Source organism: Herpailurus yagouaroundi, unplaced genomic scaffold (assembly GCF_014898765.1).
Source record: "Herpailurus yagouaroundi ecotype Mexico unplaced genomic scaffold, PumYag 100, whole genome shotgun sequence".
Taxonomy (NCBI): domain Eukaryota; kingdom Metazoa; phylum Chordata; class Mammalia; order Carnivora; family Felidae; genus Herpailurus; species Herpailurus yagouaroundi.
The window spans coordinates 70633567-70705655 of NW_024412391.1; positions in this window are offsets into that span (position 1 = coordinate 70633567).

The following is a 72089-nucleotide window of genomic DNA, read 5'->3' on the forward strand; positions in this document are numbered from 1 at the left end:
TGTATTTTTTTGCCTGGGATCTTGTTGCTTCAAGGGAACCAAATGGCTTTTGGGAATTTGAGAGAGCAAAAAGTTGTTTTTTTTTTTTTTTTTCCACCTACTGTGAGGAGAAAATCAGGCAGATACCTAATGCACGAGTTTTGTTTAGATGGTGTAAACTTTGGCCCATTAAGCAAATTGATTGGATGTTCTGAGAATGAGATTGAGAGCGGGAGGGAGGTTTGTCCTTTGGGGTTTGGAAAGAAAAGTAGTGTTTCACACACCATTGTTATTTCTGAGCATGGAATACTTGAGGGAGGGAAAAACCCTTCTGAAATTTTGCAAACGGGTTCTTGAATCATTGAAATAACACCGGTGTGACAGTCTTTTTTTTTTTTTTTTAATATTTTAAATGTTTTTTTTGTTTGTTTGTTTTGTTTTGTTTTTGAGAGAGAAACAGAGTATAAGCTGGGGAGGGGCAGAGACAGAGAGAGGGAGACAAAGAATCTGAAGCCGGCTCCAGGCTCTGAGCCATCAGCACAGAGCCTGACATGGGGCTCAGACTCATGAACCCTGAGATCATTACCTGAGCCAAAGTCAGAAGCTTAACTAACTGAGCCACCCAGGTGCCCCCCCCTGGTGTGCCAGTCCTGAGAGTGATACCTATCCGGGTCCTTGAGCAACCTGTTGAGAAGCATAATTCAGGGGCTTTGGGAAATTTCCATGATGTGATCTGGAACTTCTGAGAATGCAGACCAGCTGTCTTTTAATGGTACCTTAAATCTGCGCAAAAGCCATTGGCTCCAGTGACAAATATGAAGGAGCATGGATAGGGTTGGGGACAGGGCTTGATTTTACTGAACTTTGTAAACTCAACTGTTACTGTCTGACCAATAGTGGGGAGTGAGACTTGAAAATGAATTGATACTGCTTTTGTCAGCTATGATGATTGGTGGCTAGAATCTGGTTTTGATTTGGCTGAAAATAATAAATGGGAGTTATCTGATGTGCTGAATGTTGTAGAGCAATTCATACTTCGGCACAAAAATTCATAGTGATCAATAGCTCAGCGAAAATCTGTCCAGAAAGATAAATGACTCAGTTTAAATGTTGATAAGGTATTTAAAGACATGAGCTCTTAAGAGTGTGGTAGCACTAATTTGTTTTACCACCTGAAAAATACTGAATTGAAGTTTTTGATGCTGGAAAACACCCCTCAATATTGTCCAGGTACCATCCTGAATTCTTGCCTAGTTGACCTCATATGTGAACTTCCATAAATCAGCATCTTGAGTAGAGGTGAATGGGTTATCTTCCCTTATGCTCATGGCTGGGAACTCCAAGTGATATTTCTAAAGATGTTCCTTTTCAGAGGGAATACAATAAAAAAAATAAATGATGTCCTTTCCCTCCTCCTGGAGATGAGGTTGTCTTTGTCAGTTCTGTTACACAAATGGATATGGACTACCTATTATTATGTGCATTCAGTAGGCTTGGCTGTGGGATCTAATGTAAAGAATACTGAACTTGAGTTTATATTACCTGGTTTTGTAAGCTGGGCTGAGATGAATATTGGGAACGCCATCAAAAAGATAGTACTGCCAGTTGACCAGTTAGCAGGAACAGGATGTTGGGAGTCTCCTGACCCCCTACCCTCTCTCGGAAAGTGGATTAGAATTGTTTTCCCGACTCCGAGAGCCTGGTCCAAAAACAAAGCCTTGAGATGGTGATGGAATGTTGAGAACACTTGCATTGTATGCATGACTGAAACCAGTTAAGGCCTCTCTTCTATAAAACTTTAAAGAGTGGCAGGAAGGTGCAGGGACCCACTAGTCTTGCCCCAGCCCAAGACTCGCCTCATGCGTAAGTTCCCTTGCTTATTAAAACTGCCACCTTGGGGCGCCTGGGTGGCGCAGTCGGTTAAGTGTCCGACTTCAGCCAGGTCACGATCTCGCGGTCCGGGAGTTCGAGCCCCGCGTCAGGCTCTGGGCTGATGGCTCAGAGCCTGGAGCCTGTTTCCGATTCTGTGTCTCCCTCTCTCTCTGCCCCTCCCCCGTTCATGCTCTGACTCTCTCTGTCCCAAAAATAAATAAAGGTTGAAAAAACAAACAAACAAACAAACAAAAAAACTGCCACCTACCGACATGGAGGGGGCTGCCTCTTTCTTCCATCTGTCCCTGCCCTCCGCATACCAGGTGCCAATTTCAGATTATACCCAGGGATCACCCAAGAGGGTTGTGAACTAACACCAACAGAGAGCCATTTAACTTCCTCTTCTATATTTATGTCAGAACACGAGTACCTATGTCACAATGATAAGAGAAACAAGATAAAATTGGGGAAAGCTGGGTCCAAGGCTCTGTTACGTATAAGACATTGTGCTCAATTTTGAAAGTGGAATTTTGCTTACTACTTGACCAGTGTATAAAATGAGGCAAAATGATTGCCCCCACAAGCCCCTCCAAATTCTGTAAGTCCTACCAAAAGAAAAAAAAAAGAAACTATGAAAATTCATGGAAGTGGTATTGGTGAGAACAGTTGATTTAGGAGATGCAGTTTCTTGAACAAATACGTGTTAAAGCTTCACCAATTGCATATGGAATCTATAATGGTAACCTAGAGAAAATACATAGAGGTGATAAATGGAGATAATAACAAGTAAGCAACTTGATAAAAAGGATTACAAAGACCTATAGAAATGGTTACATTTTGCCCTTCGTAGGGGCCTTATCTTGCTTGTGTTTTCTCAAGAGTGAGCATTTGATACTTGTCGTTGAATCAAATGAACCTTCAATTTTCAACTTAATTTTCAGAACCAGTACCTCAAACATGACCTGTAGCATGATTCAGCATGACCTGGAAGGCTTGTTAAAGTGGTGATTTCTGGGATCACCCCCCAGAATTCCCAGTTTAAGTAGGTCTGGGTGAGGTCTGCTAATTTGCATTTCTTACAAGCTTCTGGTGATACAGGGATCGCTGTTCTGAGGACCACACCTTGAGAACCAATCGATTACCTGGTCTCATTGGACACGGGAAGGAATCACCTGGAGAGCTTTTCAAAGAGCTTATAGGCCTTACCCTCAGACTTCGTATTTCTGTAGGTCTAGACGGGTACCAAGGCGTCGGTGTATTTCAAAAGCTCCCAGGATTTACTAATGACACAGGTTTGGAAAGTACTTCCTCATCAAGAGCCGAAGGCTTGTGGGGTTTTTATGATGCCACTGGGGATGTTCTGAGGTTGAAAATTCAGAATGAAATAGCAACAACAACAACAACAAAACACATCTCTTTGATTAAAGGGAGAGAACAGTAAATAAAACTAGGTTTTACTTAAGGAAATGGTGGTTTGTTTGATTGCAAATCTAAGACAACTTTGCATTTGTATTTGATATAAATTCCCGTCTAAAGGAGGGATGGAATTGAGTATTAGGTCCTGAAAAGCACACGGAAGCCAGTATGCGAAGATTTCACCGATAGGTTGTGGTTTACATGGTATTTGATAACGATCTGCTCTTTAGTTCCTTTAAAACTTCCTAAACTTAGCACAGAAGGTATTTTATTTATTCTAAATTTATCAAAGTTATCTGCCAAACAGTCACCCAAGACATGAGAAATGAGGCAGGTGAACCCTGACATAAGAACATTTTCATGATGGATTATACTCTCTTACCTGCTAAAAAGTGCCACACGTAATAATTTTTCAGGGCCCCTTAAGCCTGCGTGTTCATATTTGTCCACATCACATGACCCACTTACATGCAAAAGTGATTTCAGCGCACAACCCATAGTTTTGCAAACTCCACATGGCAGCCTCAAGCCTCGAACTTTATCTTCTTGAATGCATCTTTGGACAATAAAACTACAAACCAGGATTTAGCTTTAAGCTCAGCAGATCATGAAAGAAAAAAAAAACAAGCTGACTCTTCCATAACTATTTCAGTTACGTAATCTGGAAATGACTAAATGGTGCTGATCAATACAGCAAGCAGGTGTCGCTTAAAGATAGGCCAGGACAAGCTATATTAAGTAAAAAGTTGTGTTTTTATATCATTACTTCTCTAGCCACCATGAAAATTTATATTTGAGATTAAAGGTTTTGCACAAAATGAAGACTAATCCAGGGAATTCTATTATCCACATAAAGTATATCTGTACCTTTGTTTTATTTTTCATTTCAGACTTTCAATGTGCAATGATTTTCACAGTTGCTTAAGATTTCTTCTCACGATCAATATTAAAGATTTCCAGCACTATTAAAGATGGCATTCCTTGTAAGGGCAAGAATCCAAATTTGCTATATATCTGACACGCTTGTCCTTTATCTTAAATTTTTTTTTAATGTTTATTTATTTTTGAGAGAGTGAGATTGACAGAGTGGATCAGGGAAGGGGCAGAGAGAGAGGGAGTCACAGAATCTGAAGCAGGCTCCAGGCTCCGAGCTGTCAGCACAGAACCTGGTGCGCCTGACATGGTACTTGAACTCACAAACGAGGCACACCGTGACCGGAGCTGAAGTCCGATTCTCAACCAACTGAGCCACCCATGCAACCTACCATGTTCTTTAAATCATGTGGAAATGCAGAGAAATCTGGTTTATGAAGCATTAGGAGACCAAGCCTGGCAATTAGTTTTTCAAAAAATGTTTGCTTTATTTTTGATTAACAACACTTGTTCTAAATGAGGAATTAAACACTCCTCCCAAAAGGACCACACACATCAGTACCTATATGCTATATTTATGGCCAGAGGCACAGTAATTATTTGGGCAATTCAAAGATGCAAAGGCAAACTTTTGTCTTTAAAGAACTTCCCTTTGCAGGCACGCAAAACACAGAATGGGATCAGTTAGATGACAAAACGACATGAAACAAACTGCCTAGGAGTAAGTTGAGGCTTCATGGGGACATAATTCCCAAGTTCAAAAATACACGAATGTTCAATGTAGCCCAGATGAGTAAGGGGGTTATGCATCCAGAGAAGAAGCTCCTGAGAGAATCCAACCCATTTGGGTAACAGCAAGTTGTTCTTTATGGAGGGGGTAAATTGGTCAGTGGGCAGAGAGACCAGATTATGGAGGGCTTCATCTGTCTTGTACATTAAACATAGAAGCATTATCTCTTAAACCTGGATAATTTTGTTACTCACATGATAGAAAGCGCTCTGCCAAGCTTTTGCTGGTCCTTCCCAGTATCACTGTTTTCTTTGCAGAGGTAGACTGAACACACAAAAGTGTAAATGCTGCCAAGTCACGTGTGTGAAAGCAACCACTAGGTGGCAGAACTGTACTATGTTCTGTGGCCAGAACCAAAAAAAACGCTCATCTCTTGAAAGGTTCATCCTACTTTCATCAAAGCCAAGTTGGCTCCAGACGGATGCTAGGAGACTGGGAGTGTCCAGAAGATTTGTTGGGTCTTGAAGAGCAAATTTTAAGGATCTCTTGGGAGTGCAGCCACCAGACCTGGGCTCCTTCACTCACTCCGTTAGCGATCAGTTACAGGATGCATGGAAATCTATCTTAAATAATTTCTTTGATTAAAAACATAATTAAGCCTCCTACATTAACTGGCACACACCATATTTCTCTTATAATTAGCTCATAAATAAACTTAGCAATGTGTAAAAATAAAACAAAATGTCAGTCTAATTTCTTTTCCATAAAATTTTCCTGCTGCCAACATGAAAGAAATCCATCACCATGTGGTCCATCAGTGCAGCACAAAACATGTGGTCTAATGTTATTAGCCAACTCTTGAAATTGATTTATTTCTCTAAGCTACCAACTGAATTGCCACTGTCTTTTTTTGCTTAAACTCTTCGTACATCTATTTAACGGCTTTTTGTTGTTGTTGTTGTTTGTATTTTAAAGAGCATAAACCAAAGTTTGAGATTTCTATAGTAATTTCAGATTTGCCAGTTGAGAATGGGACAGTATTGAGAACAGGTTGATGATATTAAATATTTCAGTGTTTCCTCTTCAGTAGAGTAAACACAGGTCTATATTTAGGCAGTTCCTTTTTTTAGGCACTAATTTGTCATGGATGATCTGCATATTTGGACCATCTTTTAGTTAATGGTATATTGATTAACTTCATTCATTAAATCCATTAATCAAATTGTCAGTTTGGTTAATTGTTCCATGAACATGGGATGGTGAGTCATGATCTTACCATGGGTTTAAATTAACTGATCGAAATGGAGGTCATTAATACAGTGAAGATGTGGCAAATATTTTGCTGCTCTAAGTCTTACTCAAAACAGTTGTATATCTAAACTATACAAGTTTTCATAGGCATTTCCATCACAGAGAAAGAATTTAGGAAATGCCAACTATTTTGTTATGTGCATACAGGCAGGCTGACCGGCCTGAGACTTTCTAATGTTATGGGCAAAATAAACATGGTGATATTTAACATTGAGCTTTTTCCTTTTCACCCATAAATCCTGTTATAAAATGCTAATTAGACTGACGTTTGTAGAGTCTTGCAGACTCCATCCAATGTTGGTTATCTTGTAGTAACTATTTGTGATACACATGCCCGTGTGGGCACGTGCACAGAGACACAAGTCCCACCCATTTCCAGTATAATAATCCCAAGATCTTTATGACCAACTAGCAGTAAACAGTGCAGACCTTCAAATTACACATGACTAAAAAGAACTAGAATGCATCATTGACATCTAAAACTGTTTGTATTACAACATTATTTATTCTCTTCTCTTGTCTACTATAGTAAGTCCCTATTTTTCAGGGTATCATTAGGTCTTTTTGGAAATGCATAATTATACGATGCTTAAGTTCCTCTCCCTTCGAGGAGGAAATAATCAAGTAAATTTATAGAGTAAAATTATAGAGCTTTAGGTCAGCATATTCTCCTATCAAATAATTTATTTGTTTTTCTCTTCGATTTCTTCTTTTTATTTTTATTTTTTATTTTTTAGCTTTCTATAATCAGAAAAAGATTTAAACTGGAATAGAAAAAACTGTATCCCAAGATTTTTTTCTACTTCCCAAGAATAGATAGAATATGCTGAAAGCTTGACAAATTATCCGAAAGCAAAATAAGTATATAAAACTTATCTTAATGCTATGTAAAAAACAAACAAACAAAAAAACTTTTATGGTCATGAAACAATGCAACTTCCTGAATTCGGACTTTTTTACACACCAGAATTGTAGTCACCTGAATAAACTTAAAGGTCAATGATTTTAATAATAAGGTGTTTCTAGTTGACCGTAGAATCTTCTTCTCCCTTCATTATCATCCATGAAGTAACTTAAATTAAACTTTGGATATTTTAGGCAAGATAGAAACCTACTAGTACACATAGCCATGTGACTTCAAACTCCAGCAAAGGCAACGCAAAATCCCTTGTTCTAATTTTTCCACATTGCTTTGAGAGAAACGAAATCTATGTGCTACCTGTTTCTGCATCATGAAACACAGCCTATTTGTAGGTAATACTGCCAGTATGGTAGAATTCTGAATGAAAATCTTTGCATTTCAGCTTGCTAGGTTGAGCAAATTATTCTCCATCCAAGCATTCAACATGAGTACAACCCAGTTGCATATCTTTCTACCCATAGACAGGGTCCTGTATAAAGTACTTGGTGCCATATTCGAATGCCACATTTCTCAGCCACCTTATATAGTAGCTGCAGTTGAAACAATAGATTTAGGCCTAAAGGAGAAAACCAGTGTGGGATAAATAGGCAAGAATTTTTATAAATGTAATTGCTCTAAATGCCCTTGCAGAAGCATCTCTGCTCACCTGTTGTGTGCCTTTGTGTTTATTTTTGGAAATATTTTTAAAACTTATCATCCTATGGAAAGTCCATCATCTACAAATACGTGGGGAATGATGCCATGGAATCAACTATCCAGTTTTAAAAAATGAGAGACTCTGGTCTCCCCTACAGTACCCAGATCCTTTCAAAGCAAATCTGAGACATCTTTACCCATTTTAACTATCAGTATTTTAGAATGTTTCCATAAACAGTGTTTTCTGAATAGCCACAAAATGATTAATACATCTAAAAAATTGCTAAGAATGACTTAATATTGTCAAATGGATAGTCACTGCTCCAAATTTTCTGATTGTTTTATAAATGGTTTTTACAATTGATTTACTCAAGTAAGGTATCGCATAAGGTCTGTGTATTCAATTGGTCAAGATTCTTCAGCATTTTTCAGTCTTGTAGTTGTTGAATAATTCTGTGGATGTGTTCTGTGTAGTTCTTCATAGCCTGTGATTTACTAATTACATTCGTCTTGTGTCATTTCAAATACTACATTGTCTCCAGTACTTTTTGCAAATGGGTAGGTAGGGGCAAATGCTTGATTTGGGTGTGAATGTTTTTGGTCAGTATACTTCATATGTAATCTTATTATAAGCCTATAATGCCTATTTCTACCATTTTATATATTTTTAACAGTAATTAATGATCATGACTTGGATCCATTATTTCCTTGGGGGTTATAAAATGGAGACAGTTTAATTATATCATTCCTTTTCTATTAGCAAGAATACCTTTACAAGGAGGAAAATTGCATCATGTTTCACCACTATGTGGTTACCCCAAAGAATGGATAAATGCTTGATAGCTTCCTATTATTGACTAGTTTTAAGAACAACATCTGCCACTGGTGGCCATTCTCTGATGGTTATTACCAGTTCATGAATTTATTTTATTTTATTTTATTTTTTAAATTTTTTTTCAACGTTTATTTATTTTTGGGACAGAGAGAGACAGAGCATGAACGGGGGAGGGGCAGAGAGAGAGGGAGACACAGAATCGGAAACAGGCTCCAGGCTCTGAGCCATCAGCCCAGAGCCTGACGCGGGGCTCAAACTCCCGGACCGCGAGATCGTGACCTGGCTGAAGTCGGACGCTTAACCGACTGCGCCACCCAGGCGCCCCTACCAGTTCATGAATTTAAACATACTTTCTAAGTTTCAATCCATTTTAGCTTTTAATTTGTAATGATCCTTTATTATTCCTACTCTTGGGTAATGGAAACCCTTATGTTGGCTCCTGGCTTGGGCTGTGTGACATGCCTCTAGTATCCTTTGCTAGCTTCTTACTTTCTGTTGCACAAGATTTCCCTGGAAACCTTTGTCCTATTTCCTTCCCTGGACTTTAAAGCACTCAAAGCATTCCAGCCTCAAGAAAACCAATTGCCTTTTTTTTAAAAGTGTATTTATTAATTTTGAGACAGAGAGAAAGCATGAGTGTGACAGTGAGGAAGAGGCAGAGAGAGAGAGAAAGAGAGAGAGAGAGAGAGAGAGAGAGAATCCCAAGCAGGTTGGTGCTATCAATATGGAGACTGATGTGGGGCTGGATCCCATGAACCCAACCATGAGCTCATGACCTGAGCCAAAATGAAGAGTCTGGTGCTTACCTGACTATGCCACCCAGGTGTCCCCAAAACCAATTGCTTTTAGCGGGGAAATCATATTTAGATATCATTAAAGATCACAATCTGGAGGTGAAGGGTTATCATTGCTATTGGTTTGTCATTGCTGCTAGGATTTTTTCAGTAAACAGAGCTTAGAAATGTTAGTTTATTTTTAGAAACTAGAGTTAGGAATTTATACTAAACTAATAATTCAATGTCAGTTTAATCCCACAGAATATATCTGACCTCCTCAATCTCATGTCTCCATATCCAATGGATAAAATCCTAGATTTCTGACACTAACATAATTACTTAATTTCTTCATCCCACAGTACATGCTATGCAATAGTATAAGAGTAAAAAATACTACCCATGTCATCAAAAAATGCAATTTGTGAAAATAGTCAAAGAGCTTTTAAAACCCTGTTTCTAAAACCCTCGTTTTCTGGCCTAGGGTATAACCCACTTGGGATATATGAAATGACTGTGTTTTAAAGTCACCTGGAATAGTTTTTCTCTGTGTGATAGCATTACCAAATTAGTGCAATTAGGTTATTCATTTCACTGAAAATCTAAGCTTTCTAGGATCCCTTTCCAATTTTTGTTGAATAATTACACTGAATAGTTACAGGTTCCTATGAAAGTCTGTAAAACAACGTATGTTTAAAGAAGGCTAGCTTTTGTCACGATTGTATCTTTTTCCTCCTAATGTTAAATACAGATTAACCCTCAATTACAGTTCAATACATACACATTTCTATCTTTATTAGATACCTAATTTTCTCCCTTTTTTTCTTTATCACAAAAACAAATCTTGGAGATCATTCATTTAATCATCTAGCAGATATTCCTTTCTTTTCTACAGCTGCATAGTATTTCACTCTGAGGACAAAGTATATAGTTCCTTCAAATAGTCCCCTATTCTTGGGCATTTGCTGTATGAGGATCCTTGTATACTGTATATGCCTCTTTAAAATTGTTGTTAGTGTAACTTTGGTCTTGATTACTGAAGTAGAATTGCTGAGTACAAAGGGTAAATGCTTACATAATTTGGCTAGATGTTGCCTCATCAAGTTACTTAAATAGCTTCTACTACTTTGCATCCCTAACAGCAGTACCTGAAAATAATGATTTCACCCAACATTGCCAACAAAGATAATGTGAAGTTGTCATATTTTCTAATCTGTAGGTGAGAAAGAAAAACTCCATTTTAATTTGCATGCAGTTAGAACGAACCAGGTTGAACATCAATGGTTAAGGGATGTTCATATTTCTTGACCTGTTAACTGTCCACTCTTAGTCCTTGCCAATTTTTCTTCTGTATTTTTAGAAGCTCCTTTGTTCTGGTGATGCTATTATTTTGTCTATAATAGAAATTGGACATGTATTCTGTCAGTATGGTGTTTAATTTCCTATATCACTGTTGTTATTTGTTTGCCAGGAAACACATTCTTTTTTTTTTTTTTTTTTTATGTAGTCTTTCTCAAACCTAATGGTCTTTTCCTTGCACACAAATTATGATTTGAATCATAATTAAGATGTTTATCCAACATTAGTCATAAAGAAATTTACCCAAGTTTTTGTCTGATGTTTATATGGTTTCACTTTTTACTACTTAAGTTACTGAATTCTTTGGAACTTATCTTAGTGAATGGTTTAAGGAATGGGTCTCCTTTATCTTTTCATGACTATAATGATAATAATTGTACTTACATAGTAAATTTACAGACAAATTTGTTTAAATTTCTGAGTTTTGTTCAGTTTTATTGAGGTATAATTGACAAAATTAGAAGACACTTATAACATACAATGTGATAATTTGGTATATGCATACATTGTGTGAGAAGTGATTCCCCCCACCAAGTTAGTTAATATGACCATCGACTGACATATTTACCTTGTGTGTATGTGTGCGATAATTTGTGCAAATATCATGAAGGTTTAAATCTGGTGTATTTACAATCCTTATTAATGCCAATTGGAATTGTTCCTCTATTTTATTGGAGAGTATCAGGTTTTCTTGGATATTCCTTCGGATTATCTTCCAGATGAACTTTGTAAGAGACCTGCCTAGCTCCCAAATACCTATTTTATTGGGATTCTAAATTAATTCAGGGAGAACAGATAACTTGACAATGCTGTGTCTCTTGTCTAAGACCATGGCACATTTTAAATTTATTTTCTCAATATAGTTTGATTTATTTATACTTGATTTTTTTTTCATATTTTAACCTCTGTTAAGTATATTCCACTCCAAATCATAGCTATTCTTAACACACAATGAAATACTTTAATGCAAATGTCTGTAGTTCAAGGTGTTAAACTCTAGGGGTTTGTTGTAGCTTTCCTAAACTTGTATTATTACAGAAATAAATTTGAGCAGTTTTCTCCTACAGGTTTTTTCACGTATTGGCTAATTTTGCATGGCATGGAGAATCAAGAGACCTGGGTTTCGGAACTGGGTCATTAATTAAAACGAGAGAGGAAAGGAAAACTTAGTGGAGGAAGCCACTCACCCTCTGTGTTTCCATTTTATTATACATAAAAAAGAGGTTTTGTCCTAGGAGATGCTGGGTTTGCATGTATTGTATAGGAGTAGGCTCAGTGGCATTTGAAATTCAAGTTAATCAAATCAGGTGTTTTTGTTTTGTCTTACAGATATCAAAAAAGTTTAGTTCTATAAGATGCAGGGTTGGCTTGGTAGCCCTAGGAAGCCATCAAGGCTCAGGGTCCACCTAACTTCCTGCTCCACCAACTTTATGGTTTTCCTTAGGCTTTTGTTGTCCTATTTGTCAACTCTGCTTTCAAGATGGCTTCTCTGACCCCAAGAGTGTCTGAATTCAAGGAAAGAAGAAAGATAAAAATCATATTCAAATAGCATCAGCTTCTCGCTAAAATTGCCCTATAAGCTCTCTGCCCAGGCATTTCTGCTTCTATCTCTTGACCACAGCTGTGCCTGGTGGCCACTGCTTGTCTCAAGGGGAGTTGGAGAATGAAGGAGGTTATTTGTTTGTCTGATTTTCCGGCTGAGAGCAATTCCATACCATGCAGAATCAAGATTCTGTTGGCGCAGTGCTGTAAAATATCTAAAGGCACTCCAGTAGATAACAAAATAAAAATAAAGTATTTACATTATTTTTCCCCTCTCCCCGTAATATTTCTTGACTAATGTACAGAAGGTCTTTTCTATAAAGAACGCTGTTTTTTACTGCATTGATCTCCTAAACTGTTAAAATTACTTTCAGTTGATGAGTATTTTTAAAGGTCAGGAGACTGTGAGGACAGAGTAGAAACTATGGAGACTTGAAGAATTCTGTGCACACAAATGAAGGAGACCTGGAGGAAGCCAAAGTATTCAGATACTAAATGGAACAACTACATAGCTCTTGTTTGGTCACAAAGAATGCTAAATTAGCTTTTTTTTTTTTTTTTAAGAAATAACCAGATTATGTAAAATAGTTAAAAGGCATATGAAAAACAACTTATAAAACATTTTGATTAAGTACCAGCTGCCACCTACTTTTTGATAACCATTTTAATGAAGTACAGCCTGTTCACAATAAACTGTGCTAGGCAAGGAATTGTGACAAAGGTACCCACCTGGGTAACAACCACCTATCAGGATACGGATCAGTCTGGGGCGCCCAGGTGGCTCAGTCGGTTAAGTGTCGGACTTGTGATTCCAGCTCAGGTCATGATCTCACAGTTTGTGGGTTTGAGCCCCGCGTTGAGTCCTGCACTGGCAGGGTGGAACCTGCTTTGGTTTCTCTCTCTCCCTCTCTCTCTGCCCCACTCTTGCGTTCTCTCTCTCTATAAAAATAAATGAATGAATAAACAAACAAACATTAAAAAAAACGAGAAAGATCAGTCCCATCACCCGAAAAGTTGGCTTATTTCCCTTTGCAGTCCGTCTCTCCCAGCCCAGGAAACTGTTGACATGCTCTCTGTTACTAACTACGAGTTTGCATTTGCTAGAATTTCATACAAAAGAGATAATTCATTACAGACCGTTTTGTATCTGGCTTTTTCAACTGAACTTAATAATTTTGAGAGGTATCCATGTCGTTTTGTCAGCTGTTCAATTATTGTATATTGCTTAGTAGTATTCCACTCTACAAAAATACTATAATTGGTTTTATCCACTGATTGCTGGATGTTTGTATTAATAACAGTTTTGAGTGATTACTATTAGGTTGCTATTAACATTCACAGATCTTTGGACATAGGTTTTCTTTTTTGGGTCAATACCCGAGTGTGTTTAGCAGATCACATGGTAATTGTACATCGCAATTTACGATGCTGCCGTGTTTTCTAAATTGGCAGGACAAATTTACCATCCAGCAAAGTTCTAGTTGGACTATATTCTCACCAGGGCATAGTATTGTCAGTCTTTCATAAGTTAGCTGTCTAATGTTTGGTGAAATTTTCTCAGTTACAAAACCATCAAACTCACCGCTTGATTCTACAGCTCTGTATTTCAAGAGTGGATTCCTCTGGTTTCTGCCTAATTTCCCACCATGCTTCAGGATCACTTCCCCATGTATGAGGAATTTAGCTGTTAGGGATTTGGGAAGATAGTGTACTTAGATTGTCTTATTCTTCTGTTTTCTTGCCGTGAGGATTTCTTTAAATTTCCAGCTGTTCTGCCAACATTGAAGTCTGTTCTGTGGCACCTTGAGCTGGTAAGGCTGAGGTTTTCCACACCTCCTTTCCTACCCCAGTAGCTCTGGTCGTTGGGGCCTCCCTTTTGTTCTTGTCTATGTGTAATGGCTTGAACCTTGATACGCGGACCTACTCTTCTCTGAACCTTCGTTTTTCTTCCACTTGAAGTTTGTTAGTTCTTCTCTAGCTTGAGTCAGAATTTTTGAAAATATATTCTGATAACTTCAAATGTACATTGGGTACACATGCCTGGAAAAGCCTCCATAATTAGGTTTGAAACCAGTGACCAGAAGCCTGTTAACTTACAATGAATGTAACTGAAATCAAGTATTCATTTAAAAATCTAATCCAAGTTCAGGGGCCATGAAGTTTAGGATGGTATCACACAGGGGTTCCTGGGGGACTCCGTTGGTTAAGCGTCTGGCTTAGGCTCAGGTCATGATCTCGGGGTTCATAGGTTCGAGCCCCACGTCAGGCTCTGTGCTGACAGCTTGGAGCCTGGAGCCTGTTTCAGATTCTGTGTGTAGCTCTCTTTCTCTTGCCCTCCCGCGCTCATACTTTGTCTCTTTCTCTCAAAAATAAATAAACACTAAAGGAAAAAAAAAAGAATGGGATCACAAAGACATGACTGGCTTTTCTTTCTTGGGTCAGGATGATCCAAAGCAAAAGTTAAAATGTATGCAAAATGTATCAATAGTCCTTCTTTTTCTATTTCCCTTAGTGCTTGCTTTCTTTGATTTTTCCCATGCTCCTAAGGGATGCTTCTCTGTCACTGTATGTCCTGGCTCAACCCACAGTGAGGTGTGCCTTGCCTCCTTGAGTTTTTCTTCCAAGTTATTTACCTGTGTCTCTCTTGGAATACAACACCAATTGTCCAATGGAGTTCGTTTCTGTTAAGTGTTTGAGAGGCGAATTTCTTCACATCCCCAGAGACATTTTCATTCTGAGAAGTAGATGTTTCATTTCAAATTTCTAATCAAAAACATTCAGATGACATAACAGAAAATGCTAAAATGGTCAGTTTACATGGAAAAAATGTATTTGGAGCAAAGGACTAACTTGTAGGCAATCTCTGAATGGGAATATTCACTAATGGTCCAGTTTCCTGGAATGTTGCTGGTTTTTTGTTTTTTTTTTTTTTTTTTTTTTTTTTACCTATTTTCATTTTCAAATCTAGAGATTTGTGAAAAGCTTTGTGTGTTTGGTTTGTACGATGACTAATTTCAAGAAGTAGCCCGTGGCACTGTGGAGGATTTATGGGTGGTGCGGGTAAGAGCCCAAGTAGTGGTAGACATTTTTATTTATTTGTTGGTTTGGACCAACATATGAACTGGTCTCTGGAACTTTCCTATAATCTGTTCTGCTTTCCACTACTTTCCAGGGTCTTTATGGATGAATTTGTCCTCACCGAAAACGAGTTTTCCAACAATATTTTTTTATTTGATGATTTCTCCTCGTTTCTGGAGAGTCTCTTTGCCATGTCAGTGTGGGCCTTCAAAATCCTTCCCGGGTACACTGTTGTAGCTGGGACCTCATAAGATAGAGCTGTATGCTCAACCATACCCTTCCTTTTTCTCTAATATTCCCTAAATTTGCCGTAACCACTTTGGCTTTGAAGACAAATTCTAGATGATCATACTTGATCGTTGTGACCCATGGTTTCTAAACGAGTTTGCAATTTTTTTTTTTTTTAAGTTAGATTTTCGTCTTTAAGGCCTCAAGGAAATTTTTCCTCCTTGGTTCTGAGAAATCATTTAGAATGCTCATGCTGCAATCAGTGATCTAGCTGCTGCTTTCCCTCGTTCCTCACCTGATCCAGTTGGTGAACTCTGGGTACATGGCAAATACATGGCTCTCCTATGAATCCTGTTTTCTCATATACTGAAGAAAACAAGAAATCCCTTCCTGCTACATAGGATGCAGCACAAAAACTTCCCGGGTTTCTGAAGTACTTAGAGAATTACAAGTCAATTTCGCATATAGTCACACAGGTATTCTTTGATACATTTAATGTACATTGTTGAATCATAGGAGTAGTGAGGTAGGAACTAATTACTCTTTGTGTACAATCGCAATCTAACAAAGAGAAGTTAAGCGAATTGAAGCAGTTCACAAAACCATGAGTTAACATTGAGATATGAGGTTGGAATGATTGGCTTTGAAACTTGACCCTTAACTCTGAAACTACTTGTGTATGGGAAGCCAATTGCTCTAGACCACTTCCCAGTGAGGTACTATTAACACCTTTCGTAGTTGAGGAAGTAGCTACAAAGTGAGGTTAATTTATTATTCCCTGTTGCACTGCTAAAACAGTTCAAACAACGCTAGAATGGGATGCATTAATACCTGCAGTAGAGCCTATTACTGCCCAGAATTCATGTTGCCTCTCTCCCTCTAGATACCCTAAAAGAGACAAGAGAGACAATAACGAAATCAAACGGAGGTTATCTCAATTTAAGCCTTTGAAGAAGACAGAAAGAAAATTCGAAACATGACAAATGCATTTATTAAGAACAGAACCAAATTTCCCCAGCAAACAATGTTCTCCCAAATGTTACTGCAACTGCTTCAAAGCCTGCCAGTAACGATCACCGGAAGAAAAACAAAACAAACAGAAGACACATCCACAGTGTGTAACACAACGCTCACTTGTCTGTTTGCAATAAATATATTTGACCATTTGAGCGCCGTGGCCTGCTGAATGCAGCAAGTAGAGCATTCAGCCCCAATGTCGCTCTACCAGAAAAGTGATACTTAGCCGAGAAATTGTAACTTACGAAATCCTTCATTAGTTAAGGATGTTTTCTCCTTTGTAAATATGTGCAGTCCTTGGAGGGAAAGCATATTAAGTATCCCTCATTATTCAGGCTCTGCTGGAGCTAGTTAATTCAGTCCAACTGCTGGCCAAGTAAGAGTCTGGGTAAGGAGGCAGAGGGACAGATCGTGCAGTGCATTGAAAAGACCTGGGTTTTAAGGTCAAAGTATAGCATGGATCTGTATCCTTCACCTATAATCTTGGCAGCAATGGACAAATTAGGAAACCTCAGTTAATTTACCTGTAAAATGGGTATAATGACAATCAGGAATATATTGTTATTATTACATGAGATAGCATATGTAAAACACCTATTTATAATACTTACTGGCAATATTCCACTTTCTTCTAACGTTTCTCTGGAAGTTGTGTTGTTAGAGGGCAGGGAGTTAGATCACTTCTGACTACAAAGGGCTGGGTTCTGGAGAAGAGAGAAAGGACAAATGAAACAAGACAGTTTTGGAAGGAGGTCACCGATCCCAAAGAGAAAAAACGCAACTATATTGAATTTTATGTTCATGACAGTTCAGTCTGACTGTTTGTCTGAGTCTATCTCTGTGTCTGTCTCTGATCCTTTTTTCCCCCTCTGTACCACTCTGTTTGAAAAGAGTATATTATGGAGTGAGGATGCCTATAAAATGATATTCAAAAGTTCAATTCCTTATTTGCTACACTGAAATACATAGCTATCATAGAGATACAAGCTAGATCTATTCCTGACTGGTCACTGTAGACACAGTGTTGAGATATGGAAAGAAAAAAAAAATTGGATATATGTGTGTGGTGGGGGGGGGGGAGCAGAGACCTTCTCCTTTAAGTAATAATATGCTAGGTAACACCCACTGGTATTTTGTTACAAGCCCGGGAATGGTTGGAGGCTATGCATGTTGCAATGGTGTTGTAATTTTTCACTTGCAGTGAAATCCTTCCATCTAGCATATCTTAAATCACACCTACATGTTGTAGAGAAAAAGCCAAAAAGCATCCCTAGCACTTCCTTCATCATTTGGCTTTAGAGAAAGGAAAGTGAGAGGAGAGTACAAGTTAACACGTGGTCAATCTATGAAATGGTCTTTTAGGTCTCACTAGTGAGTGTATTTTTACTCTACCCTTCTAGTTTTTCTTTTACTCCTCCCTCTTACATGAATAAGGAAAATCAGTCAAATTCAGGTCACAATTCCTTTAGCGATATTTATAGCTATTATTAATATGTAGGAGAGATAATGCTAGTAGGAATGAAAATACTAATACCAATCCACAGATGAGGAGAATCGAGATAATGTCAGTGAAATCTATCCAAGGCAGTAATCACTTGGACCTGTGTGTGCTAGAACAAGTTCTAGAACAGCTGACGGGTTGCTCCCTCCATTTCCCCCTTCCTTCCCTCTTTGATTCTTTGATTTCTCCTTTTCCCTAGGAAGGCAAGAAATTGAGAGGATACCTGTCTTCCCAGAGGTTTTCCTGAAGGTAACAATTCGGATGATCTTGGGAAATTGAAAGGTTAAACGGATAAAAAAGGACCGTACATTTTTGTCTTTGCGCTTTTGACATTAGTACACATATGACTTCGGTGGTATATTTGACAAAGCTTAGAGTGATTGCTGATGATGAGTCCCATTTAAACTGAAGACAGCCTCTAAGGTAAGTGCTATTCAGGCATCAGCACAGATTCAGAGACTTGTACAACATCCTCTCTTCAGTGAGGTTTCGTTAATTACTAATATTTTCCCTCCCTTACATGCTGTTCCATGTTAATGCTATTGTGAAGATATTGCCACAGTGATTTTGCTCCAAAATTTTAAGATAATAGTAAGTATTGGGGAAGATAACCTCCCACATGGTCTGAAGCTAAACAAAAACTTTCTCTCCATATCTACAAATGCAGTATGTGTCTCGTTCCCCAGAGAGATGGGCCACGTAAATACACTCAAGATGGAACATAAAAGGAATGTTGTAAGAGGATGGTAGAATGATAAAGTTGTGTACTTTTTCTTTTGATCTTTAGAGTGCCTTAAATGTTGATGTTGGTAGGGGAGGGAAGGGATAAAATAGGTTTTCCAACATCACCGAAAACAATACATTTTTAAATCTCTGGAATGGGGGCCCCTGGGTGGCTCAGTCGGTTGGGCGTCCGACTTCGGCTCAGGTCATGATCTCGCGGTCCGTGAGTTCGAGCCCTGCATCAGGCTCTGAGCTGACAGCTCAGAGCCTGGAGCCTGTTTCGGATTCTGTGTCTCCCTCTCTCTGATCCTCCCCTGCTCATGCTCTGTCTCCCTCTGTCTCAAAAATAAATAAATGTTAAAAAAAAATTTAAAAAAATCTCTGGAATGTGGTAACTTTATATGAAAGTAGATGATTGTCGTCATTCATTCAAGAACAATGAGCGTCTTCATGGGGCAGACCATGTCCTAGGGGTTGGGGTAAAGATGAGTAAAACACAGGTAGCCTCTGTCCCATTAGCATATGTTGTTGGGAAACAAGCAGACAAGAACCAAGTTAACAAATAGACAGATAATATCATTTCAGATAAGAAGGAAAAACAAACAAACACCCGAAGAACTACACAATGTAAAGGAAGGAGAAAGTAACTTCGGAGCCTGGAGTCTATTTTGGCTTCTGTCTTCCTCTCTCTCTGACCCTCCCCTGCTAGTGCTCTTTGTCTCTCAAAAATAAATAAACATTAAAAAGTAAAAATAAGCTTAGAAAGAACTTAGTTTTCTATAACCATGTCAAGGAGCTTGTGCATGTGAGATGATTTTCTAACCAATAATATTGTTCTTAAACCAGAGATGACTTTTTTCACTGTTCTTGGTGCTTTATTATTTTTCTTAATTTAAGGCCCCAGAAAAGACTTTGATGTTTCACATGCTCTTTTAGTGGACCCAACCCTTAAAATCGGCATCTTAAAATAGCTCTCTGGTCTCTACCGGTGTTCATGACTGCAATAACTGGATTATAATTTTCACAGAAGATAAGCTAGTGTTCGATGGCATGGATAAAGAATTTGCAAAGAGAAGTTAGAGCAGTATTGTACTGACGAAAGACCGTGAACTGGAACTTTCTCATTAAGTGGAATTCCTCTGTGACTCAGTATCCGTTGCAATGGTGTATTGTCTTGGTATGGACGCTCATTCCCTGCTCTGGGTAGAGGCCACCGATGCGTTTCCCACAGGCCGCCAGACAGCGTGTAACTGTCCCCTTCTCTGCCAGCTTGGAATCGGCCAAACGGTTCCTACAAGTCCGAAGTTACTGGCTTGGTTTCTGGGGCTTTGTAACAAGGAAAAATTAAAGCGCTGTAGCATGAAGAGAGGAGAACACAAGACTTCTAAAAGGATATAAAAACCAGAAATGAAAACCTCAGAAGCGGTGCCAAGCAGTATTTGAAGTGCCTTTTCATGATGTTTGAAGTGTCTTAATGTTAATCGGAGCATAAAAAATTTTGTTTTGCTTTTTTCCTAATGGCAGGATCATGGATATATATTTTTTTCTGATACAAATAATCAGCGTAAAAAGGGAAAGAAAATGCGTAGGAATGTTGAGCCGCCTGATGGGGTAACTTCTTTGAATATTCACGTATCATGGATTTTTGATGTTGTAAACATAGACATGTATTTTTTTTAACAGTAAATGCAGAAGTGTTGCTGGAGCGATAGACAATATAACTGTCCCTATCCATTTCTATTCCATTTCTAGGAAAATAAAGTCAAAATAGTGTAGAAATTTCGATAAAATATCACGAAGATGTTGTAAAACCAGCCCTCAGTATTGCTAACAAAGCATGCTCCAGTCTAAAAGTCTAAGGTGAGAGGAACTCTGCCAACACAGTATTAAACATTGTGTACGTGAATGAAAACCACAGAATCTCTAGAAACTTGGTTTTAGGAAAGATAGTTTTAATTACAGACCAGGATGAGCTTTTAGACAAAAAAAAAAAAAAAAAAAAAAAATCTCCCCCAAAGCCATATATTCAGCATTTATCTTTCCGAGGTTGCATGTGGATTCCTAATTTACAAATGGAGAATATCTTTAGCTAAGGTGACCACTTGATTTATAAGCAACATTTAATCTTCAAAACATCCATACAGATTGGAGACCAGGATTTTGATATTTGTTAGGTCAGTTTAGCTAAGGGAATTTGAAAGGAATTTGTTGACTCCAGTAAGGACAGGTCAGTGCATACCCCACACCCACCCCCACCCTGGCCCAAGACTGTTCTTCAGCAAAATTAAGAAATTTAAAAAAGATCTACGCTCTCCAGTTTTGTTTCTTGTAAGTATTTATTGGGGGCTCTTTGTTTCTGTCTATGTTTGCATGGTTTATACACTGTCCAGCTCTCCACATCATTCAAACATGGTATTAGATACCATTCACGCTTTTTAAGGACAGAAAATTCATTTTGTGTTGTCAGATGGTTTTGTCAAGGATACTTGGTGAAATCATATTAAAAATGCTGTTTTGAAAAATAGTTTGGAAGATGATAAACGGAACTTCGTGCCTCAGCCCTCTGAGAACAATTTTGATAGTTTCTTGGGCTTGTTTTCTGAGGAAATCAATGGATGGGATTTACAAAAGGTCAACTGTGACCTTTCGTCTACAATCACACCAGTATTTTCAAATCTGTAGGATATTTCTACTTTGCACTGCTACTCTCATTTTAAACTCTGCATGAGTAAACATAAACTTCCATACTTCCCCTCTGGCAAAACAGTGAAGTTTCTCAAGGACTCCATTTGGATCTACCATTGCTCTGTGTCAGACCCCCACTCCCTCAAACAAGATTCTAATGACTTTAATCCCCTCTAGCAGCTCTAACTAATTGGTCTCCAAATTTCATGCTGATATCCTATTCTGAGAAAATCCTTTCTTCCTATTATTTCTACTCAAGCTATTTCACTATGTCTCCCCAACCTGACTGATCCACACTAGTCAGAAAATTGCTAGCACTTAGTGTCTCCAAGTCCCGCCTTTCATTTAATTGTTAAACTGCTGCAACCTGCCTTCTGTAATAGCTAAATCCAATAGAAATTTTTTTGTTCCCAAATGATACACCCAAATTGCATGCGTTCCAAAGATACTCATTTACATCTGCTTACTATTGTGGTGATGGCCGGTGTTGGGACTTAGGTTCACATTGATGAGGAGAATTAGCCAGCCATTTATGGGAAGCAAAGAACCATTGATTAAAACAACAACAACAACAGCAACAACAAAACATATGAAAGAGAGCAGAGGTTTTAGAGAACATGATGCCATCAGAGGAAGTCGGTCAAATTGGAAGATGAATGTGGGGTTGTATCTGTTGGTAAAACTAAAGATGGGGGTTAGAGTCAGATCATGAGGAATCGCAAATGCTGTACCAAAGGTTCAGACGTTGTGCAGTCTTGGGGTACCATTGGTGGATTCCAAGCAGTGAAGTGATAAAAGCACATTTGAATTTTAGAAAGACCATGCTGGTGGAAATTGGGACAATAAATTGAGACTGTGCAAGATTAGAAGCAGACACAATTGGGTAAGTTAATTCTAAGTCCTAGGAGATGAATGATGAGATTCTAAACCAGAACTTTGACAATGAGATGAAGAGAATGGAATGGATTTAATAGCTACTTGGGTTACAGAATTGACAAAATTTGACCATCAATTGCACATGGCATGAGGTTAGAAAGAGACAACATTTGTGGAAGATTGTCACAGATGAGTAATACTTGAGTGAGGCACAGGAGCAACTTTTAAAGAAAGATGCTCAATTTGATTTGGGTCCTAATTATAAACTGTCTGAATGGCATCCAGATGAAATTGTTCAGGAGGCATAAAGAATACACATAGAATGATGAGGTGATTTCCTGGTAGAGCCAAAGGTTTTTGGAGGGAGAATAATTAGTATATACGTGGCAACCTAAAGCTATGACCACAGAGCCAGAGAGCAGGACTTGAGTGCGAGATGAAGATAGGTGTATCAATCAGAGTAGGTGTGGTTATCCTACAGTAACACCCCCTTCAAACCTCAATCATTTACAGTAACAAAGATTGACTTCTCTTATTTGCTACCTGTCATTGGTGTGTGGGCTTTGACTCTGTTCTGATCTCTGGGACACAGCCTTTCTGAACAACTTCCGGATAGAATATCATTTATCATTATGCAGAGGGAAAGAGAGGATGTGATGAAGTATGAATGGAGCCTTAAAACTTCTGCCCGTGATACCTAAAACTTTGGCTCACGATCAAAAAAAATCCCAAGTTCTGACTGCTGAGGGGTGAGGAAGTGAAAGTCTCTCTTGGGGAAAGAAAGTAGATAGTCGGTGAACAAAAACGATCTACGAGGATTGCTGAGTTAAAATCCAAGAGAATAGAAACATTTAAGTAACTCTTAAAAAAGGCATACCTTCGAAAAACGCTGAAAGAGATGGGCCATAATAACTAGAAAACATGCATCAAGTATCATTCCTCAAATAGAGAAGAAAAAAATCTTTTTTGTATAAATGCATTAATGTTTTGAGAATTTATGTAGAAGAGGTATATTAGCTTTTCATAATCACTAAAAACTGTAGGACAGTGGGGATAAAATTTGTTAAACCTTTCTTGCAGAAGGCTCATCCTGCAAGATGTGAAGTCACAGGCAAGTGGAAAGGAAAATATAAAAGAAATGCATTAATTCAGTGTTTGGAGACACTGTCCTATAAAGTCAGAAATACTCTCCGAAATTCTCTTAATAGTTGAAACATTTGATTTTTTGAAAAGCTCAGGCTAGTTTTTAATTTCTCATTCTTTGTTTGTTGAGGCCTTAGATTTGGTATTATTATTTGCCCCTTGATTGCAAGCAAAATGAAAGTGCCCAGAGATGGAGATAACTTCTTACAGTGTGTGTGTGTGTGTGTGTGTGTGTGTGTGTGTGTGTGTGTGTGTGTAAAAAATATGTTCCCTTATTCTGCATATGAGTAAAGTGCTAATCATTGGTCTATTGTGAAAAGCTGGGCAAACCTCCAGAACTGAGACCTGAATTTGCTGTTAATGAAGGAACAGTGGAACATTAGGAAGTGGAGGTGGTTCTTTCTTGTTCTGAAATTAAATGTGGAGCGGAGAATCCAGAGTTCAGATTTAGTAAATCTAAGCTCTCTGAAATATTAATTGGCCTTTGATAACTCTGCCGCATTTTAATAAATACAGTTATGAATTACTCAGTATCTTTCTTTGATGTACAAATAGGTAGCAATGGGAATCAGCAGTGACTAAAAGTATGAAGCCCCTCCTCTGGCGGAACTTAGATGGAACTGGGGGAAACGTGTTAATGAATTGTACCCTTAATAATAGAATTACGTTAGTGTTAACCCTCAGTGAGGAGAAGTATGATCTCTAAAAGATGATATGACCTAGACTGTTTTCTTTCGAGAAAGGGATGTAGAGTAGACAGTTGAGGGATGCATAGGCTTTAGCAGGTCAAGATGATATTGACTGGGTGTTAGGGAGCTTTCCAGGCAGGGGGAATAGCAATTATGGAAGCAACAAGAGTACAGTTGCCTGGAGGATTTGAAAAAGTGCAGTCTAGGAGAGAAATGTGGTGAAGATGTTGACTGACCTGAGTTGTATTTGATCTACAGATCCTGGAAGCCCTTGTAGTCCATGGTGGGATTTCATTCCAGCAACCATCAAAATCTTTTTTTTTTTTCCCTCAAAGCCTTTTTTATAAGACAGAAAAGAAACCGACTCATATTTGTGTCTTCAACACATTGTTCGTGGGGCTGTAGGCAGACACAGATTAACAGAGTGGCAAGACAGGCCATCCCCTCATTTCCTGCAGGTCAGGTCAGGGATCATGGTAACTCGGAATGAGAATGGAAAGATAGAGATGAAATCCAGAGATATCTCAAAAATAAAGTCCAATGGGATCTATGACTGATTAGATACATATGGGAAGTGCAGTTTCTAAGAGGAATGGATCAAGGATGACTATTAATACGCAAAGGCAGTTCTATGAAAGGTTCTAGTCTTTGGGTGAGCACAACAATCGTTTGACTCAGAAGAGAGCTCTAGATCCTGTGTCTCTTTACTCTAAGGTCAAATTTTGTTATGTCCTAGGAAAAAATGATTAATTATGAAGGTCTATTGTACAATATCAGGTTACCCATTTTTAGTCTGTTTCAATACAGAGAGACTTTTGATGAAATATTCAAAATGATTGGGTCATTTGCCTTTTGGGAATACGCTCTTCAGTATTAAGCAGTTTGCTACCAATCACCTTTAAGTTTATCCATGGCATAAAGTGATGACGATACTTGGCATTGAGTCCTCATTGTGTGTCAGGCACCATTCTATGTGCTTCATGTATATTAATTTGTCTCCCAGCAACCCTAGGTACTATTTACCTCTATTTTAAAGAGGGAGAAAATGAGACCTAGAATTCTTCCGTATTTGCCAAAGTAGACAACACTAGTAAGTAAAAGAAGCAAGATTTGAGTATGCATAGTATAACTGGGGAGTCTGAGCTCTTCAATACCGCCCTATGGGATTACACTGTAGGGAATGCTAGTGCGCAGAAGCTAAAAGAATGTGATGGGAGAAAGGCAGAGCTCAAGGGGTTGTGATTTGCGGACAAAGCACTTTCCCAAGAAGCCTGGAGCTTTGTCATAAAGGATAGTCCTAGGTCTGTGATTAGCCCTGATGTTTTCCAGAGTGAGTGGCCCCAAGTAATGCATTGGTAATGATTATCCCCCAGGAGTCCTGCAGAGTCATATCCCTTAGGAATCTCTAGACATTGGGTTGTGATATCTTAACCTGTGGAAAACGATAATCACGTTCATCTCTGTTTTGCCAAAGTTGGAAAGTAGGGCTTGATGGTGGACAGATACCGAGGGTCTACTGGGTAAACACATAAATTGTTCGTGTAAGGTATAAGTTAGTGATTTGGTGTCTTTGTTCCTAGTAAGGTTTGGAGGAAGGAGATAAATTGCATAGGCTGAGGACCCTGTCTTTAGTTAAAAGTCTCTCAAATTACTCAGAATTCTCATCTGGTAAAAAGTAAAGAGAAGGCAGGAAGAAAAAAGAAACCCATGTTCACAAAACCTGAGGTTTGATGGGCTTGTGGCAGATTCTAAACACAGCCGCAAAGAGCTTAATGATGTCTAAAGCCCTAATTCACTTTAGGATAAAACCAGCATTTTATTATTATTTGTAGATCCGTTCCCCCTACATTTTTCAATTAAACCTCATATTGGCTGTTGAGGTGCAAGGGAAGATGAGGTTATTCCCCTGGTTGACGAAAAAAAACTGATGAGAGCACGCAGAGGAGAGGTGATTTGCTCACGTAGTGAACTGAATGAAGTGTACTTGAATTCTTTAATCTCGCAAAACCGTAAACGGGGTTTTAAATTCCTAGTCGACCATACTGATTCTTGAGTAAAAGATACTTCCCACTGTCATGCACTATAAGAAAGCTATTATGGTGCTCAGTTTGGTGTAACTGGTAGCTTTCACTTTGAAATGCTGCAGGCCTGTTCATTTATTGCTTTACTAACTCTACTCAATCTGCCACAGATTCCAGGGACCGTTGGACAGTGATTTCTGGGGGAATAGACAATGAATTCTGTGAGATGGCCAGCCTTCATGTTCAGGAATGTATATTTCGAATTACTCTTTTTCAATACCAGTTTGATTTTTTATTTGAAATAGGATTGTATACTGTTAACATGAGCTAATTATTTCATTTGAGTTTGCAATAAGAACAGAAGTAAAAAATAATTCTTCATACTCACCTTGTTTAAAGATCTGGTAGTTCCTAAGAATTCTCCCATAGTTCCGATGGCACTTACTTTTATGCAACACTCTGTGACCCTCTTAAATGTTTTAATTTTCAATGAAGTCCCATAATACAGTTGGTGTACTTATTTGATCTACTTTTGGAAATAGATTTGCCTTTCTGCTGATGTAGATTTATTGCTATAACTTATTTTAAATTCAAACAGTTACAAATTCAATCATTCATTGATTTCCTATTAAAAGCTTTCTGTGGAAATTGTGTGCTGCTATGTTTCGGGTTCTAAAAGAAATGATACACTTGGAGGCTGGGAGAAGAGAAACAGAAAGACAAACAGGTAGTGAAATACTTAGATTTTCCTAAATGTAACTTTACTCAATACACATTAAATGGTATGTTTCATCGGATGTCATGTTACACATTATAAACTTACTTTTCTGTACGTTTAAGGAATATTTCCTCTCTTCAGTCCTGCATGTGTTGGATGTAGATTTTATCTTAAAGCCAATTATAATTAATCTTTTAAACAGCAAAGTTATTTTCATATCGTTTTGAAAATGACTTAGTGATTACATCTGCAGTTGAAATAATACATGAAACATTAGAGAAAAAGTGAGAGATGAATTCTATAATAGACTTTAAAATTTGCTGATCATTAGAACTAAGGGATAGTAAGAGTAAGGGGAAAAAGGTGAGTTATGGGGGTAGAAATTGATACACGATATTGCCATTGTAATGTACCATTTGCAGTGCAATTGACGCCTTGATCTAATACGTCTGGCTCGCACATCACATACTGACGTGTCAAAAACGCCTTGGATTCTGTGACCATAATATCTTACCATAGACTTCAATAGATACAGAGATACATTTGTCTTGTTGCTCATTTCTAGTTTGCACTTCTCCTTAAAATACATGGTTTGGAAGCCAATGAGAACATCACTCTTTTGCTTTGAAAGCAATCTTTTTGAAAATATGGGAGAAAAGGAAGGGTAAACAAAAGCAGTACCTGAGCTCTGTGAATTCTCATGGTGCTAAATGACCTGAAGAAAGAAAAGGAAGAGACACACCTGAGTGGCTCAGTCAGTTAAGCGTCGGAATCTTCACCTTGGCTCGGGTTAGGATCTCGTGGATTGTGGGCTCTGCAATGACAGCATGGAGCCTGTGATTCTCTCTCTCTCTCCCTTTCTCTCTGCCCTGCCCCTGCTCTCAGGCTGTTTTTCTCTTTTGAAAAAGAAGAGGAAGAAGGAAGAGGAAGAAGGAAGAAGAAGAGTTTGTGAAATGAAGACGAATGTAACAAGAGAATTTACCTGGAAGTACTGTTTATCTCACCTATATGATGGCCTAGAAAGAAGTTTTATCATAACACCCTATTTATTTTAGTACTACTTATACACTGAGTGGATGTGAAGAGTAGATTTTTCAGAAGTTCTAAAAGTGCATAGAGACTTAATGATGTGTTAAGAGAGCCTAATAGTGTTGGTAATTCACAAAGACTTTATCACAATTGGAAGGGGAGGAAGTCCTCATCCTCTGTACATTTGTCAACATTATAAGAGAACTTGGACACGAATCTTTGGAGCAACTTCAAAGGGGAAAGGAAACTGCTCTTTATAGTGAGGCAATTATAGACCCAAGGGATGACATGTGGCACTTGGCTACAAGGTGTGTGGTTTTGTTTTAAATCCAGCGGTCGTGTTGTGGTTGTTTTCTTTTTGTAGCACAGATAGGAGAAGTCAGACTGTGTTCTGTGGGGAGGTGGTAGGTGAGGGGTGATTTCTTTCACAGCTGGGTATTTGTTCCTCAAAAAATGGTCATATCCAGCACCTATAAATGTGCCCTGAAAATTGAGTACCAGATTGCATGAACACTGCTTCCAGTATTTTTTTTTTTTTAATGTAAGAGTAAGTAAGAATAGAAAAGTGGAAATGTTAGAACTTTGGTATAAAGTGGCCAGAAAAATAAAGGGTGGTAGATTTGGGAAATGTTTTGGAGGAGGAGACTGAGATCAATGGTATCTGGCATAGTTGGAGTTGCCCTGGAAGTAGATGGAGATTGTCAGGCAAGTGGTTTGACAAGAAGTGCCTACCGGCTTCTGTGAGAGAGGGATGGAGGGGAGGGAAACAGAATGGGGCAGGTGGAGGATTTGAACTGTGGTGCAATGCAGCTGAGGCTTCATCTGGCACAAGTGGAATTTGGAATCTGAGATGACCCTTCAGATGTAGCTCAAGTTGAGCTGAGGTGTTCAGGACTTTGGGTGCAATCTGTCCCTCGGAAGAGCATATGGACTTGGGGGAAGCAGCAACTTTTCTCAGAGGGCAATTGAGCTTTTAGCTCACAGTGGATAATAGTCTCTTCAGCTGGGGAATGAGAGCTTGAACTTCCCTGGGGCTCTTGCTGAGTCCCTTGATAGAAATGTTTACTTGACGCGAGAATAAGACATCTAGAAATGTAGAACTTAGAATTTCAGGATCTGGAAGCACTAATTTGCCAAATGTGACATCAGGGCTCTTAGTAAAACCATGGTGTCTTCTACGTCTACTTTCTTGGTTCCATGCAGTCAACTTGTTAAAGAAACAACTGTCATTGACATGGGGTGCATTCTGAGTCCTAGAAGACAGTGCCTCATATGCAATATCCTAATTCTAAGCAGGTAGCTGTACTTTCAAAAGTCCAGCTGTACTTTCATCTGTCAGCAGCTTCTGTGTGGTATGGTATGTGATAGAAACATTATATCCCATGATACTGTTCCCATAGCCCCAGTTATTGGCTGCGCAAGTCTCATATTCAATATGGTGTATGGGATCATTCAGGGGATCAAACATTCCAGTAACCTTAAGATAATAGTGCTCATTGAAGCCTTGCTGGTCAAAGAAGCAGCTTTAGTGAAACATAGATATATCTCAGTCAAGATGATCCACTGTCCATCATGGAAAGGGTCCCTGACGCCATGTTCCTGGTTGCTCTCTTGAATGGATGGTGGCATACTGGCAATGCTGTGTAATAGTTGACTTGAATTGTCTCCCAAGAGGTGATTGTGCACATCTCTTTACATCTCAGAGTTCAGTAATATCTAATTGCTAAGTTGAAATTTAGCATGCAGGGATCATTGTATATGTATGTTGCAGAAATAAGAGGTTGTTGTGTTTTTTTTTCCTTGGATAACCAGTTGATACCCATTTACTAGCACACCACCTGAGATTCAATCTCTTGCTGAAAATTGGGATACTTGGTAGTACCTCAATCAGACACAGTGAATGAGAAACCACACTATTGGGTCTGTGTATAACTTAGATCCCTTGTGTCAAAGCTACTCATTCTGTTCAAATACAGAACACTGGAATAGCCAATGATAGAGGCAGGCTGATACCAAATAGCTTAGTCATTCTGTATAATAATAATAACCTATCATATAATAATAACCTATTAGTGCTATTTCTGTGGCAAATGGTCTTGAGTGGCCGTGGACGTATAATACATAAATCCATCAATATACGTTCTTCTCAGGCCTTCTAGTTTCCCAATCTATTTTTGTTTCCATGTCCATGACCCAAGAGACAAGTCATTTACTGCTGCCTAGGAGACTGTAACTAATCTTCTTTCAGGACATTACCCCCCATCCCCCCCCCACACACAACAGATGGTCTATACTTTCCAAAGTTCTGACCATTGCAAGGATTTCCCCAATGCCTAACTTGGCTACTTGGGCTCGTGGCCTGCAGTAGCACTTACTTTTTCTGTCAAATTCACATACTGAGCTTCTGCATCCACGATCCGAGGTTGGCCTCTGTTTCCTCCATCATCTGGTCTTAAGGTATCCTTTCCTGGCATACAGTCGTAGTTGTGACCTGAGAGACAGAGATCTAGAGACACAGAGAAAGAGAACAAAATCTTTTTGTCAACAGATCCTTAGACCCTCTGAACCTACTCAAGCCCAATCCCACATGTTCCATTTCCGTATTACAAGGAGTTGTTGTTGGCTTCACCCTATGTTGGGATAGAACACAACTCATGAGGTATTCTGGTTGCATGGACATTTGATACTCTGGCTGTATGGACGCTTGACATATCCTTGCCAAGGCCCAGAAGGACAACACAGGTTGTTGTTCAAATGCTTAACACTCTGTTGGAGGTCACATGACCATGATCAAGAACACTGAGAGTTGATGTTGGAATTCTCCTGCTGGAGAATTCTCTAGATGGCATATTTTGTCCACCATAAATCCCTTTCACACTATAGGGTCTGCCAGATCATGTGGCCTGGGAGAAAGGGATGCTTGGACTGAACACTAGCCCTGATGTCCAATTCTATTATTTCCTTGGTCTCAAAGCAGGCAGCTTTTGTGTAATGATGTAAATGTATTAGCTCAGTGTTCCCAAGTCTGGATCATACAGCTGTAGATACTACACAGGCCAGCCTTGTATTTTCATGTTGCCTTGGTGGTAAGAGATGTGATAAAAAAATTAGTCATTCATAAAGGATATATCCTGGCATGCCACAGACCATAGGAAATAGAAAAAATTTGCTGACAAAATTTTCTAGTGTACCTTCTGAAACATATTTAGCATAAATGTGTTTATTGGTTTGATTAACATGTTGGCATTTTATGTGACTAGCCAAATTGAACTAGTAATTCGGCTTGATTAATATGTTGTCATTACTGGCTGCAGTAATGTAATATTCTGAAGACTATATAAATGATGTGTATTGCTTCAGACAATAGCAACTGAGTACTGGAGACTAAAGCTATCCCCAAAGGAAAACTGTTAGTATATACTGGAGTCATTCCCGTGTGTGCATAAATTGCTTCTTGATACCTATGGGGGGAAAACACGTTGAAATGAATGGTGGTTTACCTCACGTCTACCGATGTTTTCTAGCAAAACACAGCACTTAGACCCAGAAACTGTAACAGGGGTTAATACGTGGTTGAGTTTGCAGTAGTCCATTATTATTCTTCAAGATCTGCCTAGTTTGTACAAGGGCCTGCATGGAAAAGTGAATGGGGATATGATAGTGACTGTCAACACTTTATCTTTTAAATATGAAGATAATTCTCCTTGAGATATAATAGAGTGGCTTAATATCTTGGTTGAGGGTGGGGTTAGTTTCAGAGGCTTCCATGTTGCTTTCCCCTTTACAATAGCTCTTGCCTCAGAAGGCACAGAACCAATGTGGCCTTTCCGACAACTATACTATGGAGCCATTCCAGTGATACTTTGAGGGAACAAAAAAAAATTACTGTAATACAGATTAGTGGACTCAGTAGACACACTGAACCCAGTCCTACTCCGGGCCAGAGATAACTGTCTGGCCTCCACATTTCCTTAGTCTGACAGAGGTGGCCATAGGGAGTGCCCATGTTGATGCTTGAGTTTTCTGGGTAGAAATAACACTCAGACACAGCGTTCAGGCATTACCAAAAATATGCCTAGTCCCTTTCTTCAATGTGAAGTTAACTTAGTAAATGGCCATAGCTATTTTTAGTAAAGTGCTAGAGGAAATTTTATTATTTTCTTTCTGTAGTGAGATGGAGTCCTTCCTGGGAATCTGGTCTGTCCTTTAATGAAGGGGTTCTGGATCTGAAAATTGACTCAGGTCTGTATGTCCTGCAAGAGATTGTGAGTTTTATAGGGAAGCCATCCTTAGCCTCCTGATCATTCAGCCTGATTTCTGTTTGTGTTAATTAATACCCTATCTTTTCCCTAGGGTCACTGTGTTGTGTTAACCATTTTAAAGGCTTTCTGTCGAGTCAGTCCACTTTTGCTTTCAGTCCAGCCTTGCTGCTCACTGGGATAATTGCTCCAATGTTGTCTCTAATGGTTAAGTCCCACCATGTGGCCTCTATTATTTTGGGATTACATCCTTCCTATTGCTATCAGAGAAACCATTTTAGTAACAGCATATCCTACTTTTATCCTTGCCTTACAGAGGACAGCTACCACTGAGCTACTTAATAATGCCAGTGCCCTTATCACTAACAAATTTGTTACAGTTTGGTAAACAGAGGGTCCTCCAGGTCTTCTCTGTGGAACATAGTCATTTGTTGGGTTTTCAAAGTTTTTGGTTTTTAGGTAGTAAATCTCCTCTAGCATGACCACTTCTCTTGGCCTTCTGTGAATTCTTCTATAGTCTTGCATGGCATTTTTATCATTTTTACTTGACTCAGTGCAGGGTATTGCTTTTTTCCATGATTCCAGAGTCATCTTAATAGAATGTTAGTACCTGCCTTTTTGGGCCCGTGCTAGAATTTTACATATTGAATCACGGAGAGTTTTACAACGTTAGTAAATTCTAACTTTATGTTCAAGTGAGTGGAAGGAGCACCAGCCATTAACAAAGAGCAGTGAGACACTTTTCAAGACTGGAGAGTTCTGGAGCATGTGGGAATTCAATGTATTTTGGCTGGTAGAAATAGACTTTCCAAACTTAATCTTACATTCTCACTCCTTCCCAATAATGGATCTGACCTTGGCATAGAGACTTACGGGTTATTGGAGTTGGGAATTCAATATTCTTGAGAGCCTTTCTACTTTTCTAAGTCCTGGGTTTGATCCTCAGCATTTACTATAGCCAGGGTACAGGACACATGATACTTGTTATATTTTACCAGGGAGGTCTTCTGGGTTTCCTACTTTGCCTTGAATTAGGAATTAATCACTCTCCACCTTTTCATATTTTTCTCTAAAGCATCAGTACCACTCAGCCAGAGCCATTTTTTCTATAGTCATGATAATTAGAATCTCACCGAAGCTCTCAAATGTCTGAGATCATATAACCACCAAAATATTCCCTTCTATTGATTTCCTGTCCCAGTTCACCAGTGAAAAGAAACCACATGTTAGGGTCTATGTTGGATCCCTCTAACACCAGTGATGAATGGTATCTAGATAGTGGATAGCATGGTTCCAAAATCTCATTTTAGTGCCTATTTTCCAGCACCAATTTCATGGTCATTTTCCTCGGAGACTAGACTCCAAGATACACATTACATGTAGTTAATCGACAGGGTAGTACCAATAATTCCTACGAGAGATTTGGGGAAGTAGAAGTGGGCAGAGTGAGAACTGGAAAAGTGCTGTAGTATCAGCAGAGGTATCCTCAGAACCCACTGAAGTTCTGGAACTCTAATCCTTTAGAGGGATTCAAAATTGTTTCAAGGAGATCTCTGCACTTTCACATCAGTAGAATTATTGGTTGTTGCCTGTCTCGGGGGGAGAGTGAGCATGGATAACCTTGAGTGAAATCTCTCTCTTGTGGAGAGCTCTTCCTAAAGAAGAGGTCATGTGTGACCAACAAAAGTCAGAAATTGCTTCTGAGGGATGTGTGTGTTAGCCTTAAAGGGAAGATTTGGGTGGCATCCCATAGGATCTCCTAAAGGGTCAGAAAAATTATTCATAATAAAATTTTAGTACATTTGTGAGCATTTCATATTTGCTAAATTATAAATGAGAGCAAATGCTCTAATAATGAGCCTATAAAAATTTTAGGACTAAAACTCGAAATTGGTGTTCTATTTCTATACCTTGATATTTTCTTTAAAGGAAAATACCATGAAAGTCATTCTTATATAAGTATCCAACCTCTCATGAGTTTTTTTTTAATATCAGGACACAGAAATACTGAGGTAACAAAATAATACACACACACACACACACACACACACACACACACACACAATAAGGAGCTATTAATATGGCCTAGTTAAATCTGTGCATTAATTGAAATATTTGTGAGAAAGCTTCTATCACAATTTCAAAACAACAAGTCCTAATGACAAAACAACCAATGTGAACAAGATTGCTATGAACTTGATGTTTTAAAATATTCACTTTTTACATATATAATTGATTTGATGTTTTTACATTTAAATGTTGCACATTTTTAAGGACCTAATCGTCATATTCCTTTATCTTTGAAATAGAGATATCCTGCACAACACAGAAAACCCAGTAATATCAAAGGAAAAAAAACCCCGAAGTGCCATAATAGCCCAAATATTTTAAGAGCTGATAATTAAATAGTAAATATACAAAAATTAAATTACAGATGGAACGTTTGTCTAAAGATCAAACCTTAACAATCTTCATTTAAATGAACTCAACAGGATCTCTTTTTTCAATATATACCACCTTCTCAATGTGTCAAAAAGAACTTTCTGTCCAATAAGTTCCAATGTGCCTTTTTGATGTTCATTGAACATCACTAATTTGTTCTGCCAAGTAACATTGTTATCAAACATAACAGACGCTGCTAAGAATTTTTAATTTCTAAGGGTAAATAGAGGTCAATTTTTATACTTCAGGCAGATAGGGTTGTCCTTCAGGAATAATGCTATGGTGGATACTACAATGTCCTAAGACTGCATAAATGCATGGGTGCTCAGGGGCAATTTATTTTTAGTATTAAAACAACCTGAAAAAAAAAAAAAGGTTTTATTGTTGCTTTGAAAAGCAGGTCACATCTTTTGATGGAAAATTCCAACTAATGTTTAAAAAAATCTATTTAGAATTTTGGAGCACATGATATATCAAACTAATTTATATACTGGCAACACCTGCATCCTTCTTAAGTTTCTCGATATTGAAGTAAAAACGGAACTGTTTGACTCTCTACTGTGAGGAATATTGCTGTTTGGATGTTACTATTGTCATTATATTACCTTTATTCCTTTATTCATTCAGGCCTTATATAGCTCTTCATTTAAAAACCATCCACGATCTTGACCTCATCTGACTTTGCAAATGTAGTAGTTTCATAACTTCTGTTTTCCCACCACAAAATGTTCCCCATGTTGTGGTTCATGAAAAGGAGTATACTCTTGTCTATTAGATAGTTACTCAGTTGATGGATTTAGGTGTGGGTGTCACTGTGTTCTACCTGAAAGTCACAATTCCCATGCACTGGGGGTTCTGCTGTTAGTTCACACTCAATCTGGAAGTTACTCTTTCCAACAAAAGAAGTAGAATATAAAACTTTTTTTTTCTATCTCTGCTGTGTAGGCAGAACCCAGAAACAGATGGCTAGAGAACACAATGTCCTAAGATTAGAGACAGAAAAATTCAGGTCCCCCCAAATAGAAAGAAGTCGGTCCACAGAACCAAGTGATGCAGGCCAGACATTTTGTAGAGCACAACCGGGAGGCACAAAGCTACCCTAACTGTCACTTGGGTTGAAAGACAAAAAAAAAAAAAAAAAAAAAAACCCAAAACCTAGGGTGACCTTACAGCAGAGACTGAAGAAATTCTGCAACGGGAGGATGGAAACACATAGCACAGAATGGTGTGGCGCGAGGACAGTGTGCTCTAAGAGCAGTGAAGCCCAGAGCAGAGACTAGTGTCTTACAAAATTGACAGATTGTCTGTGTTAATAGTCACGAACAAGACTCTCATCACTTCCTGATCAAGTTGGAATTGGAAATATACTGAACTCTGTTCTTGGTACAGTGTGATGTAGGGGATTACATTTTTTGTTGACTTGATAGGGTACTTAGTATAAAGTATGAATTCCGTCATTCTCAGCAAATCCGTGTGTTGCCTATATAAAGTGCTGAGGTAAAGAAAAATACCTGGATTGGACAGGCTCTCCTGACAATTTCAAGTACCCAGAGAGGACAAAGCCAGGTCAGTAGTAGTCACTGCGCCATGCTGGCATAATCATTTTCATTTTGACTGGCTTCACATTGATTTGGATGCCTCTGCTTAGGTTATGCCTTTGCCTCAGACAACCTTTTTGCCACTTGCACAAGTCACTACCTAGCCTATCTTTTTAAAGCTTAGCTCAGACGTCATTTATTTCCTCCTTCATTCTTCATATCTACATTGAGTGTCTCTTATGTGATCAGAGTCAACTGATAAGAACCACAGAGGATTAAGGGAATGTAGATATAGGCAAAGATAATTGAAATAAACTAGAAGTGCAGCAATCAAAATATTAATGAGTTTTTATTCTATATGAATCAGAGGAGGACAGGAACAGAAATTAGAAAAGAGTTTTATTTTCAACAGGACACCTGATCTTGTCTTAAGAGATGGTATTAATTAATTGGAGAAGGTGGGAAAGAATAAATGAAGAGAGAATCATGAGGAAAAGGAGAGGAATTGGGAACTAACCTGATGTTTGTGGGGAAATACTAACAATTCAAACACACACACACGTTTGTGTGAGTGAGGCAGTCCCTCATTAGTGAGTCAAAAAGTGGTGAGCGTGGACAGGGTTCACTGTATGTAGGTCTTGGATAGTATTACGGAATGTGAATTCTAACTTGTAAGAAACAGGAATTCATGCAAGTGTTGAAGCAAGAGGATGGCAAGGTTGAGTTATCAAAAGCAATGACTCCTGTAGCTAAAGTAGAGGAGAGTAAAAATGACCATGCTAAACAGCAGATCAAGTGGGACTCAGTTTATACACTTACACGGGTGTGATGTTGCAGGACAGAAAGGTTAAAGGAGGAAGATGATGAGTTCAGGTTGAGCATCTTTAATTTCAATTGCCTAGCCTACAAAAAAAAAAAAAAAGAATAGAAATCTCAAGGAAGTAGATACATGCTTAGGGAATTTAAGAGGAAACATTTCTTGGGAGATAATGATTCTTTAGGAGTAAGCAACTTGCAGATGGAAGTCAAAATAATGTCAGATCATTGATGCAGAGTAAAAGGAATAACATTTTAAAACAAATGTGAGAGAAGTTCTTAATCTTACTTTAAAATACTTACTTTTCCAGAACACCAGTCGCTTTTTGTCAGGGACAATAATCTGCCGCAGGTCATATGGCTGGTAAAAATGGAAGTGAAGTTCAAATATAGGACTTCACACTGCCAAAATTTGTGCATTCACCTCTGTATATAGGGGCATACCAGTGTTAAAACCCAAAATTCAACTGAGTCAATTTGAAGGTCTAAGGACTTTTTCAGGTGATTCATGAATTGGGCAGCATCCCGTTCAGCAAGTAAATGGGAGATCCCAGGAGTTGTACAAAATGAAAGGCTGTTACAGGAAGGAGATGGGGAAAAAAGTTAATAGCAAAAGAAAATAGACAAGGCCACTTTGTCTAAGGGGTAAGGGCAGAGGTTCTTAACATGCAGATTATCTCATTTCTTTGGTCACATGACAGATAACTTTTCTGATGGTTGATTTTTCTGGTTTGGTGACTTGGCCTAAGTGGCACCATTTTGGGCCTGTGGTTTTCTTTTAGCAACACTAGAATTACAAGATAATCCAAGTAAAATTTGTAGAATATCTTTTTTTATTTGAGAGATATTTCTTTATTTTAATTTTAATTACCTAATCTACAGCAAGTCAAATCTCAGAATTAGAGGAGAAATCTAAACCTGGTTCTGAATGCAGACCCATAATTTGTATTTAAAGCTATGTGACATTTTTTCTTAACTCAAAGTAGTCACTTGAGTGACCTTGAAAAAAATACTAGATCTTGTGCATTTCACTTTAAGAAAAATAGTTGGATCACAAGAATCATGTTTGTTAAAATGAAGTCAGCAACAGGGGTGCCTGGGTGGCTCAGTCAGTTGAGCGTCCTACTTCGGCTCAGGTCATGATGTCACAGTCCATGAGTTCCAGCACCACGGCGAGCCCTTTGCTGACAGCTCAGAGCCTGGAGCCTGCTTCTGATTCTGTGTCTCCCTCTCTCTCTGCCCCTCCCCTGCTCATGCTCTGTGTCTCTCACTCAAAAATGAATAAACGTTAAAAAAATTTTTTTAAAGAAATAAGCAACATGATGAGAAGATGCATCTAAAAAAATACTTCTAAATTTGGGGGAGAGAGGTACTTTTTTTTTTTTTAACTATAAGTTTATTAACATGTATACCTCATGTATATATGGGAGATACCCAGGAAGAATGAGTTACTCCCAGAGAAGGCCCAAGCTAATATATTAAATACCATCTTCAGGAGGGAAAAATAAATATTGGGATTGTGTTGGGTTGGAGATGTGCATGAATGGTAGGTTACTGAGAAAAGCACAGTAAACAAGGATAAGGTTTGCTATTTTTGGATTTAAATCAATGTCTTCTCCATTGATAAGATTTCTTGTGCTTCAGTAATTTTCCTCTGTCTGGCATAGAGTGGGAAATACCCTTACAAATGATTTGCTTTATAAATGTCGATTTCCCTTACAAAAGGGTAACTTCTGTATTTTCAGAGACAGAGAGAGGTTCTTTATGTGCTGACAGTAAGATGCTTATTACCAAAGTAGGTTTGATTTTTGTCCCTATTGAAGTTGGAAAGAATCATGGAGCAGAATGAACATATGGATTGAAAAAGATAAAAGATTTCTTAGCTATGTGCTTTATATATTTATCGATATAACTGATATCTTAAGATAAGGCTGTGTTAATGTGCATGTGTATAGATGAGCTTTAAATTTCTCAGGGATCATTTGCTAATCTATTCAAAAACTTCATATTGTCATAAGAGTATCATGACTGCCTGTAGGTAATGTTGAGGTGCCCTAAAAGAACTTGCCAACTATTTAAATACACAAACACTATACTATATATCCCGTTAAGGCAATTAGTATGCTCTGTTAATTCACACCTATGTATAATCCACTAGTTCAATTTGGACATGAGAAAAGATAAAGTACTATTACCTGAAATAGAGTAATAAAAATTTTTTCTAAATTAAGGCAGTACCAGTGTATTCTATACTACTCAGTCAAGATCTGAAGTGTTGAGTTTATTTAGGCCTGTGTTGAGGATCCAGGCCCTTGGGCTCTCAAGATGATAGAAATTGATAAGAGGTCAAGCAGGAGTTTCAGGCAAGGCTTTATTGGGGGTTATGCTCTAATGCAAGGGAGGCAGCACGAAGGAAAGAATCCTCAGGCTGACTCCCTGAGGAGAGGTCAGGGACAGTTTTTAATTTTTTTATTTTTTTATTTTTTTTTTTTAATTTTTTTTTCAACGTTTATTTATTTTTGGGACAGAGAGAGACAGAGCATGAACGGGGGAGGGGCAGAGAGAGAGGGAGACACAGAATCGGAAACAGGCTCCAGGCTCTGAGCCATCAGCCTAGAGCCCGACGCGGGGCTCGAACTCACGGACCGCGAGATCGTGACCTGGCTGAAGTCGGACGCTTAACCGACTGCGCCACCCAGGCGCCCCAGGGACAGTTTTTTAAAGAAACTTAGGTGGGAAAAGAGTGATGTCTATGTCTCTGAAGGCAAGGGAAATAAAAGTAAAAATGAACTACTAGGACCTCATCGAGATAAAAAGCTTCTGCACAGCCAAAGAAACAATCAAAAAACTAAAAGGCAACCAATAGAATGGGAGAAGATATTTATAAATGACAGATCAGATAAAGGGTTAGTACCCAAAATTTATAAAGGACTTATGAAACTCAACACCTGAAAAAACAAATAATCTAGTGAGGAAATGGGCAGAAGACATGAATAGGCACTTTTCCAAAGAAGATACCCAGATGGCAAAACAGACACATGAAAAGATGTTCAACATACTCATTATCAGAGAAATACAGATCAAACCCATGTTGAGATACCAACTCACATTGGTCAGAGTGGCTAAAATTAGCAATTCGGGAAACAGCAGATGTGGGAAAGGATGTGGTGAAATAGGAGCCCTCTTGCACCGTTGGTGGGAATTCAAACTGGTTCAGTCCCTCTGGAAAACAGTGTGGAGGTTCCTCAAAAATGAAACCTAGAATTACCCTATGGCCCAGCAATAACACTGGTACGAATTTATCCAAAGGATACATGAGTGCTGATTCGAAGGGCACATGCACCCCATAAATATATATATATAAATATATATTTATATATACACATATATAACATACATACACACACACATATACATACATACAATGGAAGACTACTTTGTGATGAGAAGGAATGAAATCTTGCCATTTGCAACAATGTGGTTGGAGCTGAAGGGTATTATTCTAAGAAAATAAGTCAGTCAGAGAAAGACCAATATCATATGATTTCACTCACATGCGGAATTTGAGAAAGTTAACAGATGCTCATAGGGGAATAGTGGGAAAAAAACGATAAAAAAACAGGGAGACAAACCATAAGAGTCTGTTTTATTTACTTATTTATTTAAATATAATTTATTGTCAAATTGGCTAACATACAGTGTGTAAAATGTGCTCTTGATTTTTTAGATCTGGACAACAAACTGAGGGTTGATGGGGGTGGGGGAAATGGGGATGGGCATTAAGGAGGGCTCTTGGTGGGAGGAGCACTGAGTGTTATATGTAAGTGATGTAGCAGATGCTCTGTCTAAATTCTTTGAGGCAATTGTGGGGAAGATAAAAGTTGCTTCTTGAGTCTTTTGGGTCTCTATTGTTTTCAACTCAAGATAATCTACATGCCATGTGGCCCATCTTGGGGTGGCCTGTCCTTGGTTCCTACAGCGTCTAAAACCATCCAAAAAATCTGAGATCTATTATCTCAAATTCTGGCCCATTACATAATCACAACTATCTTTCTTTCAGCCTTTAATAAAAACTATAGCAGAAATGAGAAGGCGTTGATCTAAGTGGCACTTGATGGGAAGGTCTATGTAATTCAATAAAGAATTCTGGTTTAGTTATTAGATAGTCACTGTTTAGATAAGAGAGAATATTAGTGTCTATATGAATTACTATAAGATTTAGGTTAAATCAGTACTTACTCTGGATGAAATTATTATTGAGTTGAATTTTTGTCTCAGTATATTTATTTACTTAACTGGGAAAAGAGGTTTGCTATAATAATAAAATGTTGGTCATGATAGTTTGAATGACTTTCACTTTGTAACCCTAAAACTACAAATATCTTGTAGGAGGAAATACTTTTGTTGGAATGTTGATTTTAAATGTTTAGGTTCTTATACCTAAATTATAACATTTTTGTCATAAGAAACTTATTTTACACACAAAAATTGATTATTTTTGATCTCCTTAATAAGCTCTAATGAATCCAACTGATAAAAAAAGACTTTGATTCTCTTAAAATATAAAAAATTACTGTATACGTAAAAATATTTTACTTGTAAGTAAAAATTAGTGTACAAGATTACAGTCTATGTACTTGTGGACCCAAGTGGGAGTCTCAACTTTCCCCATCGTGGGGTTTATTTCTTGACTTTTTCCAGTGATGAAAGTTATAACTTGTACACCAAAATAAAGTGTCAGTGATCATTTTATGTGTACATGTTTTACTTGATTCTCTTAAACCAAGAAAAATAACAATAGCTATTGCTTTCTCTTGCTGATCATATGTCTGGGTCATAAGTGTGAGGAACCTTTTTATATTGTCCTTTCAATATATAAGTGAAATTCTACATCTAGAAAAAAAAAAGCAACTTCAATTTCTATCTCTGGGATGAGCAGGCCTTCTTAGGATCACTTTTCTAAAATGTAAAAAGTTGTCAAAGTAGAATATATCTGCAAAAATTTAAATTTCAGGTTATTAAACTTAGCGAATCATAAAAAGAAAAGATTAAAGTCTGGAAAACATAAAGGCAGTAGTAAAATGTACCTCAGGGACAGACACCACCACAGCAAGTATTTCTTCAACATTTGGATAAAGTAATTGAGAAAAATGATCCCTAACTGAGCACTTTAATGCCAACCACTGTGGTGAGTAGTGCTGGATGCCTTCTAGAACTTTTACTTACTGAATTAGTTTTATCCAGAACTACTTTACTTATGCTGGATATCATTGTTTTAGATGATAACTTGATTCTGCCAACCTTGGTTTTGCCAGCCACTTGGGTGCACCCCAAATGAGCTCTGTTGTACTATTGGGGAGGAAGAATCCTCTCTGCTTTTCAAGTTCCTTATAGCTGGATTAAGAATCAAATTGACATGAGACAGATGAAGAAGAGAAAATCAAACTTAGTACCATGTGTAAGGGAAATCCACACAGACATGGATATTCCAGACCAGCATCATGAGGCTTCTATGAGCTAAGGAGAAGAGTGGAGTCCGAGGATCCAAAGAGGAGGTGGACCATTAGTGGGAAAACGAGGGGAGATGTTGGGAAAACAAAGGTGGCCCTAATATATAGACAAGTTTTTCATAGGTAAAGATGAATCTCTTTGAATAGCTTTTTCCCTGATATAGGCAGGCAGTTGAGGGGGACGTAAAGAGCGTTCCCTAAATCTGCTGGGTTTTGATTGCTTTTAATTTAAAATGTTCATGTCACAGTGGCCCTTCATGGGGTAGGCTGCCCTTGGACCCCACAGTACTAAGCAGCTGAGAGTTCCAAACTGTACCACCCAGACGATTCAGACTGGTAGTACCATCTTGTCAACTAAAGCATAAGTTCTAGAATTTCCAGATGAGGACAACTTGTTAGTTCAGTATCTTGATAATTTCTTCAGACTTTGATTCTCTTTGAATTGTCTTATTCCATCAAACTAAAATAACTTGATTAAAAAAAAAACACCCTGATTTTCTGTTTTTGTGCAAAGAAACGTTGCATTTAATGTCCAGTAAGGAGAAAGAAATGACCTAGGGTTATCTGTGTTTTGGTCATCAGGTTGCATATCTGCATTATATTGGAGGCTGGACATTTAAAAGGTATAGGTGGGTTGATAGAAAAGTTCCCTTTAGGGGCGCCTGGGTGGCGCAGTCGGTTAAGCGTCCGACTTCAACCAGGTCACGATCTCACGGTCCGTGAGTTCGAGCCCCGCGTCGGGCTCTGGGCTGATGGCTCAGAGCCTGGAGCCTGTTTCCGATTCTGTGTCTCCCTCTCTCTCTGCCCCTTGCCCGTTCATGCTCTGTCTCTCTCTGTCCCAAAAATAAATAAACGTTGAAAAAAAAAATTAGAAAAAAAAAAAAGAAAAGTTCCCTTTAAATTTAGTAGCCTTCAAGTTTTTGAAGCAGTGGGCTTTGTAATCTAAAATAACCAAATTTCTTTTTTTTTTAACATCGGACTTTATATTTTATTTTCCCTCATGGTTTAAATGAATGTTCCTTGCTCAAACTGCACGACTCATTTTTAGATCCTCATTGTAAAAAAAACAAAAAAACAAACAAAAAAAAAACCTTGAGTCGTTAGTCTCTATCTATCCCCCTTGACACATTCACAATTGTATAATTTAAGTTCAGATTTCCATCTGTAAAATCTCTCACATCTATCTGGTAGCACAAAACATTTGAAAGCCTTATCAGCATGAATTCATCATCAAGATGGTTCAGAAATTCGTCAATGATGCATCTATGTAGGCTTAGGCTATGTTCCTTTTCAATGCGATAATCTAATTGTTTGGTATTTCAATAATGTCCCCATATATTAACTTAATACCCCTCAAGTATTTTTACAATTGTTGTCTCAGTTAAACATTAGAAAAATGTGTGATGCCAGGTAGTTTAAAAGCACATTTCTGAAATCCTGTTAAGGGATATTTAGGCACATTTTTGCCTATCATTCAGCTATGCTTTTGCCTAGTTAAAGGTCCAAAAAGTTTTAGAAATGTAATGCCAAATATTAGCATAAATCTGGATATTCCAAGGACTTAAGATATAAAATGTAATTAGCATTTCTTAAAATGGCTTGAAACTACTAGTTTTAATTCAACTTGTATCTAAACTTGAACAAATACAAATTTACGATTTTTCTTAATGGTTATTTTTGAGAGAGAGAGAGGGAGACACAGAATCTGAAGCAGGCTCCAGGCTCTGAGATTTCAGCACAGAGACCCATTTGGGGCTCAAACTCCTGAACTGGGAGATCATGACCTGAGCCGAAGTTGGACACTTAACTTACTAAACAACTCAGGCGCCCCTATTTTTTTTTTTTTTTTTTTTTTAGAGAAAGAGTGCATAAGCAGGGGTGGAGTGGGAGAGAGCAGAGAGAGAGAGAGAGAGAGAGAGAGAGAGAGAGAGAGAATCTTAAGCAGGCTCCACACTCAGCACAGAGCCTGACATGGGGCTAGATCCCACGACCTTGGGATCATGACCTGGGCCTAAATCAAGAGTTGGATGCTTAACCAACTGAGCCACCTAGGTACCCCCAAGTTTATGATTTAAAATTTTTTTTTAACGTTTTATTTATTTTTTTGGGACAGAGAGAGACAGAGCATGAACGGGGGAGGGGCAGAGAGAGAGGGAGACACAGAATCAGAAACAGGCTCCAGGCTCCGAGCCATCAGCCCAGAGCCCGACGCGGGGCTTGAACTCCCGGACCGCGAGATCGTGACCTGGCCGAAGTCGGACGCTTCACCGGCTGCGCCACCCAGGCGCCCCCCCCCCAAGTTTATGATTTTATATAAAAAAATCATACGAGTGTAAAATGGCATTTTATCACAAGTCAAAACTCTACAGAGTATTGAGGAATTAACATGGTGTTGAATAGTAGACAGGACCATTTTTTCTGGACCAGACAGTTTTGCTGTGTATACTGCTCAAATTCATTGGGTAACCTTTCACGCTAAAATAGGACTCCACTACATTGGTCTTGATTTTTGGCTACCAAAATGTTAATCCCTTTGAAAGCAAACAAAATGACTGTATGAGAACTTGGCACCTGCATCAAGTAAACATGTTATTGTTCAGTTTGAAGGTTTATTAGGAACTCTGGCATATCGTTATAATGTCCTATGATGTTAGTGTATAGATGCTGCTGTGTTGGGAGCCCGGGTGTCTGAGTTGGCTGAGTTTTTGATGCTAGATTTCAGCTCCGGCCATAATCCCAAGGTCATGGGACCGAGCCCTACATGGGGCTCTGGGCTGACGGTGGAGCCTGCTTGAGAGTCCATCTCTCTGTCCCTCTGCCTGCCTCCCCAACTCACACTCCCTCTCTCTAAAATAATTTACAAAAATTAAAAAAAAATATATATATATATATTGCTATGTTTTCTTAAAACCAAAGAGATAACCTGTTTTGTGCTTTATAAGAACAGACCTAGTTCACTAAAGATGTAATAATCTTCTCCCTTGTGAGGAGTTTACTTTTTCTTCTCCAAAGAATGATCTCATCATTCCAATGTACTTAGTACACTGTGAACATTAATAAATACTTTTCCATAAAAATGAAGCTAATTACTGTAGAATACTCATGCCATAGTACATCAGTCAACCCCAGCCACAAGCCAATATATCACATCCTGACTGCCTTGGTCCCTGCTCCTGACAACGTTCTACATGATCCTCTGTGGTGGAAACGAATTGAAGGACGATGTTTTAACAGTTTTCTCTTTCTTGCTATCTTGTCTGTCCCCTCATTTTCTCCTCCGCATTCAACTTAGAATGAAAGACATTCATTGTTCCTAAGTGGGCTGTTATGAATTCATTATCTTTTACTTCATAAAGATCAAGAGAGCAGTCTGCATATTTTTCTTCTACTGAATTACAATTTCTCTTAGGCTTTCAGGAGAAAAGATTTGTATTTTAGTAGAATGGAAGTGACAGTGTTTCAACGGATATTGCTTGTCATCTATTTTTTGGTATTTCAGTAAACCATTCAATCAGGAGGCACCTGCCCTCCCTCTTCTACTTTTTCCTCGCAGCAGGAATTTGTTTTTATTAATTCCCATATTCCTCGACTTTGGTCATTTTTTTGCATTAACTCACAGAATTGTGACTTAGAAGGACTTGTACATAGCTTAAACACTGAACTAGTCAAGTCATTGGAGACAAAAGGAAGGCTGAACTCTACAGTTTTAAGCCATAGTTTAGGAACTGCATTTAGAATTTAGAAAGTACTCATCATTATTCAAAGACTACCATGATTACTAAGTGTGGATAGAAAATTACAACATCATTTTGAAAAAGGTTCATTATAAAGTTTGCAGTTATTCTTGGTGCTATCTTTAATCTTCAGAATAAAGGATTTCTTTTATTCTGAAATCATACTAAGGTTTGTCTAATACTGAAATCTTCACATAATATTAGACCAAGTTTTACATAATTTCTGCCACCCCCAACATTATACATTTTAATTAAGGATTTCAAGAGGGTTGAAAGATAGCATCATGCTCCTCTCTTTGGAAGAAACACATATTTTAGGTTATGCATTCACACGATCCTCCCCCCCCCCCCACCCCTCCAAGCAATTCCTAACCAAAGAGGGGCAAGCCAGGAAATGAACTCAAGATTTCAGACTATGTGCCCTATTTATATGATTATGCTCTGGGCTATTATCATAATTCTGGGCCCCATTCCATTTTCTTAGTCCCTAAAGATGATTGGAGAGTAAGAAAAAGAAATAAGAAAGACTGATTGCCACGGATTATCATTTTGTTTTTAATTTTAAACTGCAAGTTCACATTCCCCTTTGAGTCTCCGCTACCACTGAGTTGTTTCTCACAGTCACTTGGGAAATTTGAAATGCTAGATCTGCTTTTCTGAAACACAGTGTGCTGCAATAATCATAGGAACAAATTTCGTAAGGATTTGATGATGAGAGACAAATAAATTCGTTCCTTTTAAACAAATGCACTCGGGACTGAAAGTTAAGGCTAATTCTATGCTAACATCATTCAATGATACTGTGTTCCTAACAAAATGACAAGCTATAGGATGAAAGGAAAGTATATTACTGAAAAAAAAGCATAATTACTGCATGTGTGAAATTCAAAATGTCAGGTTTTTACAAGACTATTGAAACTATCAACTTTTCAGAGTGGATTTGAGACAAAAAGTAAGGATTAAACAATTCAAACATTTGTCAAAGTGACTTAAGATCTATATAATATTTTATTTATATTTTAGGGACAATTTCGAGCAATGGAAGTTGTAAAGTGCTTTACAAAACAAATTTGACTCTCATCTATTTTAATGATTTACCTCCATAGGTGTGGAAGTCTTTATTTTTTCTCTCACGATTTCTTGGTGAAATGGAAAAGAGTTCAATTAGAAAAAATTGATACTTAAACATCAAGAAGAAACTTCTCGTCAAAAATGAAGAATGTTTTTTGTTCTACAGGCTTTGATATACAAGCTAGCTAGATTACTATAAAAGATTTTCCTGAAAGCAAGTAAGCTATAATATTTTTTCCTTATAGTAGTTTTTTGCCTGTTCCTGTGCCAAAGAAAACTTCTCCTACATTTGAGACTGGGGAGATCAGGCTAAAAGGCCAACATCTTTGCTACTAAAAACAATAAGAGCTTGAAATAATTATCTGACATGCTGTTCTGGGCAAGATCTATATAGTCCTGGGCAACAAAACATTTCTGAGCTCTGGCCCAAACTTGAAACCCAATATCAAGTCAATATGTGTTATAAATTATAAAAATCAACAGAATATAAGCATAGGTGGATTGTCTCCTCAAAAGCAACCATGCCCAAGTTTAAATCCATTTCCATTCTTAGGTGTGGGCTCATGTAGTCAGCAATGGACTTAAAAAACAAACAAACAAAAACTGCAGGTTGAATTGCATTCCCATTTTTGCAAAAACAACTGTATGGACTTCTCAAAAATGAATGAATGTGTCTTCTGCTGGCCATGCACTAAAAGATGGATGGCAGCAAATCATAGTAGAAGAATCTTTGGTGAATTAAATCAGAGCCCATGTGTCAGAGTGATAAAGAGCCTGGGTATTAAAAGCAGACCACAAGGAACAACTCACTGACTCTGCAACTATGGCAATGGTAGTACCTATCCCAGTTAGTTGTTGGAGGCATTAAATGAGATAATATATATTGTCAGTTTTGAATGGGGTTGATCCATAGTTAGGGTTCAATGTATTTGTTACTGATGTTGTTTATCCCATTGAAAAGTGGAACATAGTTTCTTCCCCTTGAATCTGGGCTAGGCTGCCAGTGACTTTTCTGAACAATAGACTATGGAAGAATAGACTATGTGTCTTAGTCTGTTTGGGCTGCTATGAGAAGAATTCCATAGAGTGGTTTATAAACAACAAACATTTATTATAGTTTTGGAGACTGAGAAGTCCAAGATCAGAGGGCTAGCAAGGTCGGGTTCTGGTTAGAGTCAACTTCTGGTTCATAGATTTCTAGCCTCTCACTGTGCCCTTACATGGTAGAAGGTGCCAAGGAGCTCTGGGGCCTCTTTCATACAGTCACTATCGCCATTTGTACAGACCCTGCCCTCATGACTAATCACTTCACGAAGGCCCCACATCCAAATATTATCACATTGGTCATTAGGATTTAACAAGAAGTCTTGGAAAAAGACATTCAGTCTATAGCACTAATCTAGTCCCATGCTCAGTTTTTCAGCACAACTAGGAGCTTCTGCCTTACTGTCCTGGAATCTTGACCTACCAAAGCAGAAATTCAAACTCCTTTCTAGAGATAGAGGCCACACTGAAAGGGACTGAAGGGCCACGCATATGAATGAAAAGGTCATAATGCACATACATCTTAGCTGAGTCTTCTGGTGACTCCAGATTCAGGCTTTATCTCATGTTGGTGTTGTATATCCTTAAGTGACAAGTATCCAGTCGAGCCCGGTTAATCCACAGAACCATTAGAATCAACTTTTGTGTTAAGCCATTACATCTAGTGGGCTGGTAGTTGTGACATAGCAATAAATAATCAGCATAATATATTACTACTCTTACATGGACAGAATAATGAGAAAATGATTCAAAGTCCATTCTCTCATTTTATAGTATAACATAAATATGTGCAAAATAGGCTTCTGCATCTACCACACCAAGCATTGTTGAACCATTGGAGGGAGTTAGCAGTGAAAAACACAACATGACTGTCCTCACCAAGAGTGCAGTCTAGTTGGGGTCAGAGCAACATGAGAACTTTCTAGTACTGAGTGCTCTGTGGCAGAAAAGCTTGTTGTGACTATGATAATAAGTTAGGGTTTATTCTTGGGCCGAGACTCAGGGTACGATGTGTAAGTGCTATGTTGAGGATCAGATAATTCATGGATCCTAAAAGTAATTCTGCTAGAGAATAAAAATTAAAGAGAAGAGAAAAAGGAAAGGGAAAATAACGCTTATTTTGATTTCCTGTAGAAAGGTATTTCATCTTTATATTTTCAGTAATACTTTTATCTAAAACCATTTCTTTCAGAAAGTATATTAAGAACTCTTAATGTGATTTAAAAAACACAATTTAATTGTTGGCATCAGAGCTCATCTGAGTGAAAGAACTGAATGTGGTCTGCTAAGCTAATGGAGGGTGAGCTCCTGAAGAAGCAAGTTGAGAAAACATAGAAAAGCTATTTAAACGCTAAGAAATGAACATGAGTTCAGTGGTGGAAAAAAAATGATAAAAACAATGTCCAGAAACAAATTTCCAACTCGGGTCATACAAGGGAAGGTAGAAACAAGGCCATGTATCTTGTTCTAAGTTCTATCTTTGCAGTGCATCTCTATGGCTTATGTAATTGTTTTTACGTACAAATTAAGGGGAAGAATTTGTTTGGTAAAGGGATCAGCTTGGAGCAGAGAGAACCAAATGGCAGCAGATGGTGAGATGCAAGGAATTTGGGAGTTCATTGGGGCAGAAATGAGGATCCAGATAAGACTATGAATGTAAATTCTTGGGAATTTGCTGAAATTTTAGAAAGGGCTTTGGATTTTGCCTAACTCATGAGACAGATGATTGAGACAATTTTTTTTTAAAGATCCAAAGGCAGGATGTCCCTAGCTACTATCTGAGGTTATGTATGAAGGGAGAGGATGGGCCATATGTAAAATAATGATTGGGAAAAAAGTTTGGTGGTGAGGGTGGGAGTGAGGGACAGGAAACCAAGATGTATTAAACACCAACTAGGCACTCAGCACTGTGCTACATGCTTGGCATACTTTTATCATTTGAACTTAATGACTCAGTATATTATTACAGTATCCAAGTGACACATAGGAGCTGAAGAGAGGCTACATAGCTAGTAGGTGATCAAAATTGGAACATTTGCCATCAAAACCTATGATCTATTTCATCTTATTCTGTGTTCGGGAATATGTAAAGTAAGAATTTGTGATCCCCAGATGCCCCTGGATCCAGACTTTCACCTAATTCTAGGAATATATTCTCAAATACATGCTGTTGTCAGATGTAATATCAGTTCACAAATAGTGACATTACTGATATTTTTTAATGACAAAGTCTATGGTGATGCCAAATAAATGGGACTTATTGCCTGGCTGGATGTCCTTCTCTTTGAGTTCCTCCCTGTAATGCCCTCATGGAAGCTTTTTAGAGACTGCCTTGAGAAAAATAACCCAATGAATATCATTTGTCACTAGTTTGTTTTTCTTCAAAATTTTCCCCTCTCCTCAGAAATATTCTTTGTTTTCTTGTCCCTTCCTCCACTACATCAGGTGGCAATGCCATCCACGTATTGTTTGATCAAATCCTGCCTTAAGGTGAACAGATTGTCTGAATGTGGACATGCAGGCCTCACCCAGCGCTCTCTAATACTGTGGATAATCAGGGCTCTTATCGGTGCACATTAACTCCAATTTAGAACCACCAATGGGAATTAAGTGGAAGTTAAAGTACGAGCAACAGAACAAGAGAAAAGAGAGAGAGGACTCATCAAAAAGCATATGCAGCGGGGTGCCTGGGTGGCGCAGTCGGTTAAGCGTCCGACTTCAGCCAGGTCACGATCTCGCGGTCCGTGAGTTTGAGCCCCGCGTCAGGCTCTGGGCTGATGGCTCGGAGCCTGGAGCCTGTTTCCGATGCTGTGTCTCCCTCTCTCTCTGCCCCTCCCCCGTTCATGCTCTGTTTCTCTCGGTCCCCCCCAAAAAAAAAAAAAAAAACATATGCAGCAAAAGTATTGAAATAGAGGTTAGCCCTTTTTTTGGTTTATATTTGTTTTTGTTGTAAATTCTAGAAGTATTCTCAGAAAGGCTTCTTTGACACTGTATAAAAATGAACAGTAGACACCATTATGGGAAATGGAGTGTGTGTTTCTCTGAGCATCTGGCAAAGGCATCTGTTGGAGATGGGACACCAGCTCATTGCTCTGTTCTTATGCGAAAGGTCTAATTAAGTAGCAGACAACTCTAGAAGCCCTAGAGTGTAGTTCAAATCAGTATCCAAAGGTTTATATATGCTCAGAAACCTCTTAGATCAGTACTACTGAAGAGTGAATCTCAGCAAAACTAGCCCAAATTTTCCTGCCTAGAATACGCAGAAGTTGAAAGAACTTTTATGAGCACTGTGTCTAGCTCCAAGGCATGGTAGAGAATGACTAAGCTGGAAGGAACTTCAATAATAAGTTCTAGCTCATAAAGAGAGGTGTTTACCCTGTTCTAAATAATCCCCAGGGAGTAGGAATTTGCAATAATAAGTCACAGTTCTTAGGATCAGGGAGTTTGTCTTTTCACTAAGTCTCCTTCCTATCATTTCATCCATCTTGCCTCCCTCTTTCCTTCTCTCCATCCCTCTCTCCTTTTCTTTCCATCCCTGACACAGAATTGCTACTCACATTCAGTGAGATAATTCAATTCTCCATCTCTGAATGTCCGGTAACAATCCTTCCTCCCTTCAGTTAGCTGAGGGAGGAAGCTAAGGAATTTATTTTCAGAGGTTTTGCTCATAGGACCAGTTCACCTAACTTGCATTTGCTTTTTTTTTTTTTTTTTTTTTTGGTGTGAGGGGGTTACATCTCAATTTTCCTTACTCGACTTATCTGTGAGATGTAAGCCACGTTAGACATAGAAAGATTCTTTCCATGTTCAACAAATTGAATCTTCTATGTGTTCTTTCTTTCCAATCTATCACTCGGTTAGAAATAGGATTGAAAGTTTTCATTTTAAATTAATCAAAATAACACTTTGATACATGGGATTGATTTTTCCAAAAATGGTTGTTATTAAAACAAAAGCATTTTAAATAACTTTTTGCTTTATAAATTAAACTTTGGGCTAAAAATAGCAGAGAGGAAGGGAAATGATGAGTTAATGTGAATCCATGGACCTGCTTGGCTCCACGTCTACAAATGGGCATTGGTATCTGAGAGTTTACTTCTGTCTGATGGTTGGGGCTAAAAGTACCCAACTCAAGATGAAGAAATAAATCTGACCCACTTTATGAAACCAGTGCCTGAGCTATAACCACAGCCCCTCCTGCACAAAGAAAAGGAAAACTAACATCTTACATTGATATTTACATTTACATTTCATATAGGAGCGTGGACCTAGGGAAGTTTTAGTGTCCAGATACACTACTGTGAAAGCAAACATTGGTTCCATTGCTGGACCTGCTATATACTCAAACTTTGTAAAAGTTACCCTAAATTCCTATTTTAAGACCTTTTTCTTACCTTAGAGTTGAGGGAGGTAACTTAGAGTCTAGGGACCAGGACATAATTTCAAAATGACTAGACAAAGACATGAAGGGAATGAGGGGAGGAGGGCAAGAAAGAAGGGAGACAAAAAGTAACCTTTCATTTTTCCAGTAAGTCTCTGCAAACCAAAATTCCCAAACTCATGAACAGGAAGGAGCTAATGATATTACCATAGACATGTTAAATTGGTAAATTAACATAGGAGGAACTCTAAAGAAAGAGCATAGCAGGTAAAGCAAAATCAGCAACCAAAAGATACGTTTACTCTAAATGAGATTGATTTTATTTTTTTATTAACTTTTTTAATGTTTTATTTATTTTTGAGAGAGAGAGAGAGAGAGAGAGAGCAAGTAGGGGAGGGGCAGAGAGAGCTGGAGACACAGAGTCTGAAGCAGGCTCCAGGCTTTGAAGTGTCAGCACAAAGCCCCAAGTGAAGCTCTAACCCATGAACTGTGAGATCATGACTTGAGCAGAAGTTGGACACTTAACTGACTGAGCCCCCAGGTGCTCCTAAATGAAATTGTTTTTATAAAACAATCTAATAAAATTCAAAATGAGCTTGTTTAGGGTGTTTGCATCTATAAAATAAACATCTTGGAAATAAACCTATATATTCATTAAATAAAACATTTAAGAGGCAGTAAAAGCTCCAGATTGGACATAAAATGGGGAAGAGTAAATAGGAATATGTTGATAATGAATTTACCCCAGAACATATCACTGATTGGTCAAGAGACAATAAATGGGTCCTGAGGGATAGATCAAGAATCTAAGACATCCAAAACCAGAAACAGAAAATGAAAAAAGAGCAGTATTTGAAGAGATAATAACTGAAAATTTTCAGATAGTGAAAAACGAATGGATCATCAGTTTGATACATCCTCTAGAGTTCTGGATAAGATAAAAATTAAAAACAAACATACAGACATCTTCTAGATACATCATAGTCAAATTGCAGACTCTCAGGATTAAAGGAAAGACTTGAAAGGTGCCAGAGGAATGATAAGATAATGACCATTAAACCTAATAAACTCCTCTTCGGCAACAACTGGTGCTGGAATACAATAAAACAATATATTTAAAGTTTTTGAGGAATAATAACCATCAACCTAGAAATATACGCCCTGCATAATCATTGTTTTCAAGAGTATGGGGAAAGTATGGGGTGCCTGGGTGGCTCATTCAGTAGGGCGTGTGACTCTTGATCTCGGGGTCATGAGTTGGAGTCCCACACTGAGTGTAGAGATTCCCTAATTTCAAAACATAAAAAAGAGTAAGGGTAAACTAAAGACACAGTGATGGGTGCCTGGGTGGCTCAGTTGGGTAAGTATCAGACTTCAACTCAGGCTATGATCTTATGGTTCATGGGTTTGAGCCCCATGTCGGGCTCTGTGCTGACAGCTCAGAGCCCAGAGCCTGCTTCAGGTTCTGTGTCTCCCTCTCTCTCTCTGCCCCACCCCTGCTTACGCTCTGTCTCTCTCTCTCAAAAATAAATAAACATTTAAAAAAATTTAAAAAAGACATACTGAGAAATACAAGTACTCTGATATTTTAACAGAGAACTTTGTGTAACAACTAAAGATATGTTGCAGTGAAAAGGAAAAGGAAGATAGCAAGATAGAGGAATACAAGGTAACAAAGTAACGTGGTAATTGACAAAATTATTGGTACATTTAACTTACTCTTGACTATAAAAGTAACGCCTGTTTTTGCTATAAAAAGAAAGCTAAAACTAAGCCACAAATAATAAAACAGTAGGGCTAGTCAGTAGTGGGCACAACTATTAACATCTTTATATTGAGGAAAGAAGCTTGAATAACTTCAGACTTCAAAAAAATAAGTATCAGGTAAAAATGCAAAAGTATACATTAAAAGATAAGAAATAAATTTTATTTTTTCCAAACAGGTGGGTATTTATAAAATGCTGTGTTCTGCCCTCAGAGGGCTGAAAGGGGGGAAGAAAAGAATCAGAGAAGATGGTAAAACAAAAAAATGAGGTGGTACAAGAACGTCCAAAACCAGTCTTAATTAAAAACAGTAAGAATGGGGCACCTGGGTGGCTCAGTCGGTTGAGCCTCAGACTGCAGCTCAGGTCATGGTCTTGGGATTCGTGAGTTCGAGCTCCAGGATGGGCTTTGTGCTGACAGCTTGGAGCCTGGAGATTGCTTCAGATTCTGTGCCTCTCTGTCTCTCTGCCCCTGCCCCGCTCACGCTCTGTCTCTGTCTCAAAAATAAACATTAATTTTTTTTTAAGTAATAAGAATGGATTAATACTATCAAAATCCTTAAGATACTTAAGTGTGGCTCTAATCTCTGCCGCCCCAACCCAGAATATCTTAGTGCTTGTGACCTAATTTTGTGGCTATATAAGGGTAGTTTCAGAAGGTTCTGCTGGTTTTTTCCACTGCAGCTCTGATCCCACAGGCCAGGGACTCAGGGGGGCAACTGCATCGACCGCCAAGTATCTCAATCCCAATTATCCATTCAGGAATCAGGGAATATTTGCTTGGGTACCCACAAAATCAGGGTACCCATGATAAGTCAGACCTTGACGGGGAACCCATTTGTTACCAGATTCCTAAATACTTACTGTAGAAGCAAGGCTAAGATGCCACATTGCTTTTCTGGATATTAATATCAACTCCGATCCTGTTTTCAGTACCCCTTAAACTATGTGAGTGTTTTGTTCTTCCTGGAATATGTTTACCTGAAAAAATGGCCATATGTACCTTTGAGAAAGGACTGAGGAGATGTGATCTTGTATACTAGTGGTTTTGCAGGGTCCTTCTTCTGGAGGACAAAACAAAGGGTTCCACCTAAAGGTGTAAAAATTGACCTAGGTCTGTGAGCTGGGCAAGGTGTCACGACTTCTGATTGGAGTCACTACTGTCAGCCTCCTGGTCATTCTTGTAGGAAGCTGGGGGGTACTCCTGTTGGATGCCCATCTATTGTGCCCCCATGATTGTCACAGTTCTGTTGGTCCGTTTGATAACTTTCTAGATGCCAGGCCTCCTTGGGTACACCTGCGCCCCTGTCAATCAATATGATCTTGCATAAGGCATTCAAATTCAGACCCTGGCTCCTGTTGTTAATAGTGTCTGTGAGCCTGGTTACCATCAGCAAGCCAAGTGCAGTAAAGTCTTCTCTTCCCTTCAGCTCGTGTCTAGAGAAGAGAACCACCAGTTAACTCTCGAGTTCTTACGTCTCTGACCAGCAGTGTTCCTTTTGGCCCTGTATATTCCAATGGGAGGAAATCATCTGGTGGGTGGTCTGAACACAGATAGTGTATTATTAAAGAATGCTCGGTTACCTGAGCCTTTGAATTTTTTTCTCCCACCATCTGCCACAGAAATTCAACTTTGCTTTAATATCGGCCTTCTCTTTGCTTTTCCATGTTAAGAGAAACCATCTTCTGAAGTCCTTGATTCTTGAAAATTTTAAATCTTTGGAGAGTTTTTCCAATCTGTAGAAACTGTAGACTCTCTCTGGTCTACTTTTTTGTTCTGGATCCCATGAACAATCACTCCCAGAATGTATTTCCATGCATATTCCTTCAGCTTTGGTAGGTATGTGCCAAATAGGTCTTGCAGTTCCTTTGGGATATATGACCTTTTTTTCCTTAGCAGTTCTGGTATGTCCCCAGCTAGTCTATGCTATGAGTCAACCCTAGCTATGGGCGTAGTTAGTCGGAAAGGGAGAAGGGGCATATTTTTAGGGGAGAAACTGTGTCCTTGATGGGGAGGGGTATCTGCATTGCCCACCAGCATGTGGAAAGTGCTAGCTCTTACTAGAGGTCAGCCATTTCTGTAGGTTCAAAAGGTCCAGAAGAATCTGGGGTACCTAAAATCTTTAAAGTTTTTTTTAACACTATAGTTTTTGAGGGACTGAGCACAAGCAGGGGAGATGCACAGAGAGAGAGACAGAGACAGTGACAGAGAGACAGAGAGGGAGGGAGGGAGAGAGAACTAGTAGGGAAGGGGCAGAGAGAGAGAGGGAGACACAGAATCCAAAGTAGTCTCCAGGCTCTGAGCTATCAGCACAGAGCCCGATGCGGGACTCAAACCCACAAATGCAAGATCATGACCTGAGCTGAAGTCAGATGCTCAACTGACTGAGCCACCCAGGTGCCCCTGAGGTACTTAAACTCTTACAGGATTCCTCCCAGAAGTCTCTATTCCCTGTGTCAGGCTCCTAGGTTTTCCTAACCAGGACACTGATGTTGACCTAAAAGATTCCCTAGATAGAATATTTAACCTTTTCTAGTTCAGCTGCTCAAATTATTATATCCTGGGCTTGATGAAGTCTTTGCATGCTACCTTACAGACCATTTGGTTTACAGACTTGATTTTAAAATGCTCGATAACTGTCTTTAGCATTTCATTATTTTTCCCTACTGCATCAATGTCATTTAGCAATAACCACTCCATCCCACTGCCCTTACAATTGCTGTTCCCATTAGTTTTAAATGCCCAGGGGGTACATTGTCCCAGCTAATGCGTTCCCTTAACCAGCGTGCTAGGCCAATTCATCACTGATAGAAGTTTGACAATAAAATGTCAGAGGTCATTTGTGTCCCATCAGTGATTGGGGGTGAAGGGGGGCTCATCTAGGCAGAAAGTGATCCAGCCTCAAAATAACAAATTATTGTTTACTCTTTTAGACCACCCCTGGACCTTGGCGTCGAGGAGCTTAGATACTTGATGAGGGTATCCTCTGGCACAGGCATTTTATCATATTCATAGAGGTTTATAAAACATCTCTGTCACTGAGCATTGATCCTTCTTGGCCACTGAAATAGGTACTCAGCCTGGAAATTCTGAAGAAGACAGTAGCGGTGTATACATTGCTGCCGTGCCTACATCCTTCACAGGACCACGGAATACCCGGCTGATGTTCTTGAAGGAAAAGTATGCTTTAAACATGCATTTTATTCTCCCATTTTTTTCTTTGCTCTGCCTACCTTTATTCGCAAAGGTGACGATCAAAACTAGATCAACCTATGGTTCACAATTTCAATACTGTTGAGAAAGCCCTGGGGATTGCCGGTAGAGCTATTTTGTGTTCTAATTGAAATGAAAAAAAAAAGGCATTTTGAGAGTGTATTAGATGTTTTGGCTGAATACAACTTGCCAACAGCAGGTGATCTTTGCTATAGCTGACAGAAGGCCTTTAAAATGGGTTCTGAAGTTTATTTTCTTCATCTTGCATGTGGATAATTGAATTGCAGTTTGCTAACTGAGACAACGCTAGTTGGTACCCAGTGTACCATTCTGACACTTTAAAGGAACCTTGGGTTTCTTTAGCCATTGAAAAATAGGATACTAAAGGCAGAAGTTTTCCAGAAAGTGTATTTTTAGACTGACAAGTTATTACGGCTTCTCTTAGGAGAAATGAGCCCAGTAAAGGCTTTTCAGTGTTTTCCAAATCAGGTTTTCATTTTATTTCTCTTGATTCTATAAGAGCTGCTGGAAAGCATTGTTTTCATTTTAGCAGTAATAGGCCGTGGTCGTAATGTATTGAACACATACCAAGCCCCATTATATGTGACGTATATCATTTCATTTAATCTTGTTTTATACTAGAAGAAAATGAGGCTTTGATACCTTGAGTGGTCACCTATGATCATTCAGGTGGGAAGGCATGGTGCTGGGTGGTGAACCCAGCTCAGCACGCTATAAACCCAGGGTTCTTAACCAGTATACTAAAATATTCCATCTAGAGCCTACTGCCTCTTCAAATTCTCAGCTCATAGCACAGCATTGGACACGTAGGGAGTCCTTAATAATGTAGAAACTAAATGTTCTTAGAATTAAATGGAATCTTAGTTGTGGGCAATACTGTTGGGTCACTACATCTAATTGTATGAAAATAATTGTTTGACTACTCTGAGCATATTTTAAAGAACTCTTTCTCCACTTATTTATCAATCTGTTTTTTTTCTTAATATTTTATTTTCCTAATTTGTATTGAGGTGTAATTGACGTACAATACACTGAACATACTACATATCATCATTTCATGCATTTTGACATGTGTCCACCCATGAAATAAGGACCCACCACATTAGGAAGTGAACATATCCATCATTTGGAAAGTTTATCTAAACCAATTGATAATCCCTCTATACAACCCCTCCCCCCAACCACTGATTTTCTTTCTGTCACTATAGATTTACCTGCACATCTAGAACTTCACATAAATTGTATAATGTAACATTTATCCTTTTTTAAATGTTTGTTTATTTTTGAAAGAGAGAGAGAGAGAGAGAGAGAGAGAGAGAGAGAGACAGAACATGAGTGCGGGAGGGGCAGAGAGAGAGGGAGGCACAGAATCCGAAGCAAGCTCCTGGTTCTGAGCTATCAGAGCCCAGAGCCCAACGTGGGGCTCAAACTCACGGATTGCGCGATCATGAGCCAAAGTTGGATGTTTAACTGATTGAGCCACCCACGCGCCCCACATGTATTCTTTTTGTGTCTGGATTTTTTTCTCATAATAATTTGGAGATGCATACATGTTATTGCATATATCAACTCTTTCTTATTTTGTTGTTGCTGAGTAGTATTCCAATGCAGGATGTACCACAATTGCTTAAGCATTTATTTACCTGCTAGCAGAAATGTGGATTGTTTTTGATGTTGGTTATTACAACTGAAGCTCTTTTGAAAATCAGTGTGCATGTGTTTGTATGAATAGATGCATTCTTTCTTTTCTTGATATATCCCTAGGAGTGGAAGGGCTAGATCATATGATACTGTGTAAATTTAAAGTATAAGAGAACTGTCTGATAGTTTTCCAAAGTGTTTGTACCATTTACATTTCCACCATATATATTAACTTCCTGTTTCTCTATATCCTCAACACTTCATATAGTTAGGCTTTAAATTGTAGGCATTCTAATAGATAGACAATGTTATTTCAAGAAATTTTAATGTTACATTTTCTAATGTATTATATGGGTCATCTTTTCATGAGGTTATGTGTTCTGCTTTTCTTTTTTTAATGAAGCCCATTTTCAAATATTTGCCCATTTAAAAAACATGTTTATTTTCTGATTATTGAATTCTCAGAGTGCTTTGTATATTCTGAATACAAATCATTTACTATAGATATGCTTTTAAAACATTTTCTCCCAGTAAATGGATCATCCTTTTATTCTTTTTCAGAGTGCTTGTGTTTATAATTTTGAAGAAGTTCAATTTATCAATTGGTCCATCTGTGGAGTGTGCTTTTTATGTCAGAACTAAGAAATCTTTGTGTAATCCAAGGAAGCAAATGTTTTATGTTTTCTTCTATGAGTTTTATAGTTGGAGATTTTATCTTTATGCCTATAAAATAATAAGAGTTAATTTTTTATTAAGATATCATATTTATTTTCATGTATATAGATATCCAATTGTTACATCACTTATCAAAAAGACTGTTTTGCCACTAACTTGCCTTTGTACCTTTGTTGAAAATCAGTTGTCCCTGTATGTGCGGGTCTGTTTCTGGGTTCCTCTTTCTGTGTTTAAATCAGTATAGTACTGTCTTTCTTATGTAGCTGATAGTCTTAACATACTACAGTAAAACCTTGGATTGCGAGTAACATGTTGTGCGAGTGTCCTGCAAGACGAGCAAACATTTCTAATAAATTTTAACTTGATGAATGAGTGATGTAATACTCGTAGTACGTGATGCTGAATGTCACATGATCACAACTCAGCCACTGGTTATTCTTTCTCTCTCGCTATAGGATTGTGGGTGATCATCTCTTATGCTCTGACGCTCGGTCTCAGGCCATGGTGTTTGGCAGAAATCAGTGATTTTTCAGAACGTTGCAAGGTGCCCACAACTGGTACTAGTGTAGTTTCTGTCACTTCAACGCACGTATGGACAGTCCTTTGCTTTTCCATAAGAGAGTAGGCTTAGGAATGCTTTGCTTCATTCTAGGTCAGGCTCCCTGCAGAGAGAGACCCTGTCCTCTGCTGCCTTATTGCCAGTTACATTAAATACAGTATATGACAAGAGTTTATTAATATTGCACTGTAGTCAACATGTGTGTGAGCATCTACAATGGCCCCCATGCAGAAAGATTCCATTGACCAGTAGATGGCCGTGATTCTGTTAGTGATAGTGAAAAAGGTCCTACGCAATAACCCGCCTCTCGTCTCACACCAGCCATGAAGGTTTTTATAAGGTAAATGCAGGTTCATTTATTTATTTTTCTTTATATTTTGTATTTTCTTTGTTGTTTTATGAATCTGTTTGGGTTGTGGAATGAATCATCTGAATTTCCATTATTTCTTACGGGGAAATTCATTTTGATTTACAAGTGCTTTGGATTACAAGCAAGTTTTCGTAACAAATTATGCTCGCAAACTAAGGTTTTACTGTATACACTTACATAACATACAAGTCTTAAACATAGAGTGTCATTTCTCCAACTTTCCTCTTTTACTTCCAAGTTGTTCAGTCTACTTTGTGTTTCTATATTGATTTCTAAACCAATGTATCAATTTCTACCAAAACATTCACTGCAACTTTGACTTGGATTGTATTGAACCTGAAGATCATTTGGGGAAATTGACAAGAATAACTAGTAACTATTCTGACCCATGTAGATGCAGATGATCCCTCCATCTATTTAGGTCTTTAGTTTCTCTCAGCAATGTTTTGTGGTTTTCAGTCAGTTTCACATATTCACTCATATTTATCCATGGGTATTTAATATAACTTGAGACTCTTGTAAATGGGATTTTTAAAATTATTTTCAGCTTCTGATTATTTGTTGCTACTATACAGAATTCCAACTAATTTATGTATATAACAGTGTATTTTGCAACTTTGCTAAACATACTTATTAGATGTAGGAGCGTTTTTGGTGTATCATATTTTCTACATGTATCCTGTCTTTTGTTAATCAACACTGTTCTATTTCTTCCTTTCCAATCTATATCCATTCTTAAAACTTCTAAAGCAGTGTTTTGTCTAAGTGTTAAAAGCAGATGTCATAGTCTTGTTCCTGAATTTGGGGAAAAACATTCATTCTTTTATAATAGGACGTGAGCTGTAGGTTTTTGTATATGGCCATTTTGAGACTGAGGAAGTTCCCTTCAATTCCAAATTTTTTGAGAGATTTTATCACTGCTTTTTCATTCTCTCTTGAGATGATCGTGTGCTTTTTCTTCAGCCTGCTGATAGAATTAATTGCTCTAATTTTTAAATGGTTGAACCCCACTGGTGACATTGTGTGTGTGTGTGTGTGTGTGTGTGTGTGTGTGTGTGTGTATGTAATATGATTCTATGGGTTTTGACAAATGCATATAGTGCCACATAACCGTCATCCATAGTATGATAAAGAATGGTTTTACTGCCCTAAAAGTCCACAATATTCCATCTTTTGATCTTTCCTCCACTGGTTCTAAGTTCCTGGCAACCACTAGTCTTTTCATTGTCTATATAGTTTGCCTTCTCCAGTAGTGGGAATCATACTGTATATGGCCTTCTGGAAACTGGCTTCAGTTAGCAAAAGGCATTTAATGTTCCTCCATATATTTTCATGGCTCGATAATTCATTTCTTGTTATTGTTGAATAGTAGTCCACTGTTTGCACAGCACTGTACTGCAGTGTGTTTATTCCTTTACCAACTGAAGAACATCTTGCTTGCTTCCAGGTTGTGACGATTTTTTTTAATTTTAATTTTTTAATGTTTATTTTTGAGAGAGACAGAGACAGAATGCGAGTGGGTGAGGGGCAGAGAGAGAGAGGAAGACACAAAATCCAAAGCAGGCTCCAGGCTCCGAGCTGTCAGCGCAGAGCCTGACGTGGGACTCAAACCCACAGGCTGTGAAATCATGACCTGAGCCAAGTCGGACGCTCAACCGACTGAGGCCCCCAGGTGCCCCAGTTGTGATGATTAAAATAAAGCTGCTATAAACATTTATGTGCAAATATTTGTGTGGATATCCATTTTCTATTTGGGTAAGTATCTAAGAGTATGACTGCTGGGTTGTGTGATAAGACTATGCTTAGTTTTTTAACAGTCTGTCAAACTGCTTTCCAAAATGGCTGTACCATTTTGCATTCCTACCAGCAAGGAGTGGGAGTTCTGTGCTCCATATCCTTGCCACCATTCAATAATTTCTTTTCTTTTTGGATTTTAGGCATTCTAATACGTTATCTTATTATTTTAATTTGCAATTCCCTGATGTTAAGTGATGGTGAGCAGCTTTTGGTATGTTTATTTCCCATCTGCCTATCTGCTTTGGTGAGGCATATGTTCGTTTGCACTGTGTAAAACTGGGTTGTTGGTTTTCTTACTATTGAGTTTTAAGAGCTCTTTGCATAGTATGGATAAAAGGCACTTACCAGATACTTGTTTTGTAAATATTTTCTTACAGTCTGTGGCTGTCTTTTCAATCTCTTAACAGTATCTTATGTAGAGCAGAGATTTTTAATTTTAATAAAGTCCAAATTGTCAACTTTTTATTTCATGGATCATTGTTTGGTGTTGTATTTAAAAGCATCATCACCAAATCCAAGGTCACTTAGAATTTTTTCTCAGTGTTATCTTCTATAAGTTGTATAGTTTTATATGTATATCTGTCATGTATTTTGAGTTAATTTTAGTAGAAAGCATAGAGTCTATGTCATATTTATTTCTTTGCATATAGATGTTCAGTTGCTCTAGCATCATTTGTTGAAAAGACTATACTTTTCTCATTGAATTGCCTTTGCTCTTTTGTTAAAGATCAGCTGACTCTATTTGTGTTGGTGTATTTCTAGGTTCTGTGTTCTGTTTGTGTTTTTATTTGTCCATTGTTTTGCCAATAGTGCACTGTCATGATAACTTTAGCTTTATGGTAAATGTTAAGGTTGGGTAGGATCAGTCTTCTGACTCTGTTCTATATTGTTTTGACTATTCTGGGTCTTTTACCTCTCCATATAAACTTTAGAATTAGTTTGTCTCTATCCAGAAATAATTTGCTGGGATTTTGATTGAGATTGCATTGAAACTATAAATCACATTGGGACGAAATGACATCTCAACGATACTGAGTCTTTCTACTCATGAACATGGAATATCTCTCCACTTACTTACATCTTTGATTTCTTTGATCCACATTGTACAGTTTGATCAGATCTTGGACCTATTTTCTTTTATTTATACCTTGCCCCTGTTACTCCATTTTGGCCAGAATCAGAAATCAAGAGATTTTTACTTTAATGAGAAAAATTGCAGTTGCTTGGGAAGAACTAAGAGAGTTTTAAATTTGAGTGAAGGTCATATTGCAAGGGCAATTACAGTCTGGTTGCTACAATTATTAATTGATTCAGTTACTCATTTAGCTTTTTGATAAGAACTTATTGAGTTCCTACTATCAAGTAGGTCCTTTGCTAGACCTTAATAATAGAGAAATGAATAATACATCATCATTAAATTATAATTTTGATTATCGTTTGCATTATATAAGTGGCAAACAATACCAGCTTCAGGCAAAATAATATATTTGGAATGTTTACCTTGGTGCCTATCTAATTTACTGATCTTTTTTTTACTTTCATCCATATGCATTATTTTGTGGCTCATTCCTAAAGGATCTCCATCTCCAGCATGTGCTAAGTAATAACTCTGTAAAGTGTAAATTGGTAACTTAAGTTGTTATCAATGAATATTGAAACTAGAAATGATCACGTATTTACATGAGCATTTACATTTTAATTAGAGGAATTTTAAAGACTGGGGATATTTCTAGGCTAGGGAAATAAGTTATTAATAATAGACTTTAAGATCCTTACACAGGAAAGATCATTGCAGAGAAAGTGATTTGAGAGAGGGGCTGATGCTATTCTGGAATAAGTTTAGGTCAACCTTTCCCAGAAATTATATATTCCTGAGTGTATCACAGCTACTAGAATCTTTTCACCATGTGACCTTTGACTCCTAGGTACCAGGAGTAGTATAAAAGAATACAGAAAAAAAGGTAGGATATTTGATAAAATCTCAAGAAATTTTACTGACTCATGACATCTAATATGCTAAGGATTTAGTCCAGAGAGGACTTGGCAAGAAATAAATATCCAAAGGTATATTTAAAGTTTTCAAGTTAAGAAAACTTGCCCAAATTTTTCTCTGTTGCATTCATCTTCCATCACCTTAGGCAAGTGGAGAGGCCCTTGGTGGAGTATTTATAGTACTTGAAATACTCACTTAGTGCTTTGCAGAAAAAGTTACCTATGCTTTCCATGTCATGTGGCTGATTCTTACCAGGAGAAATTCTTAAGATATCAAAAACAAAATAATTGATGAACAAAGGAAACAAGAGGAAGCCATCGCTCAAAGTGAAATAAAGCAAAGCAAAACAAAACAAATGCATGTGCATTTTGTAGGCATCATGCCTAGAAAAGCTGGAAGAAAGTGGGGTGTGAACCAGGCATTCACTTTTCTGTGAGCACACGTCTCTGATTTTACTGAACAGAAAAACCTCTTAGTAGAGATTATAAATATTATAGATTAATAGAATTATTGTTGGAGTTACCTTTAGGAACTTGATTCACCTTCTTTGTAGGATGATATACAACATTTTTTACACTTTATTTATGTCTTCTTCATAGGAAGCTAATGCTTCATAAACTTTATTCTGTGCCAGGCAATGTTGGAAGTATTTTAGGTGTATCCTCTTTTTTTTTTTAATACACTTTTTTTTTTCAACGTTTATTTATTTTTGGGACAGAGAGAGACAGAGCATGAACGGGGGAGGGGCAGAGAGAGAGGGAGACACAGAATCGGAAACAGGCTCCGGGCTCTGAGCCATCAGCCCAGAGCCCGACGCGGGGCTCGAACTCACGGACCGCGAGATCGTGACCTGGCTGAAGTCGGACGCTTAACCGACTGCGCCACCCAGGCGCCCCATATCCTCTTAATTAACGTTAAAAACAATCTTATGAAGTAAGCACTCTCATAATTTCCATTTAATATCGAGGAAATAACATGGATGGACATAGAGGGTATTATGCTAAGTGAAATGAGTCTGGCTGAGTAATAAAAATACCATATGACTTCACTCAGTGGAATCTAAAAGAACAAATGCATAAACAAACAAAAAGCAGAATCAGATCTATAAATACAGAGAACAAACTGATGGTTCCAGAGGGCAGAGCTTGGGGGTGCTGGGCAAAGTAGGTGAAGGGGAGTGGTAGAGACAGGCTTCTGGTTATGGAATGAATAAGCCACAGGAGTAAAAGGTACAACATTGGAAATAGAGCCAGTGATATTGTAAGAGCATTGTGTGGTGACCGAGGGTGGCTAATTGTGGTGGGCTTGGCATAACAGAGTTGTGGAGTCACTATGTCATACAACCGGAGCTAATATAACTCTGCGTCAACTCTACTTAAAAAATTAAAAAAGAATAATGCTAAAAAAATAAAGTTAAAATAAAATTGAGGAAGCAAAGCCAAAGAGAAGCTTATGTAATTTTCAATGAACCGGCAGCGTTGCAGTTCACAGGCTGGCGGCTGGTTTGAGTCTGAACACTTAAAGGGCATCCATCCGGGCTTACTGGGATTGGTACATGTGGGTACTGGCAGCCCAAGTGAATTATAAAACACTCGAACATGAGTAACATAATAGGGGCTACACTTTGAAGACACTAATACTTTGCAGGCTCACACCCAGTGGACAGGTGGCTTTACAATTTGTGAGGATGACATATGCTGTCTGATAAGATGAGGCTGGGGCAACCTCAGTACCCAAAGGGTTAATAGTCTCCAAGAAGTGCTGGTGCTACCCTGATTCCTTTTTCTTCCACCATCGGCCTTTCTGTTTCTCTGTAGATCCTTCCCCTGCTTCCCAAATGGAGTGGGAGAAATACTTTCCCACAGTGTAGAAATTGGAGTTTGTAATACCATTTAATTAATAGTTAATAATTTTTGATAGTTTCACTTAAAATTTATATGTATATATAACTACGTGTGTGTGTGTGTGTGTATATATATATATATATATATATATATATATGAAATAGACCTTCAAAGGGGCCCTGTCAATTGTAGCGAATCACTGTCAAATGCCAGGTCAATTAACATAACGATCAGAGGAGTATATTCAGAAAAATATGACGATTTTATTAAAGTTATTTATTTATTTATTTATCTATCTATTTATTTAGTTTAACATTTTATTTTATTCTTTGAGAGACGGAGACACAGCATGAGCAGAGGAGGGGCAAGGAGAGGGGGAGACACAGAATCCGAAGCAGGGTCCAGGCACTGAGCTCTCAGCATGGAGCCGGATGAGAAGCTCGAACCGACGGATGCGAGATGATGACCTGAGCCGATGTCAGACACTTAACTCACTGAGCCACCAGCCGGGCACCCCACATTTATTAATTTTTTAAATGTTTATTCATTTTTGAGAGAGAATGAACAGGGGAGGGGCGGGGGTAGGGGGGGAGGGTGGTAGACAGAGGACCTGAAGCAGGCTCTGAGCTGACAGCAGCAAGCCAGATGAGGGGCTCAAACTCATGAACTGCGAGATCATGACCTGAGCCAAAGTCAGATCCTCAACTGACTGAGCCCCCCAGGTGCCCCTAAAGCTTTTTTAATAAGAACATAAAGACTAGCTAATGAAATGTTCTCTATCGAGTAAATGAATTATGTGGACACACTTAGAGAATATAGTATGAAGTAAAGACAATGTTGTGAGGTCAACTATTGCATTTCAAGCTCTCCTTAACTTTACAGGAAGCAATCTGATTGAATTAATTTTCTTCAGTAATCCCCTTTGTTTAAGATTAACTGCAAAAAGTAGTTCACACTTAGAAAAACTATTGTCCTTTAAGACCAGAAACTCTGAGAAGAGCCGTCTTCAGTGTCCAGGAACGCGGCAGCACGCTCAAGGTCTACACATTCGTCTGCCTACTGCACTGACAGCTTCATTAAACATTTCTTTCCACCTCGCTGGCATGCAGCTGATTTCCTCTGAGGTTGCGGGAGACCATTCAGCTTTCGTCAGAAGGAGCCTGAATTTCTGCCCAGCTCTACACGGGCTGCTTCTAGCCTGTAGGTTGCACCTTCCGTGGGAATTCGAATTGACTCGAGGAAATACGTTGCCAGGGAGAGTTAATAATTCATGCCCTGAGAAGGGATGGAAATGCTGGCAATATTATTTCATGAGCCACTTGGAATCAAGGGTCTGTGTAAATTGCCGTAGGATGGGTGTGCCCCAGTGCTGTCGAGCCAAGGTATCTGCTTGGAACTCCAGCTCTAGATGGGCACCTTTGAGGCCCTGCCGGGCTCCATCACCGGTATCAATCCCGCTCCCTCTCCTGCAGGTGTCTGGCTTCCACGGAGCGTTTTCACATTCCTGCTAACTGACTGGCACCTGGGACTCAGGGAAGCCGTACGCAGCTACCCCGGAGTTGTGTAATGTGGTGACCTTTCTGGGCTTTACTGGGTCCTATACAGAGGGAGGACGTCTCGTTCCCTTATTGTGTTGCAAGTCGTTAAGTAGGTGCAGGCTAGTGTGTGTTTGTGATCCAAACTCTTCCAGACTCCCTTATGAAGCCATGCTACATATTTTCTTCTTTTTTTGGAAACACTCCTTCTAACAGGAAGTAGGGTGAACCTAAGTCTAAGAGGCTTTGCTGCAGGAGTTCCCAAATACTTTGTCTTTTCATCTTCACATAGTCTTTGTTGGGAGCTTTTTGTCCTTCGTTTCGGTGTCAGATGGATGCAGCTGAGACTACGCACAAATGTAGTCACTGGCGTCAGTTTCCGACGTTGCTGTCTCTGATGACTGACACTGGCCACCGTGATTGACAGTTGATGATGACTATCCATTGTTGCCTCACTTTGGATATTGTGATGTAAGTGTGTGCAGCTGAGCGGGTTGTAACTGGGAATGACAGCAGATGTTCTTTGACTGTGTCTGTGGACTCTTGTGCTTTGTACAGAGATGGTGTTAATTTACTTTTTAGCATTGGAAATATTGTGAGCCTGTTTTCTAAGGGTTCAGATGAGCAAAGAAAACCAGAACGCTTACCACACCAACGCCAGCACGACTGAGGCATCACTGAAAAGGAAGGCTAAATAACTGTTATTTCAATGACAGATGGAAGGACATATATAACTGGGTTAGCGAGATAAATAACAAAAACAGAACATTTGCGATTGTCCGTGGTGCAGACGGGGAGGTAAAAACACATATGGAGACGGAATCTCACATGTCTTGGATGAGACAGGAAAATACATCAAAATAAATCAAAAATGTTTTGTCTCCCCCAAAGACACCAGTGCTCAGCTGAAAATAGTGACTGCTGAGCCAACTTGGGACTACCCGGATAATGAACATGCATTATCCTAATGTTCTCTTGATCACTCTGTGAAACTGCGTGAAACTACATTTCCTGATGAAGAAATTGCAGCTACAAGGTTCAGTGAAAGGACAAAAGGGAACATTTTGATCACAGAGATATTAGCCTCTTCCATTACGAAGTGAGTTCTGTCAGGCCTTAGTAGCTACTTTCCTTTTTAACGCTGGGAGTAGTATGACCATGTTTTTGTGTACCCATGTGTGTGCCAAGTTGAAATGTTTTTTTTTTCTCTCTCTCTCTCACTAGATGGTTTAAGCTGATTCACATTTATTTTAGGACTGAATTTATTTTATTTTCAGCTGAATTTTATTTGTTTAATTATTTAATTATTAGGACGTATTTCTGTTTATTTTCAACTGAATTATAATTTAAAATTCTGTGCCTTTTGTTAAATTTGCTATGTCATTTTATGTACAGGAAGCACATTCTCTGCCCTTTTATTTATTTATTAAATTTTTTTTTAAATATTTATTTTTAAGAGACAGAGACAGAGTGCGAGTGTGGAAGGGGCAGAGAAAGAGAGAGAGAGAGAGAGAGAGAGAGAGAGAGAGAGAGAGAGAGATACAGAATCCGAAGTAGGCTCCAGGCTCTGAGCTGTCACCACAGAGCCCCCTGTGGGGTCCAAACCCACCAGCTGTGAGATCATGACCTGAGCCAAAGTTGGGCACCCAACTGACTGAGCCACCCAGGCACCCCTCTCTGCACTTTTATTAAAAAACCAAAACTGGATATTTAAGGGCAAGTGGTTTTTTTGTTTTTTTTTTTTTTTAACGTTTATTTATTTTTGGGACAGAGAGAGACAGAGCATGAACAGGCGAGGGGCAGAGAGAGAGGGAGACACAGAATTGGAAACAGGCTCCAGGCTCTGAGCCATCAGCCCAGAGCCCGACGCGGGGCTCGAACTCACGGACCGCGAGATCGTGACCTGGCTGAAGTCGGACGCTTAACCGACTGCGCCACCCAGGCACCCGCAAGTGTTTTATTATAGGGACTACCTTGGTACTTAAATCTCCTTTAATGACTTTATTTCCCTGTTTGCTTATTTAACCTTTCATTATCTGCTTTATCAGTTTATTTTTTCATGTTTATTTATTTTTGAGATAGAGGGTAAGCAGGGGAGGGGCAGAGAGAGAAGGAGACACAGAATCAGAAGCAGGCTCCAGGCTCTGAGCTGTCAGCACAGAGCCTGACACGGGGCTCGAACTCACGGACCGTGAAATCATGACCTGAGCTGAAGTTGGACGCTCAACCTACTGAGCCACCCAGGCGCCCCTGCTTTCTCAGTTTTGTTTGGGTGAGAGATGGGACACTTTAATACCTACCTACTACCTACTCAATAATAAGCTTTTCATGTTTTCTCTCCCCTTTCATCCCAAGTTTTAGCTGCATTATTCCTGACATCAAAATTGATGAACGCAAAGGTGGTCAAAAGGTACAAAGTTCTAGTTACAAAATAAACAAGTCCTAGGAACGCGATGTACACTTTGGTGACTATAGTTAATAATAAACACTGCATTGTCTATTTGCAAGTTGCTGAGAGAGTACATCTTAGAAGTTCTCTCCAGAATGGAAACAATTTGTAACTATGGATGGTGATGGATGGCAACTAGCCTTATGATCATTTAGCCATGTGTACAGTTATCTGATCCTTATGTTGCATACCTGAAAGTATTGTTATATGTCAATTATATCTCAGTTCAAATATATATAACATTGGTACAGTTGTTTCCCTCTCATCTTTACTTTTATAGGTATATTCATATATTTAAAAAATGCTTGCTATCCTTTTTTGAAATTTTGTTATTTTTTTTCATGCTTATTTATTTTAGAGAAAGCAACAGAGCATGCCAGGGGAAGGGCAGAGAGACAGAGGGAGACACAGAATCTGAAGCAGACTCCAAGCTCTGAGCCATCAGCATGGAGCCCAATGTGGGGCTTGAACTCACGAACCATGATATCATGACCGGAGCTGAAGTCGGACGCTTAACTGACTGAGCCACCCAAGCGCCCCCTTTTTTTGAAATTTTCATAGTCATAAGTTGGTTGGATGAAGCTGATGCTTTTTAAAATTCTTTTTGATTTTCAGTTTTTCATTTATTTTTTAAATTTTTTTTAAAAATGTGTATTTATTTTGAGACAGGGAGTGCAAGCAGGGAAGGGGCAGAGCGAGAGGGAGACACAGAATCTGAAGCAGGCTCCAGGCTCTGAGCGGTCAGCACAGAGGCCGACATGGGGCTCGAACCCACGAACCACGAGACCATGACTTGAGCCAAAATCAGAGGATTAACTGACTGAGCCACCCGGGTATCCCTTCAGTTTTTCCTTTCTGATTTGAGGTAGCTTTTCATATCTTTAAATGCTTGTTTCCATAGTTTAATATCTGTTGGAGAGTGTAGATTTAAAGATTTCTTTGGGTTGATGGTGTTGGGTTGTGTGTTGGGGGAAGGTTCCTCATTGAAGAAGCATGCAAAATTTTTAATGATTTTCTGTGATCTCTGTGGACTTGACTTTTCTTGTGTTTATCTTGAGTGATAGCCAGGTATTTCACATGATTCTTACTTCATTAGCATTAATTTTGGTTAGTCTAGCAGAGAACTCAACACTTAGCAGTATTTTTAAATTTTTGTTTTTAAAAAATTTAACTGAAGTATAGTTGACGATGTTATATTAGTTTCAAGCGTACAACATAATGATTCAACAATTCTCTATATTAAGACATGCTTACCATAATAAGTGTAGTTACCATCTGTCACCATACAACATTATTACCATATTATTGACTCTATTTCTTGTGTTTCTTTATCCTTGTGACTTGTTTAATTTTAATTTTTTATTTTATTTATTTATTTTTAGAGAGGAAGTGAGAGCCAGCAAGGGAGGGGGAGAGGGCCAGAGAGACACAGGGAGAGAGAGAGAGAGAGAGAGAGAGAGAGAGAGAGAGAGAGAGA